Source organism: Alosa alosa, chromosome 5 (genome assembly GCF_017589495.1).
Source record: "Alosa alosa isolate M-15738 ecotype Scorff River chromosome 5, AALO_Geno_1.1, whole genome shotgun sequence".
NCBI lineage: Eukaryota > Metazoa > Chordata > Actinopteri > Clupeiformes > Clupeidae > Alosa > Alosa alosa.
The window spans coordinates 23,234,621-23,306,709 of record NC_063193.1 but is presented as its reverse complement, the minus strand read 5'-3'; the positions used below and the strand labels follow the sequence as shown (position 1 = coordinate 23,306,709).

Below are 72,089 nucleotides of genomic sequence, written 5' to 3'. Positions count from 1 at the left end.
TAATAAATTAGCACCCAGTGTTTAATAGAAAAGTTGCATAGGCTACAATACAAGTAAATAGGCTATAACAGACTCACCACTAGCAGGCCTAGGCTACAGCTGAGTGCAAAATCTCATCATCACTGTGTCTTTCCATTCATTTTGTATTTTCTTGTAAGATCCTGCTCAAAAGCAAATTGCACATAGGACCTTCTGATAATATTGCAACATTGAACGTAGGCTATGTGATCACTCGAAATGTTCTTTAAAGTAGGCCTACAGAACTAACTAACGAAGTGGCTAGGCAGATGCACCAAATGTGATGGAAAGTTTAAGAGAGAACAGGACACTCGGCATGGCATTTAGTGTTTTGTGCTGATCTGACACAGTCAACTTTTATTGACTGTTAGTCTACTGTTTTTGAGTTTGGAGATGTACTGTTTTGCAGCGACAGGCTATGAATGCCGACTCCACAACTGTTGCACTTCCCAGCCAGTTGGTGTAATAGATTGCCCACTATGAATCAGTGACAATAACTCAAAGACAAACAATCCAAATGGATGACTTATTTAGAAATTTAAAATAGGAAGCATTTCAAACTTTTAAGTTATTTAACACCATCACTACCACACTTATTATGAGATTCATCACAGTTGAATAATTTTGTATACAACTGAAACTGGTGTGTGCACAACCTCTATCAATGTACATTTATACAAAAAAAGTAAAAATAAAAAATCAGGTTGTCACATTAATACCATCCAATCAGTTAAGCCAATTAGAAGCCAATTATTATGACATTATCAATCATTTTTTATTTAAAATGTGCAAAATTGTAAATGTCCTTGTTTGAGGTATCTTGTCAAGTTACCATAGCACTGAAATATTTCACAGGTCAGAGAACATAGACAAATTTAAAGTCTAGAAAAAACTGTAACAGAAAAAAGAAAGGAAAATAGCAAACTCAAGTGTTGCGATATAAGCTTGTGAACTCGAGTCCTTGTGCTGTCCTTGTGTGAGTGTGTGTAACCTTAGCTAGTCGTGTCTCCTCAGTTGATGCCTTTAAGCACATCTAACTTATCAAACAGTGTTGCATTCAGATGACGCCTACGGAGCTGGTTAATCAGTCCAGCAAAGGTAAATAAACGCTCTTTTGGAGCAGAGGGGCTTGACCATGCGAGGGTGCCACAGACAGAGACAGAGATTTTGTGCTTTATAGATAGTAAGATAGATGTCATCACAGTGTTTCACAGAAAGTATTTTACCGTATTTTGAAAATACAAAAATACACAACACTGAAGTATTTTGATACAAAATACAAAGGATTTTTCATCATCACAATAAAATACAAATTCCAAAATAGTACTTTGTATTTGAAACATGTATTTTAAATACATGTATTAGAAATACTGCCCATCCCTGGTTACTGCCACTACATTGCATACTAATCTCAACCACCTTCTGTAAATCAACTGTATACTACTGTCTACACTGCACTATATTTATTGTCCTGTCTATGCACCACCTGCCTATACTTTGTATATGATATTTACAAGTGCTTTTTTTGCACTTCTGGTTAGACGCAAACTGCATTTCTTTGTCTTTGTACTTGTACTCTGCACAATGACAATAAAGATGAATCTAATCTAAAAAATCTAAAACTGGCGGCATCCTATGACGACCCAGGTTCAAGCCTGGCTTGAGGTCATTTCTCAATCCTATTCCCCATCTCTCTCCAACTCATTCCCTCTCTACTCTCCACTGTTCTATCAGCAAAGGCTAGAAATGCCCACTCATAACTATTTTTTGAATTCTAAAATACCGGTAAGAACTAGGGAAACCAGTGTGAAAAGGAATTTGGATGTTGAAGGCAACTTGTAATTAAGTTTAACTGTGCGTTTAAACTCTGAATTTAAACTCTGCAAAGATCCTCAGTAAAAAAAAACATCTTAGTGTTATCTGATTTACTACAAATCTGGTCCTAACATCAGAGCAGCAAACAAAGCAAAAGCCAATGTTTCACACACATAAAAATGCCATGTGAATGTGTGTGGATGTGTATGAAAGTTTTACCTCGATGTCCTCCATGGCAGCCCCAGTAGAGGGCAGTGTTTCCTGCCTTGTCCAGTCCATTAATTCCCACCTTATTCTCCAAACACTCTCTTAGCCAGCTCAGGTTACCTGCAACAAACACCACAAAGTAGGCAAAGTAGCACTCATCCTCAGGCTCAGACACAGGCACCTGCACACACTGCTATGGACCCTTTTAAGAGAGTTCCATTATCAGCATCATAGTTGGCCCCACAAGGCTTCCGTTTTAACATTCCATATGTTATCTTAATGCAGAGGAAGTAGATTGGGGCCCAAATAGAACGTTCAAGCATTGTTTTTGTTTTTATTGTTGAAAGGGTCCATAAGAGCATGGCGGCCTACTTCTTGCCTCTCCGCTACTCACCGCGCTTGGCTGCTTCGTGCATGGGGTTGTCTATGGACTCGGCCTGCTCAGCCACTGTGAAAGGGAAAGAAAAGAGAGGGACAAGCCACTCAGTTTTGTTGAGTACATAGTCTGTACAGCCGAAAGCTTAAGAGGCTTATTCCAAAAACTAAAGACATCATGCATGCCCTGTTTTTTTTTTAAGAATGTGGGCTATGGGCAACAGTGGGTGTCTTGGGTACTTAAGTGCTAGCGCTTAGCTTGTTGCTGCACAGATGACGTTGTTCAAAAGTTTGAAAATCACCCAGAGAATTACCAGTTTCCAGGAAAACTCAAATAGTCAAAACACTGACAAAGTAAAACACAAGTTCTGCTTAAGCTAAAAGTAAAAATTCAGCAAATTCAGCTTTCAGCAAAAAATCCACAATTTATAGCAATTACAACCTTACAGCGTTTTCTACTTCCCCTTACTAGCTTTGCTCTCGCATGATCAGGAGCAGTGCTCTGGGTCCTTGTGCTAGGCTGAAGGTTGAGAATCCTAAGTTGAAGGATAAAATGACCTCCAATCAAACACCATAAACAAGGTATGACATGCCGATATAAAATGAAACAACTCCGTTCCTCTTTTAAGATCCATTTCATTCTAACCATCTGTCCCACCACCACCACCAACGCCCAATCATACATCTGCTCCACCGATCTGTCTACTGGGTAGATCCATAGACAGTAGATCATGCCCTCCATTCTTTTGCACGTCATGATGTTTCTTCTCTCAGATCCAAACACCTCATATTATATATTTGTTGGTTTATAGCATCTTCCACCCGGTATGCGTATTCTTTTCCCCATTTTAATATTACTTGGGCCAGATATGGATTTTTTACTTAAAATTCTGAAAGATCAGGACCTCAGAGCCTCTTCACTGTTGAATACAATGCTGATGTTTTAAAGGGAAACTTGGCAGGATTTTCCCCTCTGCTGGAGAAATTGTGCATTATGCCATTTCAAACTGTGGAAAAAGGTAACGATAAAGCACATGGATTTGTTTACAAGTTAGCAAAACGGTTAGCATAAGTTCGGCAGACAATGTGGATGTTACAATGTAAGAAATACGATTTAAAACAAGTTTCTTGTTTCTCATTTCTCCTTCCGGGATGGTAGTCTCAAAAGGTTGGTTTTCCGCCTGGGGACGCTAGGGGCAGCGGGAAAAGTCACCATTTTCACCGGAACAGGTCATTTAACCATCCAAATGATTTCTAAACGGGTTTATTACGTTGAAATAGTTGCCAAGTTCGCCTTTAAGAAAGATATTTCGTAATATTTAATATTCAACCCTCATTCACACAAGAAAAGTGCTCAAAGTGATTACGACCACTTGTGACTACACACAGACATTAAATAATCCTGAGAGAAATTTGATATAAGTGAAGCAAGTGAAGGTGGAAGGATAAGTTCCCCCCTAACCACTGCTCTTCTCAGAACCGCTAGTTAATTGGCTTGTTTTCACACAGCTGTGTGAGAAGAAAAATGTGTACCGTACTCGGTCGCAGGTGGAGTGATTGCTGATTCAACTTTAGCCTGTTGACTTCATTCACACATCGGACCTTATATCGTTAAATTACCACTACAAACCACTGTTTCACCTTGTGTGTGAATGGGGCTTTAGATCCTTATAAGTAAATACTGTGTTAATGTTTTGCTGACTTTATATGATATCTAATGTCATGTTCCAATTGTACTTGTCCATTGCTGTGGGATTGATTCTTACATAATAGTATTCCTTACTATTTCTTAGTAGTATTCCTTACTATTTCTTTATTGCTGTTTGATTTCATTATTTTTCTTTCATGTCTTGTTTTTCCATCTATTATCACTACCTTAGTAGTAGAGGCGCTTTTAAAACGTTTCAAACTATGCTTTAGGCACTGCAGGCCTTTCCTTACCTACCTGATTTAAATATTTTGTATGACAAATGTTGGACTATACATATATTTTTATATTTATATCTATATTTATATCTGTTCTTTTCATGATGGAATTGCACTTTCACATGATAGGTCATGTGATCACTCATGGATGTATATATGGAGGTGTGTCTCCCCACTTGTTTCATGTCTGATGAAGGGCTACGGCCCGAAACGTTATACATGGTGATATACCATTAAAAAACGCTAAGGAGCAGATTCTGGAATGCGGACTCATCATTCTTTTCCATGCATGTGCTTTTCTGTCCAGCACCCAGTACTCATCGTTTTTGGATGTGCGTGCTGTACCTTTGAACTCTCATGAACTTACTTTCATCAACAGCCATGCAAACAATTAGATTTTTTAAACAAGATAACCTAGGTTTAACTAACATAGTGTGTCATTGGAACACAAGAGTGATGGTTGCTTAAACTGGGCCTTTTTTACACGTCTGTAGATTCAATTAGAATTCTGCTGTTTCCAGCTGTATTAGTCCTCTACAGCAAACAGTGAGCACTATTAGAGTCATATCACTAATCAAGACACTGCTTCTCAGGACAATTTGCAGATTTGCAGTTGGCAAAAACAAAAGTGAAGGATCTGTGTTTGTGTGTGTGTTGAATACACTCACCATAATTACTGGGTATCAGACCAGTTCTTCCCCTGCAGGTTCCCTTCCACCAATTACTGTCACTCTATCAAGGACAAATCAAAATTGCACTTTATTTCATCCAGCTGCATTTTGCCTCCATTACAAGGAACAATGTTTTCTTGAAATCTATAAGATAAGTGTAAATTGCCCCACACCACATACATAGAGTTCGGACTACAGTTCCTACTACATACATACTAATCTGATCTCATCAAATCAGCTTTTGATTTTGAATTTGATTAAGTGCATTGTAAAGCTGGTGATGTTAGCTACCTAGTTTAGTAAACCCAAAGGACAGAAATGCATTGTTGTCCTTAAGGAGACTATTTTCTGTGATATATTGTCTGGAAAATCTCTATCATCCTGTTATCACAGACATAAGCGTTAGAGATGTATATGTAGTAATAACATGGTTTTACTGACAAACAAATCATGATGTTAAGATGTTTAGTCTTTTAGCTATCCCTGCACCAGACTCTCCACCCTGGGTGGCAGGTCCTTCAGTGCCTTAGCCCCCAAACTCTGGAACTCCCTCCCCCAACCTCTTGGTTACTCTCCTTCTCTTCAAAGCACATCTCAAGACCTTTTTGTTTAATCACTTCTCCTCCACACCCAACACATAGCTCCATACAGATAACTTGTCTTTGTTGTATTGTTATTGTTTGTCTGTTGTTGTGTTTTCCTTCTACTATGCAAAGCGACCTTGGGTTTGAGAAAGGCACTATATAAAATAAACATTATTATAATGTTATACAAAACACTTTTATGCAACTGTACACACATGCACACATAACTAGAACTTTCAACGCACCGTGTCAGAAATGTATAATATATCCCCCTCTTCGAAGTACAATTCATCTGGCTGTAAAAGAAAACATTAACTTTAATTACATGTTTTATAAAGTATTTTATAAAAACGTTTTACATTGCCATGGCAGCACATGCAGTGGCCTCAATACAAATGCTGCAGAGCAATTGAGAATACTCACTGTTCTGGGGTCAAAGGTGAATAGGGCCCTGAACACTTTCACCTGGCCTAAAACACACAGAGACACAGGCGCAGACACACACACACACACACATTATGAATTCACCATCAATGCTTCTAATGGATGAAATAATGACCAACAGATAAGAGTAATGGCTCTGAACAGTCTCTGAATCAGCTTCGGGATACGGGTAGCACTTTATGAAATAGCTAATATCCAATAATGCATCACATTAGGAACAGATAGGGTTAGACCACACCAGTGGTATGGAGGCCTGTTTCGAAAGCACATTAACTCAGACAAAACCAGCAGGTTGACATTATTATTTTCGAAAGAGGGAAGTATAAAAAAGCCATTTTGCTGACATATTGCGATTGCACTTTGATTTGTGATAATATTTTTGAATGTCAAGTGTCAGTTCAATATTCACTATATTGTACATTCCTTGACTCTGAAATGGTTATTTGCTTATCCTTGTCTTATTGGGCAAGACTAGCACTATTTCTATTTGTTTTTTACTGCTGCCTGTGGTGCTTTGAGAGAGAGAGAGAGAGAGAGAGAGAGAGAGAGAGAGAGAGAGAGAGAGAGAGAGAGAGAGAGAGAGAGAGAGAGAGAGAGAGAGAGAGAGATAGATACTTTATTCATCCCGAGGGAAATTTTAGGCATCCAGTAGCACAACCAGTAGCATAACCATAACACAAAAAACACACATACACACATATAGCTCACATACATAAAAATCCCTCACAGAAATGTAAAAAGTAAAGAGCATGTGAAGTGATTACATAGTTCTGGTATGGCCTGACCTTGTGATGCATGCATTGACCATGAAGGTGCTATGGTAGAGTGTGTTTCAAGTTGCTACATGTTCGTTCTGTTGCCTCAGCAAGTAGCAACTGCTTGACAATAGCTTTTGCATTGTATCTTTGTTTGCTTGCTTGTTCATCACTTCTGGTAATACCAAAAGCTGAAAAAAGCTGTTGAAAGCTGTACGATTAATTGCAGTCTTTGCGGTTTGCATTAGTTAAAAAGGCAATTTCAATTAAAAATGGATTCATTTTTCAGCCCTAGAAACCATGGCAAATGACAATGATAACATAGTGGAGCCTTCTCTGCTGTCTGTAGGGGCCACAACGTAGACAAGCGTGAGAATGTGAGGGTTGTCATTACTCTACTGAAGTTGTAGCCTAATGTTGCTGGAGAGAGTAGCAAGCCATATAGTGGTTTTACTTGATGTCCTGTGGCAGTTCTGAATGACATACTGATTAACACAGCAATCGTAAGTAAACAGTTTTTATTAAAGACTTTAAAGTGCAATATTTTTTATTTATTTTATATCATTATTGTGTTAAATCTGTCAAAATAAATGTGTCAAGATTCCTTAAGTACAAATGGTTGTATGCCTGACCCAGACTGGTATGCAACCATAAAGTATTGAGCAGTTCATCATACCAAAACTTAAGCTCTCTTCACCTATGAACTGCATTTAACAGATACATATTATTATTTTTAATGATCACACCAAATGACTAGAGGATAGCTGGACAGCTATCACCAGCATGTAGGTTTGCATTGCAAAATTCCAAGCCACACAATGACGCAGATGAAAGAATACTAATGTGTGGTCGCAGGAAAGGTGACAGAGCCATATTTCAGCTCAAGGTCAATAATAGACAATAGATTGCATGTCTTAAACATACATATTTTTTCCCCATAATGACGTTGCACCAAGCAAAAAACATAACTTAATTAGGAAACTAGTAAACTAGACTAGCTTCCAACCATATTAGCATATCAAGATGGTAAATGGACTGCTTTCATAAAGCACTTATTATGGTGCTCGAGGCACTTTATAGGCTAATGCCTCACACATTTACCCATACACGTTTCACACTGATGGCGGAGGCTACCATGCAAGGCGTCAACCTGCGCATCAGGAGCAGTAAGGGGTTCAGTGTTTTGCACTGTATAAGTAGGATGTATGGTTGGGAGGTTGTCTTTGCTAAGAGTGTACATTTATCAGGTTGCATGGGTATAGCCTACATCTGAGATTCCGTTCTTAGGGTAAATAAGACAATATGGTGCGGTGTTAGACATTGTTCCCTATTGCCTAATTTTGATGCAGATTTATTTTGGTCCAATGTACTTGAGGGATTTAGGAATTAGCTGTCTAGACTGATTTCAGAATCTCGCTATCAAAGACGGGAAAGCATCCAGCAATACATATGTATTACCTTTGTCCTGCATGTGTCATTTTCAGCAGACATATTCCTTTAACTTGACATCCATAATTAAGTGCTTCTATAACATCATCTCTCATCTCACTTGTGTGAAATGAGTATTATCCATCATTTTTTACACTGTAATGCTGGCATCTATTAAAACTTGGTGCAGGCCTAAGCATCACCATCTACACACAGGCTAAAGACAAAAGATAGTTCGTCATGATGATTATCCCAACTGGACTTTTTGGGCACTGGTTATTATTAACCACTACTACACTAAAATCTCCATACTTTCATTGTTAACATTTCATCACTTCCAACCAATCAGTTGCCTTTTCACTATGAAATAATGTTCTATACAAGGTACGGCAGACACACTGGCAAAAGTCAACACAATAGTCCTGTACAATATTTTGGAGGCTTTTAAAACGATGTGATATTGTTCACTGTATTAAACGCTTGCGCAGGCTGGTCCCAATCATAGGCCTGTATAGCATACCGTATATTCATTATGATAATACTAAAGATGAAAGGGTGTCCTAACGTCTCGTCTCGTTCCCTAATTAGTAGGTTGAGTATGTATAGATCGGAAATACATTCCTCAATCTGACGTAGGACCGAGAAAATGCTGAGTCTGGAAAGAAGAGGACTACCCCTGTTGCGCTTTCTTTTTCATCCTCAAGTTTACACGTTCTCAAAAATGATTGGACATTTCATCTTAGGAACACAATAGGCTATAGTAGTACAATGCCATACCCACTCTCCTAGATAAAATATGTTTGCTGCAAACATGCAGAGCCCGTTCAACATTGACGTAGCCCACGAGGGACTCCATCGGCATGTTGCCATTTGAATTCAACACTTCGATAACTTTGCAAAATTCAGAAGCGTTTCAAATAATTACAAACAATTGATTTAACTGAATAAAATACATCTTCATGGCCAACCACATGGTAGACACAACGAAGACCTACACCTTTTGGGTTTGAACTGAAATAGGGAACTAGGTGACGCTAGTATACCATTATCTAAATCGACGGAGAATCCTGAAGTTAAAGGGTTTACTAATCAAACACCCATTACGCACACATGAGAGCCCGGTTGTAAATAAACTGTTTTTAAAAACTCGCAAGCCAAGATAAGAGGTAATCGTCACACATAATCAGATCCTGACAAGTCTGTCAGTATGGGTGTGTTTCCTGTAGCTGAGCAGGTCCCAACTCAACACTGTAACTCTCCGTGCTAAGTTCCCAAAGAGCGTATGCACCCAACGCAGGTTTGGAGAGCATCGCCGGTTAAAAGTCTGATTGGTGTTAATTGCCTACCTGGTTTTGCTGGTTTGGGAGGAGGCTTTGACATGTTAGGCAGCTAAAAAGTTTAACAACTTTAGTTGATAGTTGTCTAAATTTCCGCGCTGTACTCGGGATAGGCAAAACAAGGAAGTAGACAGAAAACGAACTTCAGTCCACAAATGCGGAAAACGCGCCGCACGCATGCGCAACGGTCCTTTTCTGTCATAGCCCAAAGCATATACCCTTACAACATTTTTTACTCAAACGTATAGACCATGGGCCAGAGCAGAAGTTGGTATCACCAAAGGTGGCAAAATCTAGCAATGATTTTCGTAATCCTCTATGTCTGAGAGATATGTTTTGGTATGATAACCTTTTTTAAGTGGTAGCTTAGTTGTATTTTTACTAGCTTTTATACCCATACCCAGTACAATTCACAATACATGCCTATGTATAGGTATAGGTGTATGCAAGTGTGTGGGATAATGCGATATGTCTTAATCTATGTTATATCATATGTAGATGGCATAGGCTTTTAGAAAATATACAGTTTAGATGGATAATTCAGCTTTCCATGAATTACATAAAATGTATCCGTCATACACTTTTTCACCTATATAATATAGGATTAGATAGAGGCAAAAGACTAAAAGTGGGTGGGTCAAATCCAAACTCTTGCTATATCACATCTAGAGAGTATAGGCTTTTAGAAAATATATGGGTTAGATAGCTGAATACACTTTACACAGCTATTTTAGACCCATAACTTATAGCTGTCCATTGAAAATCAATGCATTTCAATGTATGCAAAATACCAGAACTAAGGTATAGTGGTATGGAGGATGTTGGGAGATGTCTCAATGCACATTATATCACATCTAGAATATATAGACTTCTCAGAAAAATATATTTTAGGGAAATTAATCTGTTTTCCTTAATGATACCAAAACTATAATGATCGGACATGCCATGATATTTCAATTCTAAAGAGAATGCATGTAGATCCTGCATACCTATTAGGTCTAAATTCTGCTTTTTCAATTTGTCTGGAACTAGATTTCTTTTCTGAACATTCTACAGTACAAATATAAACTGCCAACTTTAGAGTGTGTTGGTCAGTGTTGCCAGATTGGGCTTCTTTTGACTTTGTCGGGCGGGGGAAAATAATTTTTAGGCGGTCAAATAAAATTTTGAGTTGAATGGTTCTCTATGACAAAATCGTTGTTGGGGCTTTTTTTTGCTGAAGAGGGCGGGTTTTTGAGCGTGAATGGGCGGAAATCACTCAACCCAATCTGGCAACCCTGGTGTTGGTGTTTGCTGGGCCACGGGGCCAGTATGTGGATGGAAGCAGTTTAGTTAGGCTACAGAACAACAATGGCTGTTGTAGTGTCAAAAACAGATTACAAGGTGAGTCCTGTTTATTTTTATTTGTGTTATGATTTAGATATGTGAGAATGAGTAAGGATAGGACCAATGATTAGGCTACTTGTGAAAGACTAGATATAATAACCCAACCAGCCCAAGTAAGGTACTAACATCATTATCAAGCAATGATGTCTGCTGTAAACCATACTGTGGACTTCCCCAATTTGTGTGTGAACAAAAGAAAGGACAAAAATTAGGGGCAGCCGTGGCCTACTGGTTAGCGCCTCGGACTTGTAACTGGAGGGTTCGAACCCCGACCAGTAGGCACGGCTGAAGTGCCCTTGAGCAAGGCACCTAACCCCTCACTGCTCCCCGAGCGCCGCTGTTGTTGCAGGCAGCTCACTGCGCCGGGATTAGTGTGTGCTTCACTTCACTGTGTGCTGAGTGTGTTTCACTAATTCACAGATTGGGATAAATGCAGAGACCAAATTTCCCTCACAGGATCAAAAGAGTACATATACTTATTCTTACTTAAACTAGATGTACCGCAGAGTGGTACAAAATATGACCGCCGCCCAGTCCAGCACATGTTTTCCACAAAAATAAGTCACGCTGAAAGGCATAAATGATGAACTGTCTCACTGAATTGCATTATGCACACTCAATTCTCATTGGTATCTGCTAGACAACAAGTACCAAAACATGATTAGTTCATAGATTTCACATGTAATATACATTTTATACAACCCCACCCCCCTCTTGCCTGTTCATAATTCTGAGAAATTCTTGAATTGTGTGCATGTACATGTTTATGTTTATGTGTGTGTGGGTGTGTGGGTGGGTGTGTGTGCGTGCATATGCATGTGCTTGTGAGTTTGCCTGTTTATGTGCCTGTGTGTGTGCATGTGCATGCATGTGTATATATGTGTCATGAGTATGTGTCATACGTAGGATTATTGTGAATGTTTGTGTGTGCGTGTGTATCTGTTTATGCACATGTGTGCATATGGAATGGGTTTACATGACCCCTGGAGGCAAACATACGCAAAAAATTGGTCATCCTAGGCCCTACAGTTCTCAAGATATTCACAGAAAACTGTGTCTGCCCTACCCTCCTTTCGGGGGGTCCAGTCCAGCGGGGGGGGCTACAGATCAAAACGAAAAGCGATGGTTCCATGCTATCCATGTGGGGTTACATGGTGTACGGTCACTAAATGTACACATAAATTATTTTATTGTAAGGCCCCCCATGAACGAAAGTCCACGAAACTTGGCATGCATTCGGAGGGTGTCATAATGATCCTACACTTTAAATTTCGTGCAGTTTTGACCATGTCAGCCAGAGATATTGTGATGAAAACACCTAATGTTTTGCTTTTTAATTTTTAACTAGGTGGCGCTATACATGAAATAAGTGGTAATGGGATAGGTTGACATGCCCCCTTAAGACCAACATACAAAAAAAAGGTGGACCTCATAGGCCCTACGGTTCTCGAGATATTCACAGAAAACTGTCTCCGGCCACCTACAGGCCAGTTGGTGTATAGTAGCATAAATTAATTTATTGTGTGGCCCCCCATGAACGGAATTTCATGAAACTTGGCGTGCATTCAGAGGGTGTCATAATGATCCTACACTTCCAATTTCGTGCAGTTTTGAATATGTTAGGTCACAGATACCTGCGATTACAACACCTCATTTTCACTTTTTGTGTTTAACTAGGTGGCGCTATACATGAAATGAGTGGTTATGGAATGGGTTGACATGGCCCTTTGAGATCAACATACAAAAAAAAATGGTCCTCCTAAACCCTACGGTTCTCGAGATATTCACAGAAAACTGTGTCTGCCCTACCCTCCTTTCGGGGGGTCCAGTCCAGCGTGGGGGCTACAGATCAAAACGAAAACAGGAGGTTCCATGCTATCCATGTGGGGTTACATGCCCACCGAGTTTCGTGTACCCCGGTCTTACAGTGTCCCGGGAATCCTTGACGGAAATTTGGACATGCGAAAAAGAAAAAAAAAAGAAAAAAATCTGACTAAACCGCTTCGCTGCGCGGCGGTCATAATAATATACAGAGATGTAGCCCATGTGTGAGCGAGCAGTTTCAGTTGGTAGGCTAGAATACTGATGAGAGTGGCAGAATACTGATGATGCACAGTCAAGCCACAGCTCAAGCCACTGTACTCTCTTCCTCACATACACACACACATACTTCACATACACAAACATGCTCTCTCCCTCACATACACACACACTCTCTCACACTCTCTCTCTTACACTCTCTCTCTCACTCACACACACACACACTTCATATATTCCCTCTGTCTCTCCCTCTCACACACACACACAGTCACACACTGTTGCTGAGTAGGAAAAGGCCTAATTTTAGCACGTCATTCCTGATATATCTCTGTTGCTTTCAAATTGTTGTACATCCCAGAATAGAGAAGCATGGCAGAAGGAAGTAGTGGTATTCAGGGGGAGTGTTTAATTCATTGTTCAGATGATAAACCTTGTGGCACCTACTGTATGAACATAAAGTCATGGAACACACTACTGAGAGCAGCTGAAACTAGATGTACCTCAGAGCGGTACAAAATATGACCGCCGCCCAGTCCAGCACATTTTTTCCACAAAAAGAAATCACGCTGAAAGGCCTATATGATTCTAACTGTCTCACTAAATTGCATTATCCACACTCAATTCTCACTGGTATCTGCTAGACAACAAGTACCAAAACATGATTAGTTCATAGATTTCACATGTAAAATTAATTTTATACAACCCCACCTCCATCTTGCCTGTTCATAATTCTGAGAAATTCTTGATTGTTTGTGTTATGTTTATGATTTTATTTAATTTAGCCTGCATCATTAATGAAAAACTAAATCATCCATCTAAATTTTATATTTTATACAAGCTTATGTCATCTAGATGTGATATAACATGGATTAAGACATGTCCCACCTTCCTCCAGACTTTGAGGCACCCATATCTGTACATAGGCTTGTATTGTATAATTTACTGTGTGCAGGTATAAAACCTAGGAAAAATACAACTAAGCTACCACTTAGAGAGGGTTATCATACCAAATAATGTCCCTCAGGCATGGAGGATTACAAAAATCATTGGTAGATTTTGCCACCTCAGGTGATACCGATATGTAATTTTTTAGGTCCTGGCCCATAGTATGACTTAAACATTACTTCGAGTGTCAAAAGTGCAGTTATCTGAGTATCAAAAATGTAGTTTTAATATTGTGTAGTGTAGACAGTAGAGTAAAGTTGGTTTTAATATTGTGCAGTGTAGACAGTAGAATACAGTTGGTTTACAATAATATAAATTAAATATAAATATGTGCAGTGTATAACAGTAACCTTATAAGATTAGTAAGAATAATATAGATATATGCAGTATATTAACATAATATATCATAAGAAAGACCACTGTTGGTTGGTTGGTTGTCACCAGGATGCAGAGCTAGAGATCAGTGGGGTGACAGCCGCAGGGAAGAAGCTTCCTCTGAACCAGCTGGTTCGGGTGTGGAGAGACCTCCACGCCTTCCAGAGGGGAGTGGGGTGAACAGTCTGTGTTTGGGGTGACAGTCTTTGATGGTGCTGCACGCCTTACAGAAGCATCGCTTGCCCTGGATGGTCTGGATGGAGGGGAGTGAGGAACCGGTGATGCGTTGGCTAGTTTTCACCACCCTCTGAAGTACTTTCCGGTCGGAGGCAGAGCAGTTGCCATACCAAACTGTGACAGTAGTTGGTGAGGATGCTCTCGATGGTGCAGCGTAGAAGTTCACCAGGATCTGAGGAGGAAGAAGAGATCTTCCTCAGGAAAAAGAGATGCTGGTGAGCCTTCTTGATCAGGGTAGAGATGTTGAGGGTCCAAGAGAGGTCCTCAGAGATGTGGACACCCAGAAACTTGAAGCTGGTGACACACTCCACCTCACTCCCGTTAATGAGAATGGGGGTGTGTGTGCTAGCTTTAGACTTGCTGAAGTCCACAATGAGCTCTTCTTGGTGTTGAGAGGCAGGTTGTTGTCAGTGCACCACGATGTTAGGTGCTGGACCTCCTCCCTGTAGGCCGTCTCATCGGTGTTGCTGATGAGACAAATCACCGTAGTGTCATCTGCAAACTTGACAATGGTGTTAGAGCCATGTACAGAAGTGCAGTCGTAGGTGAAGAGGGAGTAAAGGAGAGGGCTCAGCACACATCTCTGTGGTATGCAGGTGCTCAGGGTAATGGTCGAGGAGGTGTGGTTATCAACAGACTGAGGTCTGTTGGTTAGTAAGTCCAAAATCCAGTTAGAGGAAGGTATTAATTATATGCCCATTTGTTGTCCCATAACTGCAGTTATTTTTATAAGGATATGCCTAAGTAAACTAAAGCCAGTGACTTTCTAATGAGGAGACACAGCACTCAAAGAATCTCCCATAGAAATGTATGGGGTTAGTTTGTAATGCAAACATGGCAGTCGTCTACACATATTCCCCCCCTTCCGCCACCAAAACTTGACATGTGAATACATCATGCCGATCATGTGGTATGTTGTGAATACATCGTGCCAATCATGTGTTGTGATCTTGGAGCTGGAGCAAGGTTGGTGTCGTGAAGCCTTGCGCACGCGCAGTTCAGTTCGAAATAGATTCCTGATAAGTGCCCAAAATGCGTTGTAATATGGCTGCCGAGTGGAGGGACTTGCCTAAAAGGACTTTGCTAAAGCCTTCTCTTTCTTGGTTTGTACACTTATTCTAAAGGTTTACAGATAACACACCATAGACAATGTCATTGACATTGACTTTGATTAGACTATTCTTCTATTGTTGGACACATAGGCTACAGTGGTGCTTGAAAGTTTGTGAAAGCCTCAGAAATTTAGGAAATAAATATGACAACAAATGCGATCAGCCCTTCATCTGTCACCAGAATTGATAAAGAGAAGCCAATGGAATGTTTATTAAGAATGTGAGTAATTGTTGCTGATGGGATTCACAACATTTATTGGAAGGAGAGGCCCATATGGCCAGTAAATGAAAATACTGTATGTTCACATTAATAAAGTTAATAAAGATTCCATTGGTCTCTCTTTATCCATTTCTGATCACATTGTAGGTCATATTTATGCAGATTTTCAGAAATCTATAAGGGATCCACTGTTCACAAAACTTCTAGCACCACTGTGCATTCCAGTGTACAGATAGATACAGAGGTCACAGATACAGATGTGACATATGACCAATCACACATGAGCTACAAATGTATTCATTTTGCACCTTTTGACAATTTTGAAATTATATGTCCTGGGCACATAAGATTCATGGCAGCCAATGTGACCAGTGAATGTGGGGTCACCTTCATCTCCCAAATGGTGATCTCATCATAGGATGAGATAAAGGAAAGGTTCATTCACTGGCATCAGACACCTGGGGCCAGGATGGACACTGATGTGTGAGCAACATCCACCAGTTGTAGAATGAAAATGGCAGAGGTGGAAAAAGTATGAAAATATTGTACTCAAGTAAAAGTACCAATACTTTGATGAAATATTACTCAAGTACAAGTTCAAATACCGATCTGAAAATGTACTCAAGTAAAAGTAAAAGTAGTTAATTTAAAAATGTACTTTAAGTAAAAAAGTTACTTAGTTACTTTTTTTTTTTTTTGGGGGGTGGGTACCAGAACAACCAGTTTTACCAAAGACTTTCTAATGAGGAGATACAGCACTCAAAAAATCCTCCATAGTAATGTATGGGGTCATAGTAATGTATGGGGCCAAACGCCAATATGGCAGTTGTCTACACATCATATGTCTACACATATCACAACCCTTCCGCGGCAAAACGTCGACATGTGACATTGAGCCAATCATGTGGTGTGTTGTAAAATACATTGAGCCAATCATGTGGTGTGCTGTGAAGACATCGTGCCAATAATCTGTTGTGATCTCGCTGCTGGAGCAAGATTGGTGAAGCCTTACGCTCACGCATTTCTGCTGAAATAGATGCACGATAAGTGTTGCAATATGGCCGCCGAGGGCCGCAGTAGTTGATTTTCAAAGTTAGTTGCACTCATCCTTGGGTCGCTTTGCAGTGAACCATTATCCAGCACAACTGAAAAGCCCCTCACAGGCAGCTGAGGCAGGCAGGCCAATATTGAGTTGCAGAGAGTTTTTTTTATATTTGGAAACGAGCAGAAGGTTCAGCAGATTAAAGGGCGTCGTGACTGGGGAAAGTGGGAAGTATAGGGCCCCAATGGAGGAGAGGGCCGTAAAAAGTGGAATACAGGGGGGGCACAACATTTTCACCAGGCATTAGTAATAACTCAGGTAATCCACACAAAAAAAATCCAAACAACTCCATAAGTAGAGTCATGTAATGAAGTGGAATAACAAAGGGGGAAAGTATTGAACACGCTAAGAAAAAGCACTAAGGCAAGGAAAGGGAAGGAACGAGCTGGAATCTGTATAGAGAGTAGTTATCCTTTCTATCTGTGCAAATTAATAAAAGCTTGGTTAGTAGCCTAAATATTAATGGGCTAGGTTTTTCATTACCAAGGTGTCACACAAGAAACATTTCATGATGGATAAAAGCAAAAGCTCTCCCAAGACCTTTGCAACCTTATTGTTGCAAAACATATCAATGAAACTGGTTACAAATGCATTTCAAAACATCAGAATCTTCCAGTAAGCAGCATGGGAGCCATTATCTGCAAGTGGAAGAAACATCACTGCATCATCAACCTGCCATGCACAGGAACCACTGGGAGAAAGCTCAGAAAGACTTGAAGGCAGCCAATTCAATTAAATAGTTCTGGAAGTAACTAAAGATCAGGATTCACAAGAGGGACCCTGGAATCTGTTTAGAACAATGGGCCAAAATCACTAATAAGTTTTGTCATATAGGAAATGTCTTGAAGCTGCCTTTACAAACAAAGGCTTTTCCACAAAGTATTGAAGAAATTTCAGTAGGCACGAATACTTTTTCCTGTGTCATTCCACTTTAATACATAAAACTCTTATGTTTGGATTTTTATATGTGTGTTAATATAATGTGTGGTGAAAATTTCGAATAGACTCACTGGAAGTTTAGGCTAGTTACTGAAAAAAATTAAGCGTTCAATACTTATTTCCACCATATATTTATTTTTACCTGAATATTTTAACTTCCAAATTAAATGTCAAAATGAATGTCAGACGAAATGTAAAGTTTGACTGACAGGATTTTGTATACAAAACATAGTGAAAACTGTGTAAGGTCACTCTCACTCTCCCTTGCTAAAGAGCTAAATGGTTTAGTCCGCCTGCACGATTCATAAGGTAGTCTATCTTTTGTTTATTTAGTTGAGCATCGCTAGTAGTGGACCGCTAATTGTTTTGTTGTTGGTGCAATGTCTTTTCTCCAAGAAAGCCAAGTCAGGTTACTAAAAACAAAGGCCAAAACAGAAAAAAGAGAGACATCAAAATGAGGGGAAACAACAACTGCTAATAAACTTCTTTCCAAAGAAAGGTGAGCACAAACGTCAAAACACGAAATCCCATGGTGTTTGCTTAAATATCTCCGCAATCATTAGTGCTAAAATGAACTGAGACAAACCGATTGGAATAGTGGAAAATACACTTTCATAGGTTAGGCTAATCTGATGCATCTCGTGATCCAGCTCCATCACTTTCAGAAAGACTGCATGGCGCCAGCTTGATTCACGTCCTGTTGTAGGCTACACACTGATCATTATCACTAGGCTTGTGGTTTAGGGCGCGATTTTTTTTCTCTCCCTTTCCGTTTTCGTCAGTCTTAACTTTTTTTTTTTACTCAAGTAACGGATGGGATTTTTGATGTAGCAGGCACAATACTTCACTCAAAATGTAATCAAGTAAAATTTAAAATACCGATTTTATAAACTACTTAAAAAATACAAAATACACACAAAAACTACTCAATACAGTAACGTGAGTAAATGTATTTCGTTACTTTCCACCTCTGGAAAATGGGTACATGAAAAACTACATCAGGGTCATTCCATGTGAAAACAGGCAATATCGCAGTATCATGTACATGGTACCTCTCAGATTTTGCTGAAAAGCTGTGAAAATATGCCTTATGTTACCAAACGAGGGAATCTGAAGTTTCAGGTCAATATCTCAAATGGTTTGCCAGTGGCGTCCATTTGACACATTGGAATTTCACATTTAATTTTTTGGCATTTTTGGAAGTCCTTTTTTTTGCAAACACTGCGCTCTCCCGATTGTTCTCTTGTTTCTTTGTGGGTGCATAATCCAGGGAACTCAGAAAATAACAAATGGTCACACTCCAAAAATCTTTTCTTGCTTTTTTAATCCATTTTAGCACAGGGGTTAATTAACAAATGTTTCGGCCTGATGGCCTTTGTCAGTGTGTTTTGGAAGCCGATAACTTCTGTACTAATAGTGGTAGAAGGCTGGTATTGTAGCCTGTACTACACAATTCTGGAGGCAGAATCAACATTCCTTACTGTTTGGGTGAAAGGGGGGTCACCAAAGTCCTAAAAAGCATGTGTGATTTTTCACTTTTTGGGTGGCCCTAGCACCACAATTAATGATCATATTTATTCTAAACAGGATTATTTGTTATATGTGGGAACCTTGCTCTTGCCAAAATTAATTTGAAGGGTATGGTACCACTGGTGGGGTTTTTATGGGGGTCCAAAAACCCTCTCCGGCAGAGGTGACTCTTGGAACCCCATATTTGGACCCCCAAATGACTATGTGGGCACTTGATGTGATTTATACCAGATAAAGATACATATTTGTTCTTTCTTTTAATTAAATAAAACCTTTGACTATGAAGCTCCATAATATGAATTTTATTCTTCATGATGCACCATTTTGGACATTTTTTCCAGAAGTCTGGAATGTAGATCAGGGAGAATTTACTGATGATAAAGCATGAAAATAGTGGAAATAACTTAGTATTATGCTCAGTGATGGCAAACAATTAAATACTGAGACTCTCAGTATTTAATTGTTATTTCCACTATTTTTCATTAAAAGAAAGAACAAATATGTATCTTTATCTGGTATAAATCCCATTAAGATCATCCTTGAATTTCCCCTGGGGATCAATAAAGTATCTATCTATCTATCTATCTATCTAAGTGCCCACATGCAATATATCACAGTATATTCGGGGGGTATTTAAATTTTTGGGTATTTAACATTTATGCCTATGAAGGTATGACATTGCATTGCAGTTATTAATGGACATATTTCACATCATACACAGCAGAGGTATCCTGAGCAAGTCACTCCGTTATATACTCCGGTATCGGCATAATAGTATAATTTTCCTGGCATGCTGGTAGTCAAAGTCTATCCTAATATCCAGACCGAATTTACCCAACCCACAAAACTTGAGGTCAGGAAATCTGGTCTGATGCCGCTCCATTGAGAAGTCTATATGCTCGGTGTACATGCGTTCAGGCCAATTAAATTGTTTGGATGGGCCTTATACGGTGATGGACAAATGAGCAACAGGGAAGCAGTCATCACTTCACCTGAGTGTGCTTCAGCTTATTTTCTTTACAACATCACTGCTGCTAGAGAAGCAAAATGTTTCATTACTGCTCTTTACAAGAAAGAAGACTGATTTCTGCCTCAACCTAAAACAGCTTCACCATCAGCTGCCTCAGGGCCATTGGATGTTTAACCCGGTGAGGTGATGCATTATGAGGGAGGGAAGTGCTCTTGTCCGTTAAGGTGCATATTCATTATGTTTGGTGGTTAGTATCCATTTTAATAGTGTTGTGTACTGTGTCATTATAGCTCATTATAGACCATTGATATTGTTTTTTTTTTTTTTTTTTTTGTAATGTAATAAAGCTGTTAATTAAGACTAGCAACAAGAAAACATTTGCAAATTAGGATATCTGCCAGAGAGAGCATATTTAATTCTGGTTCAGCAGGTTGCCCAAACTTTCCCATGCCACATTTCTATCTTCATTTAAGTTCACTATTATTTCATATCTCATGAAATGAAAGATAATATTTGAAGCATACACGAAAACAATAATACATATAAACAGATAGCCTAAATGTTCCTTTGCCTCCCCTACGCCTCTATGCTTAATGGTGCATGGTGAACTCATTACTGACTGTATGGATGCTAATGAATACACACACACACACATAACCACACACATATCCTGTTACTAAAAAGGGAGACAAGTGTGCATGTGCATATGCTTGTACCTGGGCCAGTGAGTGAGTCAGTTGTTTTCTTATCTAAGTGTTCATTCCTGATGTCCAGACATTACATCAATATTATAGCCTTGAGGACCCCCCCCCCACACACACACACACACACACAACACTTTCAACAGCATGTGGTGACAAGCACATGTAACTACACCCATATTTACTGTTTTCTGTTCACACAAGCTGGCATGCGGCCCTGGAATTGCTCCCATTACACAGATTCTCCATACCAACCAATCTTTCATAATAAACACACAGCTGGATGACAAAAACACAAAGGATATAGTCAGAGGAAAGGATCTTTAAATATTTGAGGAGTCTTTCGAAAAGTTAGTCTGGTACTAACTCATTGTTTTCTGTCTGCATTTCATGAGAACTGGTGGTGTCTAAAATAATTGAGTTGTTAAGCCATCCTACGGCCTTCATGGAGGAATCCGTTGAAGAACAAGGGGAAAGGATGAGAGGTCAACAGAAGAGAAAGCTCTTGGGGGTGAAGGAACAGGGGAGACCCCTGAGAGATGAAAAGGCTGGTGAAAGAAGCATATTGGTTGAATGAGAAGGTCTACTGTTAGGTCAGTTACTGAAATGTATATTCCAAAGTTTAGATAACTATAATAATGCACATCTGACTGAACCCCTTGGTGTCCATCAATCCCTACTCCTCTGAATACATTTGCTGACTCCTTGTGACTTGCAAATATTTACTACATTTTACTATACAGTATATTTATTTACTACAAAAGTAAGGCATAGATCACAATACATAAACATAAACTCTGCAAGTTAGCGAGTTGAGCAAGTTAATAGAGGGCAGCTCCAATATTGATCTTCTGAAGTTAAGTATGTGTACTTGTGTGTATAACAATGAAATTGGTGTCCTGATCTGTTGTCACAGGCACCACCTTCTCAGTCAGTATAAATGTGTGTATGTGTGTGCGTGCTTTTAGTGTGTGTATTATTGTGTAAATACTCTTGTTAATATTGAGTCAGTGGAAACACAAGTGACGCATTAATGGCCAGAAAAAAGGAGCACAATGAAAGTACCCGTTTAAATACAAAGACATTAATGATTAAACCCCAGTTATTCATATAGAACACACACACACGCACGCACGCACGCTCACACACTGGCACGTACCTCTCCATGAAGAGACCTCACCTATAAAAGCTCCTCCCTGAGTGAGGAGTACACAGTTGGAGCCTGTGCAGTTCAACACATACACAACATAGGCATTTCTTCTCTCTAGCTGGACATGAAACCTCTGATTTTCTCCTGCCTGTTGTGTTTAGGTGAGTGTGTTCATATAGTTGTGTTGTTCATGTTTGCATGTGTAGTGTTAATGCCTCAGGGGATATAACTATCTGTATTTGTGTTCCTATGGTACAGTGTGATAACTTGGACAGCTGTTTGTGTATGTGTTTTTGTGTGCATGTGTGTCTATAACCTCATACACATCTCTGATGGGTTTGGACTTGTTTCTAACACCATAATGGCCTCATGATGGAGATGTGTGTGTTGATATCTGAGCATGGATTGGCACTTGGGACAGATTAGAGGTTAGGGGCCAAGCGGATGTGTAAACAGGATTCTTTCATCTGGGAGGCAAACATTAAAGCCACTGTGAGGTTAAGGTGTGTGCTATCTAGGGCTTGAATGAGGTTGTGCGTAAACGTGTATGGCTTGGGTCAACCCTGGGCTGCTACTACTACTAGTAACAAAGCGACTAACGCACACAAGGCTTGCCTTACAACGTCCATGGTTCAATTGGCCAAACTAAATAAAAGGCACGTTACAACGATATGTTTCTAGTCTTTTGTAAAATGAGATTAAGCAAGATTGTGGAAGATTAAAGGATGTCTGAGGGCACTGAGCGGGCTGTGGGATTGAGTGTGTTTATGAATGAATGATGCCAGAGTTCCAAAGCAGACTAGTTTGTCAGGGTGCGGCTGTCTGGATGTCTTGAGTGGTTTTTGAGGGTTTTCCGTGTGGGAGTTGTTTTTCACCTTATTTGTGTGAGTGTGAATACACGTGTGTTTGAGATGGGATAAACAGCACTGTGTGATTGCTTTCATTTGAAGGATGCATCTGGGTGTCCAGGGTGCAACTGTCACCTTTGTTCAATTGGCCGGATGTACTGGATATGCTGTAGACTGGGAGTGTGGTTGACCACATTACCTGCTATTATGATGTGGTCTTACTTCATATGTATTCTTCTCTAATCTAGCACTGTGTACTTTGGTGGGGTCAGTGGGTGTGGCAGTGAGCTTCAGTGCCCATGACTCTCTGCTGGGAGCATCCGGTGACCTCCAGACCTCCAGTGAATATGAGGACCTTGAGAAGGAGAGGCCGGAGGAGGTTGAGATGATGAAAGGTACAGTTTCTCCCCAAACTCCAAGGCCGCCAATCACACCAATTCCTAGAAACATATCATGATCTAGCAACAATATGGGTCATATGTCACATTTACATGTTACATTGATATCTTAACTCAAGTGCAGCACACAAGTATGGTACCTCAAGTGGACACGTGTCCCATATGTTTGTGTCAACATATGGACCCTTTCAAGAGAGTTCCATTATCAGCATCATAGTTGGCCCCACAAGACTTCCTTTTGAACATTCCATATGTTATCTTAATGCAGAGGAAGTAGATTGGGGCCCAAATAGAACGTTCAAGCATTGTTTTTGTTTTTATTGTTGAAAGGGTCTATAGCTTTGTTACACCATCATCTTTCTCTTTTATACATTTCTCTTTGATGCAGTGTGTTCCTCACTTTGAGGGAACACGGATATCTCAATAATGTATCTTATCTATCCGACGCCTGTGTGATCTTCCAGTTCCGCAGCTCAGTAAATCAGGGGAGATGGGAGATGCCGGAAGTGGGAGAGGGCGGAATCGGAGAAAAGGGAAGGACAAAAAGAAAAACAGGAAAGTTACGGGCCAAGCCCACACACCGGCCCAAAGACAGTACACGCACTCCAGCTCACACACCACCATAGAGGACCTGTGTCTCACCACACACAGAGACTTCTGTATACATGGCCAGTGCAAGTTCTTGGAGGATCTGAGGGAACCACTGTGCATGTGAGTAAAATCCTGACAAAGTACTACATTTCAATATGTAAGCGTGTGTATGCATGAATGACAGAATGTAGACTACAGAGACATTGTCAGTGTTGCAAGTGTGGTGCATTAAATGGCTAAAAAAGTGTGGTGTGAGCATTGTTGTATTTGGAAGGTGATGATCACCACTGAATGCTTCCACTTGAATGGTTAAAAGTTGATTGTCTTTATTATTACCGGACAGCTGTCTGACAGGGTATGAAGGGAAGCGCTGTGCTATCCAGCTGATGAAGACGGAGCATAAGGAGGTGGACGCTGGGGAAGAGGCCTACGCCCACACCACTCTGCTGGTCATCGCTGTCATGCTGTCCATCATCAGCTGCTCTGCCCTGCTTCTCACCATCTGTGTGCAGTACGTCCACAACTTGTGACACACAACACAATGCAAACACTAAAAAGGGATGTGGAAATGATAGAAAAGCATAGAAAACACAGTCATGCATGATGTAAGGAACCGAAACGAACACTTGAAAAGCTTATTCCATTTGTATAAACGCTACGGCTGATATCTGACATCATAGTTCTCATTTCTAGCGTTTTCTTTGTTTTGTTTTTGCAGCTATAAAACCCAGCGTCGATTCCAGGCTGCTTTCTTTAACCCAAGCAATGAAAAGGAAAATCCTCTGAAAAATGACATGATGGTATGCACATAAACACACACGCTTACACAGCTGTCTGATTTAGTCTAGTAATGTACAACTGTTATAACAATCAAGAAAACACAGATTATCTGTTATATATGCTACTGTAGATTATTATTTAATTGCTAAATCATTAAATACATAATTAAATCTACTCCTTCTTGACCCCTTGCTCTTTATGCAGATTTAGGATCCACAGAGGCAGGACACATCACTTCTTCTAGCAGCCCAGCAGACGCAACCCCTCTATTCAATAATGGATATTTATTTATGTTTTTACTTATTTATTGACTTTGGCACTTCGGTTTAGTTCTAGACCTTCTGATGTTTTATTTATTTCAATATCCTATGTATTATGTTGACGTCATTGCACCTATGGAGCATTTTCATTTCAGACCATTCAAATTAAAAGCTCTAAAGCAATATTTGGTGTGGTTCTTATCTTACATGATCAATCAAAAAATGTGGAGCACAGTACTGTACATGTAACCAGAATTTTGATTCTCCTCTTTGTATAAAATATAATTGTAAGTAATTTCATGCAATGAACACTTCTGGGTTTTGCAGCAGTTTTAAAAACCAACATTGCTATGTCAGCATGTTTATAGGAATGCCCCCGATTGTGATAAACATCACAAGGGAAAATTCTATGATAGGCAAAATCCCATCAACGACATGAATTTCAGATCCCTTAATTTATATCGATACAGTACAGTGCTATATCACTATCAATACAACACTCTAAATAAGTCAAGCAAAAAAAGGACAATACACAGAAAATGTTGGTATTCTTCTCATTTTTATTCCCATTATTTAATTAGTTCAAATGCAGACAATTCTCACTAAGTTTTTTAAAGAAATAAAACAGTAAAAGTACAGTACATTATATACGCAGATGAAGAGTTTGGTTGGTTCTACAGACACAGCGCAACAGCCAGCAGTACCCTTTGCGGGGGCCACAACATTACCAAAGGTGCAGCAGAATATGGAGAGATGTAGTTTGCTAAACCTCATTGGGTGAAAACTGATATGAGAATACCTTTTTGGGACCCCAGAGGTCATTGAATATCCACAGGAGTCCATGGATATATTGTTTGTACTTTACAACTCTCCACAGACGTGATACAACCAATGGAACACAGATGTACAACATAACCCAGCACGATGGTTTTTGTATTAGGGTTGGATTATCCTAAGGTTAGTCAAAGAATTATGTTAGCCTTAAAAGGTCTGCAGTTAGTTTAGAGTCAGGTTAAGGTCAGACAGCCGATTTCTGAGTTGGGAACTTGTCACACACAGACACATCTCTAGAGCTGGTTGAGGATAGTGATCACTTTTTGACCAGTGGATCAAGTTAGTTTTTTCACTAGGTACTCACAGAATCCTTGTTTACATCATACAACGAAACAAAGTCAACTGCAAAGCCACTATACTTCAACAACAAGAGAGAATTGTGCATTAACAATATTATTACACAGCCATCTAATACATATGAAGTACCCCAACCATCTCAGCTGACTGCAAGCCCAATTTCTTTCGGCTACATGTTAACCAGGATATTTACAAATAACTGTGGACTGGCTAGTGGCCGGTCACAGTTATGCTACAACCCTCAGTAGTCTGGGCTCCAGCTCCTGAAGTCGGTTATGTTCAGAAGAGATAAGCTCTTCTGAATAACGCACAAACTGCTTCTACAAATGGAAAATATGGCACCTTCTGTTCAACAGTGGAGGGAGCCTGTGGCCTGGTAGCGCTGTGCCTCCATTTTTTTTTTTATGAACACATCATGCCAATCGCGGCCATGTCGCCATAAGATGGCAGTCTGGCAAAATGGAGGCAGCGTCAACATCTGTGGAAACCAACCACACCGTCTCTACTGCTCAGGAGACATCCCTGTGCAAGAACAAAAAGAAATGGGCACCCATCTGGGCGCAGCATTAGTGTACGAGACCACTCCAATGCCATGTGACCAGGCATGACGTGGGCTCTTATTCCACCAGGCCTCAACTCAGCCCGGCTCATGCTCGCTCTCTCTCTCTCTCAGGTAAAACTCAGATATGTAGAAAAATATAGTTTAATGAAATTTTTTATATCTACTGTCTTAATTATTTAAATCACACTCACAATGCATTTCAGCGTAATAGTGTAAAGACATATCAGATCATACTTCACACTAATACCTACTAAAACTCCCGATAAAATTGAAACGCATCTCGCTATTGTGACGGATGAATTCGATGGAGATTAGTCTTGTCATTGGCATCATTAGGCAACTGGATGAGATACTTTTAGATATGATTACGATGTAAACACCACAGTACTGATAAGTTACTGTATGGAACAAACAGTAAAGCACAACATTACAAGGCAAATGGCCATTTAAGCATAGATTTGTTCATGACAGATAAAAATAATACACCACATAAACAGCAACACTGCGTTGATTCTGAAAGCCACGCATTTTGTACATTTCCAAACTGTTCAGAAGCAGAGGACAACTCAGCCAGCCCTTCAAAATCTGATTGGACCGAGGGCAAACCCGACCGGCCCTCTCATTGGACCTAGAGCCGACAGAAGCCTTCTCCCCCAGGCGCTGCTAGAACAGCTTTGTTTTGTTTTTTTCAGTGGGCGCACAGTGAAGCATCTGGCTGTAGGCCCACGGAAGAAATGTCTGGCATGGTTACTGTGTGTGATCACATACTTGTCTGACGATCACTGTGGGCCTACAGCAAAGCTTCTGGGTATCCAGTCTCAGAGCGCCCGCAGAGCAGGGAGCCAGAGGGCCCAGACGCGTCACTACGACAATCAGCTGAGCACAAATCAGACGGGTGGGAGCTACTGGCTACAGATGGTAACAGTTGCTCTCACTATTATACTGTACATTTGTGTGTGTGTGTGTGTGTGTGTTGATATGTTCCTAAGCGGAGAGTACTATGCAGATATTTGGCCGATTCTGCACTTGTTGGCCTCACTGCGGCATGAGGTCATGTCATGGCATTAGTATGGGCTCTGACTGGCATGTGACTGGATGGCATCGATACGACCTGAACATGCAGTGGGACTCTGGGATGGCATTATTCTGAGCTTACAGTAGAGTGGGATTCCTGGATGGCAGCTTTAGGACATCACAGTGGTGGAGATGGCATTATTATTAGCAAACACTGGCACCCCACTGGATGGCAGTACAAGCTCAGGCTGGTGGAGACCAGGGAACAGTATCATGCTGGCTGTATATGTACAATAATTGGCAAAATGCCATGGGAAACTGTTACCATGGGAAATGGTCAAAAGATAAAATGGAAAAAAAGCTCTTCTGAAGCTTTTCTATTGCAACTAGTATCAGAGAGCAATTAACTTGCAATCTAAAACTTTTCATTTGAGATGCTAAGACTAAAATAACATGACTGAGAAACTATTCAGTTTTTCAGCTAGCTTCAGCAAACTTTTCTGTTAAGACGGCAAGAGAATAAACTGGTCTTCAGATTTCTTGTGTTATTTAATGACACCTGAAGCAAGTGATCATTATTGAAGGTGAAAGAATCATAACATATCTGGCCTATTTTTGAAAGGAACCCCACTCAACTGTGACAACACTTGTTTGTAAGTTGCAGTAAAATAACTAATATGTTTTTAAATGTCATGAATTTCAGCTGAACATAAAATAACTGAAACATAACTCATTAAATAAAAATGTGTGTGTGCATTTGTGTGAGAGAGAGAGAGCAAATCAGTGTGTGTGTGTGTGTGTGTGTGTGTGTGTGTGTGTGCACACGCGGTGTTTATGTATGCATCTGGGCATTGTAGTCTGAAAACTCTTTGAGAGAACTTCCAATGTGTTGAATAGTGTAACATTATTTAGAAAACCCAAGAAACAAAAACACATCTTAAAGAATATGTACAGAAAAGGACAGTACAATATAGTACTAAAACAAAAAGCTTTGTTTAAAAAAAAACCACAGCAATATGACCACTGCCTTCAGAAAAGGATCTCTATGGTAACACAAATACCTATGGAACCCTCATTTGGCCAGGTGAGAAGTCAGGGGTCAAGGGTAATGTGCTGATGGCATGAAGGGTGGACGTCGAGGTCAGCCAGTGTATTAGTATTTTTCTCGGGAGCACACCACTGACCTGTGTGCCTGTCTGTATGTTTGTGTGTGTGTGTGTGCATATGTCTTACTCAATAGTACCTGTGTTTGCATGATAAATACAGTGTCACATCACTGCACCAAAGAGTCCGGTTTGCTTCGGGTACAAAAGCTAAATTTGGTAAAGACAAACAAAAATAAATAAAAGAGCAGACTTGGCAGCAGGAAGTTTCCATGTCACTTCCTGGCAGCATTTCATTGAACACTGTCCCCATCACCTATCTTCCCCCTGCTCCTTCCTTTTTTCCTTCCCACACCTCTTTCTGCTAGCCCTCTTGCACTTAATTCTTCCTCCCTTCTCTCGCTCTCTCTCTCTCTCTCTTTCTTGTTCCTTCGTTCTCCTTCTCAGACGTAGGGCAGGATGCCGTACACGAACAGAGCCATCACGGCCGCGCTGAACAGGCCGGCCACTGGCACCGTCACGAACCACGCCAGGAAGATATTCCTGAAGAGTCGCCAGTCCACCGCCTTCTTGGAACGCAGCCAACCCACAGCCACAACAGAGCCCACCTGTACACACATACCACACACAGACACACGCACGCACACACACGGACACACATGTGTGCGCACACACATTGAAGAGCAACATCTATTAATGCTCACAGTAAAAGTAGTCCTACATGAGAATTCACAGGATTAGTTTACAAGCTCATCACATATGAATAATATTATCAAGACGGAGCAAATATTTATGGAGAAAATATTTTTTAGTAGATCATGTTAAAAGGGTTTTCCATTCATATTTGGATGAACTGATGTGTTGAAGTGAATTATGCTTAGGAATAAGTGTAATTACATCAAACATCTAACATGTTGGATGTGTTTTTGTCTCCACCAACAGTAGGCCTGCTTGAAATGTACAGAGCAGTCCTCTACCATCAGTGAGACTAGAAACACATACTTCTACTCCATTATTATAGTAGAATGCATTGACTGGACTGAAAGCAGTAACAACTTGTGGTAACAGCCAGAGCAATTGTCGATTTTGTCGAAGTTGAATCCACAGGTGTATCTCTTGGGACACCAAAGGGTTGGTCTGCCCAAACTAGTGTCAGGTGTGGCATAAGATTTGCCAACTTGATTTCAGTGTCAATAGATGGTATTGTCAAAGTTAATTTTAAGAAACGATAGGGCAATCCAACATCATGTTTATAGCTACTAATAAAAAAAACATCTTAAAGACAAAGAGTCTGGATGGGATTGACATTACTCAAAGTCGAGTAAATTAAATGTAGAGTCCACGATTCTAGCAAAATGGTTGTTGATATTTGAGCCAGCAAGTCAAATTTTACCCCTCACTTCCAAACTCTTGAAGAGATGCGTTGACTGGCTTGCATATTGTATAGCTCCGTACGAGTCTGACCTGTTTGCGAACCCGAGTTTTTCTGAGTGCACACACAGGGACAGCTCGAGGAGTGTGAGGAGCAATTCTCTGACTTTATCAAAAAGTGATTTGGAGTAGAGTTTAACTCTAATTTCATTAGAGTTAAACGATGAAAGACTGACATTAAATTACAATGGCATGTCGGTGTGATACAATATTGTATATTATGTGATAATCTAATGTGATTACAAGTTGCCATACAATTCAGCAACTGAAAGGATCATAATTATAGTCGAAATTAGGTTGAGAATATGATAATACAAAGTATGCAAACTTTTTGCATTATATATTTACATGATGGTTTGATGTGGATTTGGCAGAGACTTGTGTGGAGTCAAACGTGTTCTTGCAGTATCAGGCTCTGGCTAACAGACAACTGTTTGGCTGTAGACCACCAGTGGCACTGAGCATTTATGGAATTGTGTTTCAGGTGAGTAACATCAGTACACAAAGTGCTCCTCAAGTCACTAGCAATGACACATTTTGAAGGCTTAGGAGACATTACGTAAGCATTTTCAATGTTTAAAAGTTTTTCTCTTAATTCTATTTAATGGAGTGATTTACTTTATGGCCCTATTGCTGATATATATGTATACTATAAGTGCTTTATGGCCCTATTGCTGATATATATGTATACTATAAGTTGCTTTGTAATGTCAGTAAGCCTCCAATCAGCAGGACGACGCAAGTTAGAGTAGATGTCTATGAAGTGGACAGATGGGTAATCGGGAGGGAAGGGCTGGATTCTGATGGCGATGTGATGAACGGGGCATTCCTCTGCATTTCCCCTCTCTGAGCTGCTCTGGTAAAAACCTCCAACTCCACACCAGTACTGGGCCAACAGGGCTCAGTTTAAGCTTTCAGCAAGCCTCTCATATGACATTAGCCACTAGCAGAGAGCCACAGAGTTGACCAACCAATCTGAACTGTTAGCCATGTGAAAACCAATGGACACCTGCCTAGTTTAATTACACTTGCAGTAAAATGTCTTTCAAAAAAAGAGCATTTTTCCAAATTGGTTGTATGTTTTCATTAATGTTGTATTGCAAATGCAATACCTCTCGATTTAGTAGTACAATGTATCAAACTGTACTATTGTAAAAACCACTCATGTAGGCAAAACGGGAGCCTATGAAACTTTAGTAAGTTAACAGCAATAATTTAATGCTCCTCATAATTATTATTGTACATTAAATGCAAATAATAAGGTGAGTGAAAAGCTGTGCTACCATAATCTGTGAGTAAGGAAGTGTGCTTGTGTAATACTGTGCTGATGCAACATGTGCAGGTGTAAGTCACTTATGTGCATTTGTAGAAAGATCTGCAAGTGTAAGGTTTTACGTTTACCGTAAAACTCTGGTCATACAGATGCAGAACTCCAGAAAAGAGTAATAGAAAAGCGATCGGCTTAGTCTTGGAATAAATGTGCTATGATTGGTTGCTACTTTGGGAGGGAAGGGGCTACTGTACATCTCTCCAATACCTTGCAGTGGGTGGAGCTTATGGGGATGCCCACATTTGAGGCAACAACCACTGTTAGAGCAGTCATTACTTCAATGCAAAAACCACTGTGAAGAAACAGGACAAGAGAATAGGACAAACACAAACACGTGCATGAGACAGGAGGGTCACGGGACACGACATACAATCCCCTACCGCCCACTCTTCCCAGCATGCCATGGGAGGGCGAGCAGACGAGAGACGACGACCCACGTGACAGACAGCGGGAGAAGGTTCTGGAACACTCAGACTGCATGCAGCTGTTACGCAGCGGGGAGGCGAGGGGAGGTTAGAGGACTGCACACGCTGGGGATGTCTGTGGGTGTCGGTGTGTCAGACTGACGGCCTGCTGGCATGTTATGTGAGAATCCGTGTCTGTTTGTGTAAACGCCTGCTGACTAGTGTGAGAGTGCTGTATGTGGTTTGAGCTGGTTGCTATAAGGGTAATTCCTTTGATCATCTTGGAATGTGTATGGTTGTGGTTTGTGTGTGAGACAGAGTGTTGGTATGCCTGTAGGTTTGAGTGTGTGTGTTTGTGCAGTTCCTCTGATAGGCATTGGAAGGCCCATACCACCTCCCCCTCCCTTGCGTGCACAGTGACCCCAAACAGTGGGTGTGGCGGGGGTGGCCTGTGGCCTTTTACCCAGCATACCTTGCAGTGGGTGGTACTGACAGGAATTCCAATATTGGAAGCGAGCACAACAGTGAGTGCGGAGGCCAACTCTATAGTGAATCCACTGTAACAAAAGATATTCTTCATGGTCAGACTTTCCGTTTACACACACACACACATACTCTCTCTCGCGCACACAAACCCCTCACGCACACATACAAACTCTCTCTCTCTCGCGCACACTCACACTCTCACACTCTCACACTCTCACACACTCACACACTCACACACTCACACACTCACACTCATTGCCCAGACAACAGCATCTTCAAGTCTATAAAGTATGCATGCAGACTGCATCATAACTGTGTGATTGGAAGCATATGTGCTCTTAAAAGGATAAAGCATTAGTGTTTTCAATGATCTTAGCCATGCTTGTGGATGACTTATTTAAGAGATGAAAATAATATTGTGAAATGGGGAATATTTCAAGAATTGCTGTGCGGTGTAAGTGGCAGGTGTTTGGTAAGAGTAATGAGTCTGTGCAAGGTTGCATGTGTCTGAGCGTGTCTGCCGATGAGTGTGGAAGCCTTCTAAGGTGGAACAGGCAAGTATTTCAGATGTCCACTAACAGTACAGTAGGTGGTGAGAGACAGGCCCAAATTGCTGGTCTCTTCTGGTGTAATCCATTGTTATTGAGTACGGAATGTTGGCTATGTCAACAGGTGTGTGTGAGGAAGGATATGACATAGACTTGGGTGTTCTAGTGTTTGACACGTGAAAACATCGGCTCCTTGTTAGTGGTGGACAGGTGTACTTGACGTATGGCTCCAGGGGTGAGAGTGGCAGGTTTGGGTGTGTGTGTGTGGGGGCAGATATATGACTGAGTGGCAGGTGTGAGTGAGCTGGAGAGTGAGGAACAGACTGGCTCTATCTGATAGTATGAGTCGTTGGTATAAAGTTGTAAAGTAGATGTAAATGTAAGCTGCTGCTGTGTGTGTCCAACTTTGAGCATCTAAGCCATAGGTGTGTGCCCCTCATCTCACCTGGAAGGGGTAATTGGGGTAAGGTCTTTGCCCATGGTCTGGATGACGCGCCGACCCCAGACCCACAGGCCAGCGCAGATGCCCACGCCCCCGTAGAACAGCAGCCAGATGGGCGTGGCCGCGTCCTGCATCACGCCGCCCTGCTCATAGATCATCCACAGCGCCACCAGTGGTCCAATGGCATTGCTGCACGCACCAAGACAAAGAGTCATGAGGGCATTTGAGAATACTGAGGAAACAGGCAAAGGTGCTGCTGAGTGAACCTGAGTTATTTAAACACAACTGAATACAATATAAAGCCAGTATATTGATATGTCCAATCCCCAGCCCGGCGTACTGAGGCTGTTTGATAGGCTGTTGAATAGTCATGAATGCTGCTCAAGGCTTTGAGGGGTATTCTTGAAGTGACAAGCTAAAGTGCATCAGATGGGGGCAGGGGTGTGATAGGACATTTGTTTGTACATGAATATGCAGATTCCAGGTGCAAAAGGGTACTTTGGACATGTTTTTATTTAACAGCAAATCACTGGATGTAAAAGATGAATATGACATGTGTGGTGCTGAAGAGGGCAGTACCTGACATCATTGCCTCCATGGGCAAACGATCCAAAGCAGGCGGTCAGGATCTGCAGGAAGTGGAAGAGCAGGAACACCTGAGGCCTGTCCTTCTCGTCTTTCTCCTCCTCCGGCAAGTCCTCCAGACCACCAGGGGGCGGCGTGCCCATCTTCTCCGACGCCAGCTTCACGTCCACACCGCCCTCCTCCGCCTCGATCTCCGCCTCGGCCACGGCGTTGCAGTAGCTGGAGTAGCTGTCGTAGCGCACGCGCTTCTTGGAGTAGAGCACCGTGTCGGCCACCAGCTTCTCGGCGTCCTCGGTGGCGGTGGCGGCCTCGGAGCGCAGCGGCTGCATGGGCATGCCGCAGATGGCTGCCGTGTAGCACGTGTAGCTGTTGTTGCGGCGCAGCAGCCGGTAGTTGTTGTCGGCGCGCGAGCTGCGCTCGTCCTCCAGGCGTCCCAGGTGGATCTTGTGGAGGAGGTCTTTGTACAGGCCCGAGTCCTTGTGCACCGTGTGGTACACCTGGCCGTCGCTGCGCATGTGGTCAAAGTTGAAGCTGCCGTTGGACACGGGAGACTTCAGGCAGCCGTTGGTCATGGAGTGGGTGCGACCTGAAAGCAGAGAACTTATATATTTATTTATATTTATAGAGGAGAGGCTCCTGCTGGATTCCAATATTTCTTGGTGTAATGCACGCCATTTGTCTTATTGCTTTATAGTTGAAAGAGAAATGTGATAACATGAAAGCTAAAAGCTATTACTCGGACAGATGATACTTACATCAAGAATCTCTCAAAATAAATTGATTTATTGCCTAGAGCAGGTCTGTTAGTAAGTCAAAGAACTCCAGCAAAGGTCAGACCATAATAATTCCAAGTGCAGCCTGAGCTAATGAACACTTACTGGAACATGTACAATCTGTATATTAATAAACACTGCCCTGGTCCTCATCTCACTTACTCTGCACTCACTCTGCTGGATTAATGGCCACTGTTAACACAACCCTTTCTCTCACAGAAGTATTGCTGAAATACTACCTCTGTGTAAGCCATGTCACAGTCACAAACCATCTGTGTTTGCCGAGTTCTGAAACAACACTAGTCTTTGTGCAGAGCACCACAATACTGACTTCTTCTGACGTCAGCATTACTGCCTGGAGCCACTCACCGTAGAAGCGGCCGTTGGGGGGGGGGCGGGGCGGCCCCGTTGGCAAGGCCGCTGGCCTCTGGCGTGGTGGGCCCTGTGAGTGGCAGCACTGAGTCGTCGGGCCCGTTGGCCCCTGGAAGCTCCTTAAACACGGGCGCCTCCTCCTCCTCCTCAGGAATCTTATCCAGGCTCTCATCAGAGATGCGAGACAGGTGCTCCTCTTTCAACTGGCCTACAGGGTCGCGCACAAACACAGATGGAAGAAACAGATGAACGCATAAACGGAAATGTACGTACACACACACACACACCCTCTCTCTCTCTCTTGCGCGCACACACTCACACACAATAATTTCTTCTCCACATACACAGTACAAGCCTGACAGTAACACCTATCTATGTATTTTACACTACACTCAAACGGAAGTTGTGTTATTTTCAACACATATTGTGTAATAAAAAAAAAGGAAACAACACAAACTGTGTTGTCCCTATCTGGACACAACACATTCGTTTTAAGACTAATGTCAGAAGTCATCTAACTGGACAAAGTCTTATCACGACTTACTAAAACAACTGTCATATTACGATTGTGTTACAGTAGCTGTAACAGTACAGAACAGAACAGAACAGAACAGAAGAGTACAGTACCTAGTTAAATCCTAGACTTTTGAACATGATTATTAAGAAATCAAAGTCTTATTCAATGCAGTAGCAGCAAAAAAGTCCCAGGGTTATAAAAGTAAATAATCTTGAACTGTGATAAATTCTATCTGGGCTACAAAGTTTGTATCAGTTGTCAGTTTCATGTTGATCTATCCTAAACAATTTTTTTCAGACCTCCTGTGTAACATTTTAATGTATGACCTAAAATGTATATTATTACATGTCTGAGTCTGCAACAACCCTGAGATGCCCCTGGACGGACTAACCCCATGTGCTAGGAGTTATACTTACCAGCAATTTTTCTCCTCATCCAAGGGCAGACTAAGAACCACACCAACCCTGCACATACTATTGATCCTGCCAACGTTATCAAAGCAATCGCCCATACTGGCATCATTTCCAGCCCCAGCACTGAAACACACACACACACACACACACACACACACACACACACACACACACACACACACACAGGTTAGTCATTTCACAGAAACAGACAAAAACATTATATCCCATATGTGTGTGTGTGTGTGTGTGTGTGTGTGTGTGTGTGTGAGAAAAGTGTCCATACATGGGGCTCCAGTGTACATAATGGAGAAGGTGTTGATGCCAATGGTAGTGGCATAGAACAGGGGAAGGGCCCTCAAGCCATTGGGCATGGGGTCATCCTGCAGGGGTACAAAACCGCAACATGACCAGGCGTATTGAAATTGTCGAGACATCCCATAGCATTTCCTGGCATCAGATCAAGTCATCTCATAGGCATTTTTACTGGTATCAGACCAAGGCATCCCATAGTATTTCCTAGTATCAGCCCAATTCACATGCTCAACAAGAGCAGTCAAGTGATCCTGATCTAGACCATCATGTGGACCACAAGGTGGACTCTCTAGTAAATAAAGATACTGATAAGAGTAAGAGATAAGAGTAAATAAGATCCTTATGGAGCGGACTCACACCTCGTACAGACAAATGGACAGCCCTGGTTACAATACCCTCTGCCCCCTTATTGGGGACGAGGGTAAAAATAAGACACATTACAATGCATGAGAGGTTTAAGACCAGCAGGGCAGATGACACGACTTCTTATTCTGAAGGGCAGTGGATCGTTTAACATCGCAATGTCACACTATTTTACATGAAATCGTGTCAGACACAACATCAGTTTAGAATGGCAGCCTAAATTGCAGTCCCAGAGCGTGGGGCTCATGAGATTATAGGAAGCCAGACCCAGATTCAGTAATACGCTCAGTGGTTTGTGGACGTGGAGTAAATTATTCAGACTGACCTTGCTGAGAATGAAGTGCCTGATGATGAAGAAGAGGAGTCCCGACATGAGACCAGACAGCAGAGGGGAGATGAACCAGGAGGACACTACACAAGAGACAACACTCGGCTGTGTCAACTTGGAACACTCACACACACACACACCCACACACACACACAGACACACACAGACCCACTCACACACACAGACACACCAACATACCCTAGTTCTTTTACTAGAACATGATCATTATTCAGAAAGTTGTATGCATACAGACACAGCTCACACACAGAGGCATGTGTTCACCTACCGATCTTCACCAGCTGCATCCACTGCACGCCCTTGGTGCCAATAGCAACCATGGAAAAGCCGATTGTGGCTCCCACAATGCAGTGTGTTCCTGAGATGGGAAGCTTCAGGAAAGAGGCAATCAGCTGCCATATTGCTGACCCTGGACCGACACACACAGAGTGAGAATTAGGAAACACGCTCCCGCACCTGAGAACGCGGAGCATCGGTGCGCTCGCTCTCCTGTCACACGCTCTCTGAGAGACAAATACAAATACAGGTGGGAGAGAGACAAGAGAGTGTCAGAAAGACACAGGTGACCGGTACAGGGACAAAACGTCAGCAGGAGAGAGGAGGATGGTAGAGGAGAGAGGTGGGAGAACACGCAGTCAGACAAAGTGAGAGAGAAGAACAGACGGAGTGTCCGATGGGTCCAGGTCAGACAAACAAAAAAGGTACAAAGGGCCACGCAGCAATACAGGCTAATAGACTTGGGCCTGAATGTCCTTTCCACAGTAGCATGCTGGGAGTTCTTACCGACCATGGCGCTGACCTCGCCCGCCATGAGGACGGGCACCGTCTCGTTGTACAGGTTGACGTCAATGATGCCTTTGCGGATGGTCTCGCCCACCTTGGCACCGAGCAGCATGGAGCCCAGCGTCTCGAAGATGGAGGCCAGGATGCAGGCCTGCCGCAGCGTCACCACGCCCGAGCCCACCGCCGTGCCAAACGAGTTGGCCACGTCGTTGGCCCCCACCGAGAAGGCCAGGATGAAGGCAATGATGAAGCCCACGATCACCATCCACAGATATTCATCCAGCATTTTGACGTTTGTTGCTCTTACAATCCCAAATGATAAAAATAACAATTTTCAGTTAAGGCAGATGTGAGGTGAGGAGGGCTCTGACTTAGAGCCCGAGGCTGGAACTGATTGAGAGCTGTCCACATAAATCCAAGCCCCAAACCGAAACAGCGGTTAGCGTAGACGCTAAGCACTAAGCGGCGCTGTGGCTAGTGCCAAAGCTAATGGCTAACTTCAGCCACTACCTAAAGTGGAGCTGCCTGTGAAGGAGCGGCGCTAACTGGAGCAGAGATTAGCGCAGACGCGCAGCGCTAACTGATCAGTCGGACTTGCATCTGAGAAGGAGCAGGAGGAGCAGGGCAGAGATGGCAGTCCATCCTTCAGCTCTCTGCAAAGCAATCCTCAGGACCCCCTACCCTGCAGAACAGAAAAGAGAACAGAGAGAAACACATTTAGAAAACTACAGACGACTCAAAAGTTCCACAGCAAGGAAAGGGAGATCCCCCAGTGTGTGGTGTGGTGTGTGGTATGGTTACGGTGTGGTGTGTGTGTGGTTACGGCATGTGTGTGTGTGTGTGTGTACTCACAGTGTGTAATAATAAGTCAACTTGAAGGGGAAGAATGGGGCATTTCTGAGTGGGATTATCCTTTTGTGTGGAGGGTATTAAATGTAAACAGCTTGAGGAAGGCAGACTAACACAGCATAACACGTTCTCAAAGCATTAACTTGTGGTCTGCCCTGATCACGAGAGAAACAGAGCTGCTGCAATCAATATCACATGGCTCTGTGTACTTACTTAAATGCACATATGATGTGCCGCTTTCTTGGGACACACAAGCAATGCTAACAACACTGACACAGAGCTGGTATTGAGACATGTACAGCTATGGCTCTCCTAGCACCAACACACACACATAAAACACAAACACACACACACACACACACACACACACACACACACACACACACACACAAAAAACAAACAAAACACAAACAAACAAACCACTCAGCAGAGGTTGTGGCTCTTTCTCAAAACATTCACAGCTGCAGACTGGACAATACTGGAACCCCCTGGACCTAGGTCTGAGGACAACAGGCCTGTGGTATGTGGGTCTTACTGAAGCTCAAGCATCTGTCCCAAGACTCAAAAGTTCCAGAAAAAGTTCTGATACTAAGCAACCAAAGGCTTGAAATGATTTTAATACCAAACTGAATTTCTCCTTGGAGGTCATTGCCAGGTCAGGAGATCAGGCAGTACAAAGTAGTCTGAATCACTCTATACCAGCATCAGAGATGTACACAAACTATAGACATAACAAAAATAAACAAAATGTCAACGTCAAGGTCTGGTGTGCCATCTTTGTCATAAGAATACATAAGCACATAACTCACAACTCTGAATGTCAGTCTGAATAGTAGAGAAGATTTCCTGTTTTCCTGTGAAGGCAAAATATGGGGAGAAGATGCTGGTGAAGATGAAGATGCTAATGATCATCATGTACAATCCCTCGCCTAAAACTATTCTGAGAATGCCAGGGCTAAATCTGGAGATGTCATCTTCTCATTTGTAACAGCAGATCCATGCCATGTCGGGAATAGATCAATTCCAGGCTCAGCTACCGTCAGAGTAGGCTAAGAATTAACTACATGATCAAGGTCAATCCAAGAGAATAGGGAGTGACACGGGTCACATGAACACATGAAGTTCATATCTTATTTAAAAATGTCTGCTTCTTGCCATCTGTGTGCGCACCGAACGCAGTGTAGCCACAGCATGTTTGGAAACATTCTTTCCTATAACCACTCACGCCAACATATGGGCCTATGGTAGGGATCAGCACATTCTAGCAAGATTATAGCTCTGCATTTGGCACCGTAAAAAACATCTTTTTTTGAGCTGGTGCATTACAGTGCAGAACAGTTTGAACTAGAAAAATACATTCAACTGGCAGAGCTTTGTGTTCGGATGGCTGATTGACCTTTTGGCCGTTGGCTAAGTGAGGTGCTGTTGAACAGAAGCCGGGGGCGTTGGAGGGGATATGAAAAGGCAAAGTAAATTAGCATGTCATTCCTTATGTTAAATTCTTTCGACATTACGAATGGCTAATCTCCTGATCTTAAACCTTTTCAGGGGTTTTGGAAAGACTCTGTTAAAGACCTGGCAGTTCATAGCGTGAGGGGAAGGTGCTGGGAGTTTGGATGTGCATGTGTGCCATAGTGTTCAGGCCAGCATTAGACTCGTACACAGCCATAGGATTTGGGAGGGTAGTGTATTAGAGAATCGGCTCATGACGTTTATTCATTTTCCATCAGGTTATTAAAGGCGCAGAAGCAGAAAATTCCACTGTGTCTTACCGTTTCCTAAATTACATTTCATGGCTGGTATTTACTTAATCTGAGCAAAGCTGTGGACTTAATGACTGGGAAAGCACTTAACTGGGCATGTGTTTGGGTGAGGGGGAATGACCAAAAGGTGATGGAGAGAATGTCGGTGTGTCAAAATAAATAAGTGAGTATTCCCCTACATTCAGGTCACACCCATTATGTCCATGTTCTGACAAGGAATTCATATCAGCCCTGCTGACCTACACATTCTTTGAGATGACAATGACCCAACTCAAACATTTCATGGCAAAGATATACACCACTGTTGCTCATAAGCATTTTGAAGAAAGCAAGTTAGCCTTTCTGAATGCTGGAAATCAGACGCTGACAGTCCTTCGGTAGATTTGATATTTCTGGACTGTTAGCATGGCTTTGCTGCTCTCTTTTTTGCTTGCTCCTAATAGCTCGAGCCCCTCCATAATTGTAGATAGCGTTACCTTAGACACGCAACCAGTAGGATGTATTTCCACATGGGACAGGTGCCAAACCAACAGATCATTTGAGAAAACAATCCTGCTAACAAGCGACATGTTTAGGTCTGGCACTTGAGAGGCCTTTTTGAAGGATAATAATCTGCCGTATGGGAACGGGTCTCCGTGTAAACGGTCTTTTGACTGTGCTGGAACTTTCAAGGGCACTGCAGTTTCATTATGCTCCATTAGCTCAAGACACATCAGTGTCTAAGGCACCTGTTCTGCTCATTCCTCCTATCTGCTCTGCTTTTACTTAGAGGTCACGCAAACACACGCGCACACACACACACTTTGACAGTAATTCTAAAATGAAATTGTTCCTGGGGAGACAAGGGCAGACAGGGAGGGAGGGAGAGGGAGAGGGAGAGAGAGAGAGAGAGAGAAGGCAGAGGAAAAGACAGCAGTGAGAAAGGATGCAAGTGAGTGAGTGTGTGTGTCTAAAGACAGAGAGAGAAAAAGAAAATCACAGTGTGGCATGTGCGGTCAGCTGTACTCACCTTCCGTGTGGCAGGACGCAGTTTAGGGATGCAGTTTAGGGATGGGGGATTAGTGGGAAGATGGGAAGTGTATGATGTGATGACAGAGAGAAATAGACTAAAGAATTGTGATGGAGGGCTAACTGATGCAAATCAAATGTACATTTAAAAAATGCTAAATAATTTCATATATGGACAGACATATGGAGAGGTAGATTGCCAGATAGATAACTGCTGATGGAGAGAGAAAGAGAGAGAGAGGAGGATAGAGAGGGATAGAGAGAAAGAGAGAGAATGAGAGGCAGCCGCAGGTTGAGCAGGTAAAGAAGCTGCACTGAGGCATTGCAGTCTAGACTGTTTCCAAAGAGAGGCTTCTGCATCACAGCCAAGATGACCAATCACAGCACAGAGAGGGGGCTGGCCAAGTAGGATTGGCTGCTACATAGCCTATTACAGGACAAGAATGTGAGAGGATGGCGTGACGATGTGTGTATTGTATGTGATGGGGGTGACATCGATGTGTGTGTGTGTGTGTGTGTGTGTGTGTGTATGTGTGTGTGTGTGATTGAGAGAATTTTTTGAGACAGAAGAGAGAGAGAGAGAGAAAGAGAGAGACAGAGGGAGAGAGAGAGAAAGAGAGACTCGCACACATACATTCAGTGCCTTGATTAAGTGAAACATTGTAAATGTTTGTAAATGTTTTCTTGTTTTTCCATGTATATATAGACTATATTTGTTTCTATTGTTCCTGTGAATTCTTTGGCAATGCAACAGATGATTTGGCGTGCTAAAGAAGCATATTTGAACAGGAAAAATTTCATTGAGAGAGAGAGAGAGAGAGAGAGAGAGAGAGAGAGAGAGAGAGAGAGAGAGAGAGAGAGAGAGAGAGAGAGAGAGAGAGAGAGAGAGAGAGAGAGAGAGAGAGAGAGAGAGAGAGAGAGAGAGAGAGAGAGAGAGAGAGGCGAGCGAAAAAGAGAAAACCCCAGGCAGTTACTGCAGTCCGACCAAGGACACCAATCATAGATGCCATCATCACTAAGTCACAAAATAATTCCATCACACACACAGCACTAAGCAACATTAACACAGCACACAGACAACTGCTGGAAAACACAGATGTTCAGTCGCACACACAAACGCTGTGCGACCCAGCCACATTCACCTGATCTCCGCACACCGGATGCACACCTGTTAGCTGTTCAAATAAATCTGTTGTTTTTTTTCTGATAAAATCTCACTGCAGGAATATTTATTCACACAGATATAGCTTTTCCTATCAGGGAGCATTAAGAGACTACACATGCATTTCCATCACTTACAGCAGGATATAAAGAGACATAAACCAATCGGACCCAAACAGAAAAGCGTAAGAGGCTGACACTGACTATAAGCTATACAAGCTATAAGCATTTTTCATAGCCCATCTAATATGTATGAACTCCTCATTTTGGAAGGATCAAGTACATTATAAGGATACAGAAAACACTACAATAGCCTGTTACTCATGCCAGTGAGTAGAGTAGAGGCATCTAGTGAGTGGCTCAAAGGCCTGAATGAGCAGCACTGCCGCACTGCATCTACCCTGCATACCAATAGAGCCAAAGCACAGCGCCAGTGGAAATGAATTGCCTGGTTCACTTACGAGGAAACTTCCATTACAAAGCGAAACACATTCGTACGATTGCATACATGCCATCCCTGTCTGCAGTCATGTGCTGCCTGCCTCATCGTCTCATTTGGCATTCTGGGCCATGCTTAGGTTCCTGCTCCTACTACAAGGTCACGACACGAGGTAAAACGCCTGACACAGGCTGACAGAGACAGAGGTAGTCCCATCACAGATCCATAATATTTACATCAGGCATTGGCCGCAAGGACCAGGGAGGCAGAGGCCAGAGACTCAAGCCATGCAGATGCAGTGACCTCACTCATATAACCACAAATTAGATGATCTATGAATAAGATCCCAGGTCAAAATGAACACCCCCAGAGTCAGATCAGCCTATACTCAAAGGTACATGACATGAAGCGACAATCTATTCCATTCTGCATGGAACCGTGATTCAAACCCAACATGTCTGTATGCTGCATCTCCTATAAGCTATTGTGTATTGCAATACATGCCTGGTGGACACATCCATAATTTCAAGCGTGAGCAGGAAATATTGGTGTAGTCTGTCTGACATTCTAAAAGAATTCCACGTCTCATAGCAGATTTCCGATTCAAATAGTAAACCCCAAAGGCGACTGGTGCACTTGACAGGTTGAGTGCCAGGAAACCAGTCTTGTTAGGGCTGGCTGTTGACTCAGCTCAATAGTCAAGGTTGGCATCATCGTGATGTTCCAAAGCTATGACTGCCCCCATGAGACCGCTTGGGCTGAGACTCCGTCAGTTCTGACTCCAGCTGGGGGCAGTTTGCTCAACTGCTACCCGCGGCCACTCCACTCCCCAAACATGAGGGCTGAGCCCCAGGGCTTATGGGGTAGGATGGCGGGCGGGAGGACTGGCCACAGGGCATGCACGCTCACGCACATGTGCAGCCGCATAACCTCACAGTGTGAGGAGACCGTCTCCATAGACACGCACTAGCATGCAAACGAACCATTTATGGGTTTACACACTAATGTAGCCTATACACGCTCACACACACACACAGACACACACACACACACGCTAGCCTCTACAAGCTGAAGGCCACACAGATGGATCCCCTTCGCTCCTTCTCTTTCTCTCTCTCTCTCTCTCTCTGTCACACACACACACAAACAGATACACACACGCAAAGACATCAAATGGGTCCTCTCAGTAACAGCCTTTCAGCAAGCCTTCCAGCAGGGATGCCCACTGGTGACATAATTTTCTGGACGAGAGGACAATCGCCTCTTTCATGCAAAGATCATGAGCTCCTCCTACACCAAACAGAGCACCCGCACAGCCATCTCCTCTCTGTGGCAGGATCATGCACTCATTAACTCTACAAAGTGCCGCTCAATGTCAACCTTATCCCCACATCAGCTCTTGCTCCCTAGTCCTTCAGGCCAAGTGCCCTTACATGCTAGACTCTCAACTCCTCCATCCTAAAAATCACTTTTCCAGTCACGTCCTCACTTCCAGTCGGTTAGTTCCACCGAAATGTAACATTCATGCACTCACCCTTTCTGCCCCATCCCTAAACCCTCAAACATATTCTTATTCCTCTTATGCTAAATATGGACCCTTTCAAGAGAGTTCCATTATCAGCATCATAGTTGGCCCCACAAGACTTCCTTTTTAACATTCCATATGTTATCTTAATGCAGAGGAAGTAGATTGGGGCCAAAATAGAACGTTCAAGCATTGTTGTTGTTTTTATTGATGAAAGGGTCCATATGCTAAGACATAGCCTATTGTTAATATAACTGCATTTCGTTGACTCTGTACTTGTACTCTGCACAATGACAACAAAGTTGAATCTAATCTAATCTAATTAATATGATGGTTCTTATTACTATTATGCTTAATGTACCGTAACTTTCCATCTATTAGCCGCGGTTTATACATTGATTTTGCTAAATTTCTTCAGCTATGAGGTTAATACACGTGGGCAGTTAATATGGTATTAATATGGTTTCACTTTTTTAACTTGCATAAAACACTGTCCTGCGATTTATACACAATGCGGCTAATACACAGGAAATTACTGTAGGCTTTTTCAACTTTTTTAAAAACGGGATGTTTTGTTCATATGTTCATATTTAAATTATTAAAATACTGTAACCCTAACCATAACATAGTCATAACACATCTCTATGTGGGAGTACAATCAATAGCCACTACAAATTCTTTCTGCCCATAAACATTTACAAATGGGTTGGGCTTGTGGGAAACATTCACAACTTAAGATGTTATCTGGGCAATCCCACTGAATTGAACTTAATTACTTTTGCTTCAATGATAAAGAGTAAGAATAAAGGTGTGTGCATGTGTATGCCAGTCATTGAGAAATGCTCACAAAGTTCATTCATTTATTTATTTTGCACATTAGCCTCCCTCAGCCTGAGCCTGTGGACTCTTAGAGGACAGGGAGGTGAAGCAAAAGGACAGACAGAAAGAGGGGGATGAACGGTCACTGGAGGGAAACTGAGAGACAAAATGAAAGAGAGAATGTGTTAACTATCTAACGTAACAGTAATGTGGTGTATAGCAGACACTCCCTGTCTCTTGGGCTTTTATGAGATAATTCCTTTCCCACAAACCGCCTACAGTAAATCACAATCAAGGCACAAAACACACTTGTGTTGTATGGTGTGCGGTGCCCGGTCAAGCACAATTTTATCAGCAATAACACATCTGGTCCATGAAAACATGCACTGCCCTTTCTAGTGTGGTAGAGTTCATACACATTAGTCCCAAACAAGTGATGTCCTGGCCCAGGGGACCTGGACCTGGAGTGTTTGTTTATGTGTGTGTGTGTGTGTGTGTGTGTGTGTGTGTGTGTGTGTGTGTGTGTGTATGCTGCAATATTTATTTATATTGATAGGACATGAACAGCCTTTGCCAATCAAACAGAGCACTTCCAATGTTCTCTCAGGTAACTATTCAGTTTTCTCTCCTCTGAATAGATTTAACGGATTAGGGCGGCCTGAGGATTTGGGTCTAAACATTTTTCATCTAAAAAAAAATGGTCTGTGACACAAAGGAAAAATGACCCCCTCCAAAGATGTACAAAATCAGTTATCAGACCGGACTTAATGATGAAAATATATTCAGCTATCTGAACATTTGGCATCGCACACTTTGTTTGCAAATATTATTTTGCAGTGGCTAATGGACCAAGCGATGGTAAAATGAAGCTACCACTGTTTGAGAAGCCTTAAAAACAGTTAAAGGGAACTACGTAATTTTTTAGCTTAATTTCCCTTAAAATAACAGCTTCAGAGTCATTGGAATGGTTATATGACTTTTTCCGGGTTGAATGGTGGCCGTCTTGCTTCCCCCGAGCGTCTGTGAGCAGAAAAAAACAGCCTTGCAACTTTGTTCCGGCGAGCCACCGGCCTCAGAGTCAGAAAGTCTTGCAGAATATCTCACAATGTAATGAATTGCTTTATGCCACTACACACACACGCCATGCTTCTCAGACATTCGTCATGGCAGAGCTGGCAAAAAGAAGCAGAATAAACCGTTGTCGGAGGAACAGGGAAAGAGGTGCCGTAAAATATATACTCTGAAGCTGTAGGGGGCACTGTGTAGAGAAAACTGCGAGCAAAAAGCAAGAAAACAAAATTAGTGTACTTTCCTGGCTGCATTGTAGATGTGAGCATGACCTACTTCTAGGATGTTCTTTAGCAAAAGTTCAGCATGGTAGGCTACTGACTCTGCTTTAGGCCTCCACTTACAATGACAATTGCCCACAATGCTTGCTGGCAGATATGCCATTAGTTACACAGCTATGTTATTCAGTTAAACTGGCCCAGATGACATTAAATTGAGAGAGAGTAATGAGTCTGACAGCTACTTCCAACATACAAATCTGATTTTTCATACCCTCAAATATACCCGATTAGTCTGACAATTACCACCTCTAGAATTACATTATAACATGGACGGCATTAACCGTCAGTAACAGTACGAGGGACTGGAACATAAGAGGTGTGTGTGTGTGTGTATGTGTATGTGTGTGTGTATTGGCAGGACTCCAGCACATCACTGTACTGCAAATTCAGACCTTGTGATCATCTGTTCCTATGATCATGCGATCTCTGCCAGTGAAACCACTCCAATAACAAACACCCATTTCCCTGTGTCCCTCCTGAAAACCCAGTCCCAAAACACTCCTAGAGCAAAGTCTACCATCTAAGAGGAGATTTAGGCACTAAAAATGAATCTAGGCAAGGAGACCACAAAGCAGCGGGAAAGTCGAAAGCATTTGTAATAAGAAGTAAGTGAAAGTAGAGCCAGAGTTCTAGATTTACTGTGTCAACCCCAACAAAGCCTTGCATTCAATAGCCCACTCGCTTGACTGACATCCCGACCAGAGGACGCTGAACTCAGACTTAACCAGGTACTGAATGCTCCAAGACCTCTGCGCTTTTATGTAGACCTTGATTGAATTGTGGATTACCGCGTGAAAGATGCCTTGAGAATGTAGTCCATTCATCCTAATAAAAGGATAGGACTCATTTCCCTTTAATAAATAATAATTAATAAATAATAATAAATAAAAAAAAAAACAAAGTCATTGGACAAAACAGTTTGACACACACACACACATTTTATGTTTACTGGTTTGTAAGGTCAGGATGCTATGCTTAACCTGTTGACTCATTGCATGAATCATCCTAAGAAGCTAGGAACTGGCATTGTTTGTTTGAAAGCAAGAGTTGAGTTTCAAGCACCTGTCAGACTGGAAAATATGGAGTCTATTTTCCACAGGACATGCTGCCAGCCAGGGCACTCCAATCTTATCACACCTCCCGCATGCCAGCACAACAAGCTCAAACACATACCATGAAGGGACGCTCGGTTGAGCTGTCTATCCCTGTCTAATACACACATCAGGTCTGTATCATTGCTCTGCCGCATAAACCAATGTGATCCTATAACACAGAGCTGACATTAAGTCCAGGGCGGCACTGAATCAGCATTCGACCTGACACAGGACTGACTGTAGCCCAAAACAGAACCATCTCTGGAGACATGGACCAGGAAAAACATGGCGACATGTAAACAACCCAGGGAGAGCAAGCACCTTTTGCAACAGGCTGGCTGGCATTCCAAGACTGCGCTGGGTGGTGTTAGTTATTCACACTGAGCAGCAGCAGTCCCCCTGGAATCTATAGGCTTCAGGTCATAATGTTTTCTGTAGAGATTAAGTCCCGGGGCTTAAAAGGTTATTGTTTAAGCATTGGTTCATTAGGTAGAAAAATATGTAGACCGCGGTCGAATAGTCACATAAAAAATTACATCCTATGTCCTTTCTGCCATTTTTCATCAGGACTTAAGAAAAGACAGCCTACTGTAAGAGAAGGTGCTAAGAGAACCCAACTTACACTTGCTTTAAATGTTGCTGCCACATGAAATTGTTGGACAGCATTATCTCCTTCCGTTTACTTTTAAGGATAGTCCAGGGTAACAAGTGCATCTAGGAAAGGAAACATTGAAGTACCCTTCCTGACCATTTTGGACGATTTGACCGCTCTTATGGCTGTCACCTGGACACTTTCGTTGTCATTTAACTCAGTCATAAACCTTCCTAAGCAGCACAAAAGACTATCAGACTGCAGCCCTGGTCTTTAGGGTCAAGCGTTGAAGATGGCGAAACGGGATGAAAGCAGCATTAAGTTAGGGACTAAGGAACTAAACTGGTCTTAAAGTTTGAACACAAGTTTAAGCTGGAGTTGAACTGACTGATGGAGTAAAGATTTGAAGCACAGCAGGAAATTTGTAAAGGCGTAACTTTGGGGTTTAAAAGCACTCACAGCTTTGAGTTCAAAAACACATTTTAAGGTTTGGATAGATAGACACCAACAAGGTTACTGTATAGCTCTGGACAGGATTAAGGTTCAAAGCGCTGATGAAGGGAGGCTTGGGGTGTAACAGATTAATTTTTATTTTGTATTGATCAATATTTGTTTTAGGGTTTAAGGAGTGGGTTCAGGCTTAGAACTTGTATATGTGGGGATTTAATGGGCTGGTGGGAACTGGAGGGCCCACAGGTGTCAGGTGTCTCTCTGGAGGCCCGTGGCACATGCTGGAAATAGGCCTGTCACATGAGCTACACATGAGACAGCACAGGGAAAACAAGCAGCTGTCCTGCTGGGGCTCTGTCTTTCACACACAGAGAGACAGACAGATACGCAAACAGTAAGAGAGAGAGAGAGAGAGAGAGAGACCTGCAAAACCTGAACTGTGCGATAAAATGCACATTTGTGCCTACCTGTGCACATCAGTAATACTTATAGTCAGTTCACTCAACACTCATCTGAAACAGGTCAGCTGATACCTGTACACTCCACACTCACCTGCAACAGGTCTGCTGGCTGACATCACTCAATCGTAGCACTACCGCTGACCTTAAATCACAGTCTCCTAGAATATAGTGTCTATATTCTATAGTGACTTCTGTGGTATCTCTCAGATCAGTGGTTCTCAAACTGTGGTACGGGTACCACTGGTGGTACGCAAACTCTCGCTAGTGGTACTCAGGGAGTCTCCAAGGTGTCTTTTCATAAAGACTTGACAACGCAAAACAGTATGTACAATGCAAAATATGTAGTTGAATTGGCTTACGCACCTGTATTTTAATGCCAGTCATAATGGTGGTATTTGGAGAGCCAATTGTTTTCGTGGGTGGTACTCATTGTGAAAAGTTTGAGAACCGCTGTCTCAAGATATACAACACAAAGCCCAAATAAACGACTTTCCATGTCCATTTCATTGAACATCTTCTGCTCCTTGTACATATAAAAACAATCCGTTATTCATCTAAGCATTGGAGAGACAATGACAAATCCACCAGTAATGACCCTCATAATACAAAAACAAAAAAAGCCTACATGAAAGCGCTGGTAGATTGTGGATTGCCCTGTTGAGCCAGAATGCTTTGGCCTAGAGTGCACAGTCTTATTTAAGCCACCCGAGTCATGAGAGTGTCACAGAATGAAGCAGACAAACCAACATGTACTCATGTAGACTGCTGCTCCTTTAAGGCAGACTGACTCAGTGGCTGAGGCTGGAGTGCATGCCAGCCTGAGAAAGGCTACGGAGATGCCAGGGGCCACTGGTTGTAAAGTCATGGAAACCACTCTTAGAATTTGGGTACAAAATGGCCAGAACTCTTCTGAGTCAAGGGTTCAGTGCAATGTGTTTAGAGCAGTGGTGGAAGGAGGTCACTACTTTCACACTGGGTTACAGATGATTTCAGATCAGGGTGACTGTTTATATGACTTTATTTGGTTTATTTAGGATAGGCAATGGAATCAGTTTTATTCCCCGTGGGCCAATGAGCCAACAAGCAAAGCTAGTCAAATATACAATGTACCACATACTGAAAGGCACCCAGCTGATGCACATGATGATGCAGGCTCCTGCAATCTGCCCTAACCAAGGTCACAGATGAGATGAGACAGTCACTATAAATCTCCTCAGCTAAAAGACACGCAGCAGATAACGTTGTCAGGACCTCGCCATCAGGCTGAGGAAATAACCTAACGTCCACTCCTGCCCCTTCTATGCCAGACACACGGGGTGCCTGATAACAACCACGTTTTACTTCTCTGTTCAGTGTCCAGCATCGCGTGGTTCCTTGCATTGATTTGAAGCACGCACTCATCGCCAACGACCACATTTGGTGATTGCTAGACTCGCTAAAGCTGCGCGTGCGCAGACTCTAGCAGGACTACGTTAAGTACTTAGTGGCAATATTTGTCTTAAGATGTATTTTCAAGTTATATGGCGACAACAGCTGACCTACAGCAACCCAACCTGCTGTCATAATATTACGAACTCATTCATGTCCGTGTTCATTAACAACATTAACAACTGCCTTAAGACACTCACTCTGCAGTTCACAGATCAGATGAATATGATCTCTTTCCATAGACAACCAAAGCCATTCACAATACGCTGTTTCTGCAGAACAAATACATGGACCACTGAATAGATGTCATGACTTGACAACCAGAGATCAACACCGCGCGTCTTCCTAAACGCCAATATGGTCCAGCTACAATGTAACGTCTGCTAAGCCCTCCATTCGACTAAGCAGTCTAAGTCACAGTGAAAAAGAAGGATGGTGTCAGTGCCTCGCGTCGTTTTGTTACACTTCATTCAGAATAATACGATTTTAAGAGTAGCCTATTATCACCAAATGTGACATTACCACAGCCTGTTGACTCCGCTCCACATGGTCAACTGTGAGAGCTTTATTATTGTTCACCAGTACGCAGCACGACAGGAGACGAATACAACATTAAAGGTTACTATGGTCATGTAGAGCTGTAATACACTTACCAGAAAGCTCTGTGTCAAAGATAGGCACATACAGTTCCCCTCTGCTTAGCCGTCAGCTGGTTTAACCTCGCGATCGCGGTGAGAATGCACAGAGATTCCAGCACGCTCGTGAACACGTCTTGCTCCGTCAGGCGACCATGTTGTCCTAAGCAGAGTGAACATCCGGGCTCCGGAGGGATCAGGGGGCATGAGCGCGCATGCTACAGGGACCAAAGAAGAAAACTGTATCGGTGAAATATTGTATTATTTTGGACACATACCGACTTATATCAATTAACTAATCAATAATATAAATTGTATCAACTGTCCAAACTAATCAACATTACCACCACCCCACCTGCTGTCCCACTCTCGCAATGCATGTAGGCTACTCAATGCATCATGTTTTTGTGTTTTATTTTTCCTCTAAATTCTAATTTACAAGGAAATGTAGACTACAAATTACCTCATATCATTTAAAAAAAATAGACATGTAGCAGTAACTTTTAAGACATTTAGACATTTAAATGTTCGAGACAGTATGAAGACAATGCGCAGTTTTCCTGTTACGCGCTGAGATTCATTCACTGTGTCGCCTGTTAGAGCGGGCCGACCACGTGCGCGCGGCCAAGCTCATCGAATAGTTATGTAACTGCACATCAACAACACACGCGCAACGTATCCTCACATCCCGACCGGACACGCTGTCCGCTCAGGGATACTGCATTGGCGTCGGAAAACCACCATTTGACCGTTTGTAGCAATTCGTCCTTGTCCATCCAAGTCCTAATTTTAACAGCAGGCAGATCATAATGAGTTAAATGACCAGAACTGTAAACATGAAAGACTTCGAAAAGCAATGGCGTTTTCCATAGGCTTATGTGTAGAGGGGTCGGACTTAACAGCACGTGCCTAGAATTGTTCAAGTGGGCTTGTTCGCCTATTGCAGAAAACTGGTCTTTATCTGCAAACACCGAACCCGTGGCTTGAAATAGCCTATAGGTTAAATGTAACCTAGCCTTGCATTAGTTTCAACGAAGCCAGGTGACAGCCAGACAGCGATAGCCAGTGTTGCCATGTCTCAAGAAACTGTGTATCAGCATGTTCCTGACAAGCTTGGTTACATGCTGTGTTTAACCAGCATGTCCAGGTGTTCACCAATTCTGGAGAGGATCTGGCTCTGATGCTGTGTGCAATGTGTTGGATGTGTGGACCAGATCCATTCCAGGTAGTTGCAATTTGTGAAGGACAAATTGATGTGACTGAAATGGCTCTTTGACTTAGGTAATGATGTACATTCAATGGATGGTTTAATGTCAGTTGTGAGGCAAGAGCCCCAATCATGAGGGGAGCGTACCTATGTTCCCCGGGTCCTATGTTCCCCAGGTCCTATGTTCCCCGCTTTGTATGGGACCGGGGAACATAGGACCCTTTTTTAAAACCCTAACCATAACCCTAACCCTAACCCCGAGCGGGGAACATAGGACATGGGGAACATAGGGATGACCCCATCATGGGATGTTGTATTGCATTTGGATTACATCGTAGGTGCCATTAGTATTCAAATACACATTAGGATATGCATACAGGAGAGTACAGATATTGTAGGATAGGCGATACAAGCGATCACACATTCAGAGGGTTATTTTATAGTAAATATTTTGTGTACCATGTGTTTGTGAGCTGGAGAAGAGAGAAATGTGGGAAGGAGATGATCATATAGTAATGCCATTTAGGTTGATAAGTGAAGGGCAAGCATGGTAAGCGACAGGGAGTACACAGACGTTTTTGAGAAACACAAGATGATTTTGACAAAATCAGTGTTCAGCTGTCAGTGTATTTGCTTGCATATAAATCCACTGCACTTTTGACCTCTAATAGGTCTTGCAGGAGTCTCTTTTCCACAAAATTGAGTTTCCCTTTTTTCCTGGAATGGAATGCTGGTAAATGACCACCAGTGTTCCACATATTGACATCACTTCTGCCTCCACTGAGCGGCAGCGATCAGACCAGTGATCTTAGGGTCTGAGTGTTCTGTAAATAGTCACATGGATCATATCATAGTTTCACGAAGAAAGATACCTATTTCAGTTTAAGGTTGCCGTGTATCTTTGTCATCAACTGATGCTACTTATTGCACGGTATGGTCTAATTCCGGGTGTTCATCTTATTCACATCTTTTATTGTGTTAATGTTTTTCTAGACAATAAGCCGAGTAATGAACCAAACCACAGTCTTGCCATTGCCAAAACAAGCACATTCACCGTTGTGCCATGACCCAAATTCCATCCATCCCTGATCATTTGAATAATGCTCTTAGTAGCAAAGCCAATGGCACCATGCCTTTGGCTCTCTGGGCTGAGAGCTATACTCTGCATTGGTACAAGGAACCATACTAGCCTGTAGAAGGATGTTTGTATCCAAATATCAAAAGACCCAGGTCATAGCGGTCAGGTGTACTTTTATCCTTGGTGGACTATTCTTACTGTACATACAAAATGCACAGGGTCAGAAAAGTGATGAGTGATAATTGTATGACCTGACTCACAACATTTGTCAAAACATGCATGCATCTATCAAGGTTAAGAATGTTTTTAGGATCAATTGCTGTAAAACTGATACTACAAAAATACGTCTCATTTCTGGAATCATCCATAATGGGCCAATAATTCTTAAGGAGATGCAATGTAGGTCAAACTTTAATGTGTAGGATTACATACACAGTCAACTAAACTAAACAAGTACAGTGCAACCGAAAAGTTTTCAGACCCTTCGATGTTTTCCACATTTTGTTATGTTTCAGACTCATCTGAAAATGGATTCAATTCATTTTCTCATCAATCTACACACAATACTCTAATATTCCACAAAAAACAGGTGTTTGGAGTGTTTTGTAAATATAAAAGACTGAAATTCCCATCCAGAGTTTCTTTGTGAAGATGAAAGAAGCTTAAAGAAGGACAACCATCAGTGCAGCACTCCACCTGTCAGGCCTTTATGGTAGAGTGACCAGACGGAAGCCAAAAAGCAGACTCTCAGATCATGAGAAGTAAAATCCTCTGGTCTGATGAAACAAAGATTGAACTATTTGGCCACAATTCCAACGGCGTGTGTTGAAGAAACCAGGCACTGAGCTGCACTGATGGTTGTCATTCTGTAAGGGTTCTCCCATGTCCACAAAGGAACTCTGGATCTCATTCATAGTGACCATTGGGTCCTTGGTTACCTGTCTGACCAAGGCCCTTCATCCCGGATTGCTCAGTTTGGCTGAGCGGCCAGATCTAGGAAAACTGTTGGTTGTTCCAAACTATTCCATTTGATGGAGGCTACCGTGCCCTTGGGCCCTTTCAATGCTGCAAAAAATTCTTGTATCCTTTCCTAGATCAGTGTCTTGACTCAATCCTGTCTGGCATGTCTACAGACAATTCTCTCAATCTTGTGGCTTGCTTTTCACTCTGACATACACCATCAACTGTGAGACCTTATATAGGCAGATGTCTCTCTTAATAATGTCCAATGAATTCATTTAAACACAGGTGGACTCCAATCAAGTTGTAGAAGCATCTCAAGGACCATAGATAGAAGTAAGATGCACCAGAGCTCAATTGCAAGCATAATAACAAAGGGTCTGAATACTTATGTAAATGGGATATTTCACTCTTTTATATTTACAAAACACTCCAAAACTTGTTTTTCTTGTGGAGTATTGGAGCATTGTATGTAGAGTAATGAGGAAAAAAGGGTCTGACAACTTTCCAGTTGCACTGTATCTTTGCATGTATTTGCCAAAAAACTCAGAAGGATGAGAGGAGCTGCCCTACCACTTGTGGTGGTTCTATTACATGACATTTAAGACCAGAGAAGTGCTAAGATGCTGGCTTAGATTGTGTACTATGTATATTTGTATGGTAATGTCTAAAATAAGACTAACAAATCCTCAGTTGGCACCTCTGCCAGAACAGCAAACTGGGAACAGTGGTTTTAATTATAGATGCTGAGCTGACCACGACTACATATTTCACAGACCTTTTGTCTGTGTCAAAAACCAAGCTAATAAGTACATTTTAGTGACATTTGTCCCCCTACACACACACACACACACACACACACACACAATACTTACTGTACTTTATTAAACCTCTTACTCATTGTGTCAATGTACTGGGCAGTGTGGCGCTACTTGTTCAACTGTTGTTACTATTTAACGAATGCGATAACTAATTTGTCCAGTGATTTCAATTCTTATCGTTGTTGCTTTTAAACACAGGTTTGATAAGAAGCTAAACCTGAAAAGTCATTTCAAGGCATTGTACAGGAATTGCTGGGCTGTCAGGGATTGCCTCCCAAGAAACTGAAAAGGAGGACAGCTAAGGAGGTGGGATATGTGTGTGCCAGTAGCCCCAAAACTGTTTCATCACTCTCCTCCTTAACGTCCACCCAGAATACCATGCAGTGTTTTGTTGTTCTATACTGTATGTAGTTATTCTTGTTGGCAGTATTTTAATCATTCATATCTTCCAGGAAAATGCAGAGAAAAATAAAAGTAAAAAGTGAGTAAAACAAAGAAACAAGCAGTGCAAAATCCAGATTGTGTTATCCTGTATTAGTTTCATGATAGTTCACAGAACTGAAGCAGTTTTTTCAGGGAGGAAATAATATTAAACTACCATCTTTAAGACTATGGGGTCAAGAAATTGCTTACTTATTTTTACAAAGTTCACTGTTTCATTAAGTTCATCATGGATTCAATGCATACAAAGTTTGTGCTGTATCTAAATCATAGCCTTCTTTACTCAGCTGTGGTAAAGTACACAGCTGAGTAAAGTAGTAAAATAACTGTATTATTTTCTAAAGTTTTTAAATGTGCTAAAGATGTAGTGAGGATATGGTATTAAGTAGTAACTTGCCCCCTTATTTCTATGTTTTTGGCTAAAACTACATGCCCAAGTTGTAAGTAGCACAGATCCCACGTAGTTTGTGACTCAGAGATGTGTCTGGTATCATTGGAAAGGTAACACTCTCAGGATTAAAGTGTTTGATTCTATGACTTAGATAGATAGATAGATAGATAGATAGATAGATAGATACTTTATTGATCCCCAGGGGAAATTCAAGGTTTCAGCAGCATACATACAACACAAACACATTCTTTAACAGCAAGAGTAATTAAAGTATATAATATAAAAACACAACTAAGCAGTAAGGACAGTAGAAGATAAAGAATATGCTAAATATACTAAAATACAAATTATACTAACACTTAATACAATATATAAAAATATACTAAAATACAAATTACAAAAATACAAATTATACTAACTAACACTTAATCTAAATCAATTTAAAAACAGTATCCACATAGTGGTGATTAATAAATCAGAGGCTTTGCAATGACTGAGGCAGGGACTGAGCCTGTGATTCTCTGTGCATAGTAAGGTATGGTAAGGTGCTCTAAGGTGCTCTGTGTGAATGAGTGTCATGGTGGTAGTGCAATGGTGATAGTGGTCATGGTGATAGTGCAAATGAGTAAGTCAGCAGTGCAACAATGCAGAAATAAAGTAAAGTAAAGTCTATATATCTATATATTTAACTATTTAAGAAAATGTATAAGTGTGACTTATGACTTGTTGACTCAGAGCTGAAGAGGTTAGAATTATGGGGTTGTTTCTCCGCCCATAGGTTTGCCTATGCAGTGACATGGGTACAGACATTCAGGGACCACTAGGCAGGATTTAGACACAACTAGACCACAGACACAGGCCTTGGCTTCCTGCAGTCCAAATTTGGAGTCAAAAGACTGATGAATGATGAAAGAAAGTATGATATTCCAACAGATATGTCTATGCATTTTTCTTAAGTCCTTTTTGGAGACTCCAAAAGGACACTTGGTTACCAAACTGTATAACCAGAATCAAACACCTCTAACTTGACAACCCCTTTGCCTACAAACAAAATCTTGGCCTCTAATGAAAGCTGACACTTTGGGGGTCCTTGCTACTATTTCTGGATTTGGATGTCAGTGAATCTGGAATACAATAAAAGAAGCATAATCACAATAATCATCATTTATTTTCTATTCCGCCTCTGACATTTTGATAATAAAAGGCCCAAAAAAAGTGCATTGACAAATGTGTAGGAAGGAGAGAGTGGAGCATGGAGACTGCCCCAAATGCAGAGAGGTGGGAGTGGGGACAGTCCAGAGTACAGAGAGCTGGGAGCAGAGTGTGGAGACAGTCCCAAGTGCATTGAGGTAGGAGTGGAGTGTGGGGCTCTATGGCTCTCTTTCTTGCCTGTCTGAGAGGCTGTGTAGAGGTGGATGGCTGCTCCTCTTCATCTTCCTCCTGTCCTTCATCTTTCCTCATCATCTTTATCTTCCTCTTTCTAAACAAGGTATCCTTCAATGCCTGGCACCCAATCTGGTGTCATGGTCAAAGTGGCATACCCACCCCCCTGCTCACACACACACACACACCAGAGGTTGCAATTAACATTTTTAATTATGAACATTTACCAGACACTTACAAATTCTTGATTTAATAATTAAAATATCCACCAGCCACCCAATAGTAAGTCAATGGTCAATTATTATTATATTATTATTATAATTTACCAGCCACTCTCATACTTTCCCAGCATTTAGCCAGTGGCTGCGCCGCAGCGGCAGACCAGTTCTTGCGTGCGCAAGCATTGACTATAATGCATTTCATAGCGCATGTCACGTGTAATGGATTTGTTTATCGTCAACCTAACCTGATGGCGTAGTGTCATACACTGTTGGAAACATGGAGGCATTATATATCAGGGGTTCCCAAACTTTTCCACGACAAGGCCCCCCAAATACCACTAGGTTCTGGCCAAGGACCCCATTGATGTGTTATTACCGTATTTTCCGGACTATAAGTCGCACTTTTTTTCATAGTTTGGCTGGTCCTGCGACTTAGGTGCAACATATATATATTTATATATATGTTTTTTTACTCTTAATGACACATTTTTTGACTGGTGCGACTTATACTCCGGTGCGACTTATAGTCCGGAAAATACGGTAAACCCATCGACAATACTACGGCAAATGTAAAAATACATTAAACTAATCCTAATAATTATTTTAGCCACAAGCACTTCGCGATGGAGCATACAGTGTGTAAAAATTGCATTTGGGGCTTTCTGCTATATATGAGCTATCACTCTATTATTCCCAGTCATTATCATGGAAAATATAATGTTCAGATGTTCAGATTTTTCAAATGTTGCTTTTATAGCTTTTATAGTTGCTTTTTATATAGGGTAGCGTTGGCCCACAATAATGACTGGAGCCAGAGCCCTCAATAGCCACCCTGTTTCGAAAATGGAAGATAACACACAGAACGGCCAGCCTGAGCGGACAATTTGTCCCCAACTCATCTAAAATGTGGTGTCTGTAAATACTTTGGGTTCTACATCATAGATGGTAACGTAACCGTTAAAGATAATGTAATTTGCCGACTCAAATTACAAAAAAAAACAGTTTACTTACGCATCCACGACATCCAATCTTCACGTAGACGGCCAGAGCATCGCCAGGCGTCCAGCATCGTATGATTGCACTTTCCGTAAGTTCTCAAATTATGTCCAGGGTCTGCTATTTACTTAGGCTGCGCATAGCACAGGTATTTATTTGGGGCAGACTTGTATTCGAGGCAGACCTTTATTTTTTACATTGTGCGTTTGTTCGGGACAAACAACAACGAAACAAGATCAATACAATTTTCTTTATTTGTCATATGATGCATAAATAACCATAATATACACGTCTTCTCATATGCTCCTCAAGAAATACGCACTGAATAACGTTTCACCGGATAGGTACCCGCCCACCAACATGTACGTGCATGAGAGCTCGTGCCCAACAAGGATTTTCGTGCATGAAGCTGGTTCCAAATGCTCCATGTAGCGCCATAATCATGGCCCTTTCCATTAGACTCGTAAATCATCGTACACCCACCCGTACAACATGTACGAATGAGTTGCTAGTGGCAAACAGCCTTACAACACTGTTTACAGCTCTTCGAGTCACGGTAAAATGTCATTTTTGGTACATAGCTAATTTAGATACACCTACGGTGTGGGTGCTTGCGTTTCTTTAGGAATCCGCCATCTTGGTTTGTATAGAAATGCATATTAAGTGACAGATACACGCAAGACGGCGGAAATACCGGACCAACGGTAATAGGGGGAGTTCCGATAGTTCAGTTGACAGGCAAAATTAAATTATTTATTCCATGTCCGAAAGTGTGTTTCATTGGCATCACACACAAGCAATGACAAAAGAGAAAAGTTTATGTTTTGACACACCTATTTAGGAGTCTGGAACTAGGGCCATTATCTTGGTAGATTTGCAACAAGATGAGCTGCGACTAGATATGGTAAATGCTTTGTGACTGCTTGCAACAGCTGGCAACGACGTGCACCATTTAGCATTTAATTCACACCGCTGCAACTCTTTCTGCGACAGTTTTGTGTCGATGCGGATCTTTGGTGTGGGTGTTATGTTTTTGATGTGCGACGGCTACCGTAGTTCTATTAGGTTGCAATATAATCCCTAAACACTAGATGGGAGAAGTGGTACACATGGGACCTTTAATGAATAGGCATTTTAAAATACTGATGTGTTGCCAAACTAGACCACTAGAGGACAGCATACTTTCACACTGAGACTGCCAAGAGTCTCAAAGGAGATATTGAGATTGCATTGCATGTGTATTGAGATTGGAACCTTATCCAGAACACAGTTAAGGTACATAGCTCCAACAATTATTACACTCTGGTCCAGTAGACCCGAACACCACATATGTAATAGTTATGTGTGTGTGTGTGTGTGTGTGTGTGTGTGTGTGTGGGGGGGGCTGTGTTACAGAGTGCAGTCATTGAAAATAAGTTATTTTTTATATTCGTCACAGAAAATGAGCCAAGGCCAATGAGTCTGACTTCTGAAGAAATAATAAATAACAAATTTTTTTTTTAAATTATTTTAGCAAACATTGAAAAAAGTTAAGAGACAGGACGGAAATGTCAACTGTTAAATGCTGTCTGTAAGCTAAAAGATTAGGAAAAAAGATCAGTTAAATCTGTCACTGTAGGCTACATGGGATTTAACATCTCTAATAGGCCAATTGGTACAGATCAATCCACAGCGCTGCTATTACTGCAGTTTGATTTACTGCTGCTGACAGTGACAGCATAGTCACATCATAATGGCAAAGAAAAATTGGGTTGATGATATCAGGCAGTGTTCCTCAGTTACTGACAAAGGTACCTTATTATGACCATGTTAAAACATACATTAATTAGTTTCAATAAAAGCAATAAAAACCGCTGAACCATAGCGTTAGGCTATGACATTGCACTAACTATACCTACCCTACAGTAGCATTCATTCACAAGTTGCATTTAATCAGAGTCATATAGCCCAGCGACATCAGTAAAACATAAAGGAATATATGCCTGTAGAGGTATTCAGGATTCTTTTAAACCACCTGGCATGTACCCTAATCAACTCCAAAATGCAAACTACAGGCCACTTAATCGAAGGTCAGGCCTATTTGAGCTTTGGGTGGGTTGCTTTGGTTAATATTTATAAACCACATTTACACCTTGAATTTCACTCCACACAGTAGTAACTACATTAAATGTGCACGGAGGAGCACACCATCTCCTTTAAACATCTCTCAACTTTCATAGAGTATCCTTTAAACATCTCTCATCTTTCATAGAGTATCCTTTAAACATCTCTCAACTTTCATAGAGTACCCTTTTGGCACAGCACAAAATAAAGTCTCTGTCAGAACTCACACTAATTCAACAGGACACGTGAGACCAGTTTCCTTCTTTTGACCACGGGTGTATTCTAGGCACGGTGTTTAGTGACAAACTTGGGTGACTTAACTGAGTAGGCATAAGCAGTAAACCTGCTGTAACCTGCTGATGTATAGGCAATGACTGTTATGTGAGAGCAATATATTTGTTGCATTAGATTTGCTTCTTCATAAGATAAAAAGAAAAAAAAGATCAATTAATTAGGCATTCTTTTTTGGGAACTTGCGGATACAATGTATGAGTAACTCCTAATTTAGGAGTATTTTTTTTATTTGAACTCGCATACGATTTCTTGTTGATGTTTTTTCTTGGTCCTGCCGCAAGGTATCTGCTGCAAGGTATCTGTAGGAGGGTTTGTCGAAGGGGAACTTAGGGGGATCTTAAGTGATGGTTTGGGAAACACTTCTGTTAGTGTTTGGTTGAGTAAATATATGCAATATGAGTGCAACATGTGTGCAATATGTGTGTAAATATTTACAAATATTTGTACTTTTATTGACATTAGTGGGAAGGTATCTCTAGTATGTCTCTTTTACGTGTTTTGTGGCTCTCAGAAGGTGATCTGATCTGTCCACTGCAACAGCGCTAACATGCATTTATAATCTTTCTACCAAATAAGTCTACATTCCTCTTTATCCACTAACATCATTATCCATATGTGGGCATATACTTACATCACCCATATGTTTTCAGCTAAGAATTGTTTTCTGACTCTTATATACAACTATTTTCAATCTTTCTTCTTCTTCTTTTTAGTATTATATTAGTATAGTTGCTGTTTTTCTTGTAGCATCAATGGTATTATAGGCAGTATTTGTTTGTTTTTTATGTTTTTTTCTACAGTATTTCACCATTACATTTTTATTGCAGATTCTCTCCAGAGCATATTGTGTGGGTCATCATGGCATGAATCAATTTTGTTAACTGAAAAATAAGACATTTCATTTATGTGCAACCGATGTACACATTGAAATTAAGCCAATCCAGTGGTGTATCGCCATTTACGTTTTATTGTGGGTTTTGTCCAGGGCATATTGTGTGGGTTTTGTTTTAGTTTCACAAGACTTTTGGATGGTCTAAAAACCTGTGGAATTTCCACAACCAGACACGTGCTTCCCCATTCACTTCTGTAGACCTAGTGTTTAGTGCTTGTCTAAATATGTGCAGAGAATTTACAAATATTTGTACTTTTTTAACATTAGTGGGAAGATGTATAGTAGTATCTCTTTCAAGTGTTTTTGTGGTTTGCAGAAGTTGATCCGACTTTTCCACTTCTGCTGACAGTGCTGACATGATGTAGCATATTCCTCTCCATACAAACCCACCAACAATGTCAAATGGTTATGTTTTCAGCAATGTCAGTATTGATTTGACTTCTGACCTAAAATGTATTTGCTTAACTTTGTATCAGCCTGACTCTGAGACTTTATTGACTTGCGTGGGTAGCCTGTTGAGAGGTCATGTTGCTAGCCAAATGAAGCAACTTCTCAAAGAATGGGGTATGGATACTCCACTTTGCAAGTGAAAAATGAAACTCAGAAATTCAGTCTAATGGTATCCCATGGTCCTGGTCGTTTTGCAAGGGATTTAAAGTGAGGAGAAGAGGAACTTGGGGTGCTACAAAAGTTAAGAGACCTCATGATATTACCTAAACAATTATTTATAAGATCTGCTATGGCGGCCACTAACCATTTCAAAAATCCTTTATTATGACTGCCGCGTAGTTTGTGTCAACGATTCCCGGGCCACTGAAAGACCAGAGTGCACGAAACCTGGTAGGTATGTACAGTTAAGAACAAAATGATTCACACCCCTGGCAAATATTTAATGTGGATTTTCTCTTGACCAATATGTTTGTTCTGACTGAAAATGACACTGCCACATGGCCAAAGGTTGTAAGACAATGTGGTAGAAACATGGAATCAAAAAAGAAGCGTTTTCATCACATTTTTATGGAAAACGGTCCAAGTCCAAAATTAAAAAAAAAAACGGTCCAAGTCCAAAATTATTCATACCCTTTTTAAATAATCAATGGAAACATCTTTATTCGCATTCACAACTCTCAAAATGGTTTTTATAATACCTACCAGGCTTGTGCAAAACTCCGAATTTTAGAATGGATCTCCATTCAATTCACGAATTGGAATTTGAATTGAATTGGCTCCGCCCCACAGGAAGTGGAATTAAATTCATGGCAATTCAAAGCAACTCCACAGTCACACAACAGTAAGAATGTGTTGAATCTCACATGCATTCAGTTTTGGGAAAGTTACTTTGCACTATAAAATTGAATAGCTACAGTTCCGAAATAATATAACACACTGTATTCTTACTTAAAATGTTTAGTTAGTATAACACAGTTTTGTCTTTTTGTTGATTATGTTGATTTTGGAGATTACTTGGCTAAAAGGAGTAATTTAATGTTAAGGTGGAAAAGTGAACATGATCATTTAAATCAAGTAAACTATATTTGAATTGCTTAAGTTTTGCTACACTGTGAAGTTAGTTAGTTAGTTAACCTTACTTAACCTGTTAGTTAACCTTAGTTTAAAAACCAATTGCCTTGAAATTACAGACTAATCTGGAATAGGAATTCCAAGTTGTGCAAACAAATGCTTACTTTGTGTAGTACACTTACACTAAGGAGAATTCCTATTTAACCTAACTTGGTCATCACAAGTAAAGTATATTGTGTATTAAACACAAGGTGTGCTAACTGATGTTACATTTCCCACAGTGCATTTCCCGAATGCCACCTCCCTGGCCCACATATTTGTAAAGATATCACATATTAATCCTTACTGAAATTCAATCTTAAATTACAATAAAGTGACAGTGACACTAACGGTTGTATATACCATTGGTGTGTATTATGTGGATGCATCGCACCATCAAGTAGATGACTATCCAAAACACTCTAATGCTGTGGGTAGAACATCAGCAACATGTTACATTTGTATTTTGGGTACTACCCTCTGAAAGTACTGCACAATGAAGTTGAGACCTCACTATGTACTACTAATATGTGGCACACCCCTGGGTTTGTCCAGCGGGTCAGGGAAACCTCAATCTTTGATGTCCACAGTGAATCAGGACTTGGCCTGATTTCTGCATTTCAGTGTATCCATGATGTTGTGAAGGCATTGGGGTTGATATTAATATCCTGACCAGAGAAGAGAGTGCCATTTAATGGACAGCCACTAACACCCTTCTAGTAGCAACATAAGTTGCAAGGAGAGCACCCATAAAAATCCTAGTCAAGCTCATTTAGCCTTAGTAACTTAGCAGAGACAGGGTACCTGTTTGTATGGTTTCCAGATACAGATCTGTGTCTGTCTATAACTAGTTCTACTCACAGGTTTGGTCTGTTTTGGATAGTCATTGATGGGGTGATGTATCAATATAAATCACATATCAATTACACAACAACACTATATATAGCCTTTAGTGTCACTGTCACTTTGTTATTGTAACTTAAGATTGAATTTCAGTAAAGATTAATGTGATCCCTTTAACAAAAATGCATATCCAGCCGGGTCTGTGGTATTCTGGAAATGCATTTTTGTCATATCAGTTAGCTGAACTGTGACATTAGTTAGCACAAATTCAATACACCTGTTGTGTTTCATAAACATAGAGTATACTTTACTTGTAATTGTAATGACCAAGTTAGTTGAAATAGCAATTATGTGTACTGTAAGTGCACTACACTAAGTGAGCATTTGTTTGCACAACTTGACATTACAGACAAATTTTACAGTGTAGTACACACTTCAGCAATTCAAGTATAGTTTATTTGATTGTTCACTTTTCTACCTCAAAATGAAGTAACATTCATTTTACGCAAGTAATCTCAACAAAAGACAAAACCTGAATTCTACTTACTAAACGTGTGTATAATGGCAGAGCCGGCGAAGAAGCAGCGAAAACCCTTGAAGGAAGATGCAAAGAAAAAGAAAAGAGCTTCAGACCGAGCGAGGGCTCGCGCACAAATCAACACGTACAGGTGCGAGGGGGAGTTTCGTAGAGAAAAAGCATCAGGCTTGCCTGGTGTCCCTTCCCTGGTGTCTTTGCCATCACTCTGGCCTTGTGCTCACTTTTTTGACAAATTGAGGTCTGGATCTGTCTGGGCCACTTTTACAATGTTGATATTGTTCTCTTGCCTTGTTTGGCTGTATGTTTTGGATCATTGTGTGGGTCCAATGGCACCTATGTGTACATTTAGTGACTGTTCACCAACTGGCCTGTAGATGGCCAGATACAGTTTTCTGTGAAAATCTCGAGAACCAGTTAAAAATGAAAACAAGGCATTGTAATCATAGGTATCTTTGGCTGACAGGTTCAAAATGCACAGAAAAGTATAGGATCATTATGACACCCTCTGAATGCATGGCAAGTTTCGTAGAATTCCATTCATGGGGGACCATACAACAAATGAATATATGTTTAGTGACTACACTACGCATGCAAACGTACATGCACTGGTGAACACACCCAAACACACACATAAAGATACATGTAGGCACACACACACACACACACATAAAGACACACGCACACACACACACAGTAGACATGCAGGCATACACACACGCACACACAGGCACACACACAAGCACAGGCTCGCACACACATGCACACTCACACATATAAACACAAACACCAGAGATGGGAAGTAACAAAGTACAAATACTTCGTTACTGTACTCAAGTAGATTTTTCAGATATTTTTACTTTACTATTTATTTTTGAGGCGACTTTTTACTTTTACTCCTTACATTTTAACACGAATATCGGTACTTTCCAATTCTTTACATTTTACAAAACTGGCTCGTTACTTTAGTTTCAAATAATTTCAGTGGATTTACCATTATTATTTTCCGCGTCATCAATAGCGGACAGGGATGGATTACTGCACGGGCCTACCGGGCCCAGGCCCAGGGGCCCAAGGGGTCAAGGGGCCCTGAAGCCCAAGTCTTTCCATGAAATCATTGCCTCAATATCAACAAATCAGGATGTAGGATGTAGGCTATGAATCTGATTGAATTAAAGTATTGGCCATCCCCAAAATGCACCAGAATACAGGAAATCACATCAAACAAATTAATAATGTTCTGGGGGAGGACCCCCAAACCCCCTCTCCTACATATGCGACAATTAGTGTGGTGCCCTTAATACATCTGGCCCGAAAGTTCATAATCTGTCCATGATAGCGGATGGGAATATACGTTGCACTTGACGCAACACTACAAGATGACTTGACAGATTTGGGCGGCATTCATTCGCGGCAAATCATTGCAGCTTGATGGCAGTAACGTTATGTCTCAATTAAATTTAGTCAAAAATGCCCAACTCCTCTCCTTGCCTTGGTGCTTCCCTCAGTGTAGCCTATATCCTTAGCAATAAGTAGATGCAGCATTGGATCTTGAACAGGGATGTAGTGGAGGCTAAACGCAAGTAAACACAGTTTACCCACCTAGTTTATCCACCTCTTATTAGAGTTTATCCACCTCTCAAAAGAGTTTATTCACCAATTACAGCTGTTAAAAATCACACTGTATTATCCACAATAACAATATGTACTCATCAACACTCTATGAACCACTTAATGCCACGTGTATTGTTATAGGAATTGGACAATAACCTCCACCATCATCAAACATGTTCTGAATACCTTTTCTAAAAATCTGATACCGCATGGCGCAGTCCACCCTATTTTACCACTACATTCTTGGTCTTGAAATATTCACAGGAATCCATAGGAATTAAATATTCATGTTGTTTTATCCAATATTAGTTGTGCAGATGTATAGTCCATCTTATACACACCCATTAAGCCAACAAAGAAAATGCAAAAATAGAGACTTTTGTGTAATTATTTCATTTTGTGTAGTCATTCTATATCAGAACCTGACATATAATCCAAATAGAAACCACAGAAATGCATACTTTTATTGTCAGTATGCATTTTGGGTAATCAAAAGTCCTATGGGGAGTTTCCATAGGGCATTACAAAACGCATGAGCATACCTTGGCAAATAATGGTCTAAAATACTCATTTTTCATTCTATATTGATCTACTTTAGCACACAGCTTCGCAAGACCTGGTGCTAGGGCTCAGTTGTGTTTCTAAAATCATATTCAAGTGACCTAGAGGGCTGAAATGTGGTCAACTCAGAAATGCTTTTTATCCGTCAGAAAGAAACTCTTTGCCAGTTCTTCATAAGAAACTACAGGACTTTCTAAAGATGTCCAGCATTTGATGGTAGGCCAACAGGTTATAAGGGGAAGATTTAAAAAGAGAGACTGGGACTCTTGCATTCAAGTAACATTTGTGTGGTCCAATCATACAAATTTGTGTGGACAATCTTAAAAAATGGTTGTCATTCACAAGACTACACACACACGCCCACGGCACACACACACACAAACACACGCATGGAGGCAAGCAGGCACACACCACCATAAACACATACAACCCCCAATTACCTCAACACACACACTCACAAGCGAACATATATACACACACACACACATAAAACACAAGCATACATGCAGGCAAGCAGACACATGTACACATACACCATTACCCCAACACACACACACACACACACACACACACACACACACACACAAGCAGACATATACACAAAAGCAAATGCACACACTCATTTACATACACAAAAGTTGCAAGGGGATAGAGTTGGAGATGGAGAGAAATTGACAAGCGTGATTTATTTTTGCAGAGAAATGTGCAGGACTGAGTGGCGGTCATATTTTGTACCACTTTGCGGTACATTTAGTTGAATCAGTTTAATGTAGTTATTTTAATTGTTTAATTTTGTAAATATAATTATTCCTGCACCATTACTTCTGATTGACTTTGACGTAGTGATTGCGATGTAGTGATTCCTCTAGGCTCTATGTAGACCTTATAGATCTAAGACCATATATTTTACTAAATTATATTATATATTAATCCTCAAAATGAATTCATTTTGGTTACTTGTATTATCATATAACACAAAAAGTTATAATGGAAAAGGCAGTCCCTCACAGCTCATCCAATCACTCCAGACTATAATCCTGCAAAACGAATGATCTGAGTAAGTCTTTGGTAGAAGCAGATAGCTGACCTGACCAAAATCTAACTTTGTCAAATTTGTAGTTTATTAATCTGGGTTATCTGCAAGTATATCTAACTATCCAAGGCAATGAATAACCATTCAATTCTTCCATAATGTGGCGCTAAAGTACATCTATAGAGACACATTTATCAGAATGATGTGCTTTTGCCACTGAAAATAATATAACACAGACCTCATTTAGATGGCTATTTATGACCGCTGAAGCGGTCATATAATGATTGTCAAAGTTTTTTTTTTTTTTTTTTTTTTTTTTTTTTCTTTTCCGTCATCTACTTCCTGATCAACGATACCCAGGACACCGAAACACCGGTGCACATGACATTTTATGGTTATGTAGCCCCACTAGACTTTTACGGAAACATTTTGTTTTGGCCCCTCGGGCCCTCCCGATGCTGGGCCCCCGAACCGCAAAAAAAGCAGTTTTTCCTAGATAACTACCTGAAGCTTGGTGGTATGTTGGTCTCAAGGGCCCACATCAACCTGGCTCATAATCACCCCGGTAAAAAATGAAAATGCAATATCATTCTGCTTTAATCGCCCCTATCTGCACCAAATTTTATGTGTATGATTGACCTGGCATTCTCTGGGGGTATGCCAAGTTTCGTAGAATTTCATCCATGGGGCCTGTAGATGGCGGTGCACACATATACACATGCACATACACACAGGTACGCACATACTATCGGTATTAGAACGGCCAATACATAATTACAAATTCAGTAGGATTAAAAGAAAGCCAAATATTCATCATCATCATCATGGCTGCATTTCCAGTATTGGCGATAAGTAGTTGTTTGTCCACTAGATGGCGCATCGTTGCAGTGAGACGTAATTTTATTGGAAGTTAAAAGTGGGTTGGAAAAACAATGGACGCTTCCTACAAGGACTGTAGTTTACCGCAGAGAATGTCTAATAAGGATAGGACGATGTTCACATGAAATGTAATTCCCATTTCTTCTTGAAGCCGAAATAAATCTGAGAATGTTTATCGGACATGCTTGGTTTTTACTGCAGGTAGGCTACGTTAATCTTATAAAATCAATAAGGACCTAGGTACAATAATGTTACCGTTAGCGTAGTGATGGAGGCCAATTTGATTGCATTTGTAGAAAACTATAAATGCGGTTATACCAAGCAAATTGATAGCAGCACTGTAATTGTATCTTTCGACTGTCATTTGTTGCACCTGCTACAAAAATCATTCTGTGCAATGGAAGATTTACCAATGTTACACCGGTCTGATACAGTTTTGCCTATACATGCGTGAGACTGAGACGCCTGTTTATTTGTTTGAAGCGCGTGCAGGGTGTGAGAGGGGAATCGATGTGTATTGATTCCAGCTTGGTAGTTGTAGTCTGTGAGATTGAAAACCACGTGTGTGTGAAGTATCCAAACAATGACACCTTCATTTCATTATGGCTGCTTTAGCAACACACCTTAAAGGAGAATTCCGGTGTGATATTGACCTAAAGTGTATTGAAACATGATACCGAGTGTGTGAATGATGTCTCATAGCCCATCTCGGCTTGTCCCCTGCACTCCAAAATCTGGCGCTAGTTAGCCGATGCTACCAACAGCTTTTTCAATAGTGGTGCTTCGGCATCGGGCTAGCCATGCAAATAAATCACTGTTTTACACCCATTTACGAGGCTCAATGTATCTCCACACTTCATTGGTAGACTTCCGAGGGCTTACTTACGAGACGATTTATACAGACAGTATCTTCACAAAGTTTAGCGTTTGCATGGATTCCATTTGCTGCTACTGGAAGAAACTGGAATCCATGCATTTCCACTGAATTATTTTTGGAATCTGATCCCTTATCATACCTGTTCATTCTTACTCGCCGCCGACTTATCGCGGACTTCAGAATTCAAGATGGCTGCAAACGCAAAAATTTAGGTCTGTATAAATCGCTTTGTAAGTAAACTACCAGTGCTTTTTCAAAGTTCTCAATGTCTCGTTTTAAATGTCAGGGCCCTCGGAAGTCTACCAATGAAGTGTGGAGATACACTTTAGGTCAATATCACACCGGAATTCTCCTTTAAGCTACTGTGTGGGTCCCATTTAGATTCGCGCTTTCCTTGACTCATGGAGCTGCGTGAATTTTATTACAACTTTTCGCACGATATGGCAGTTTAATGGCTTCTACATACCTGACGCAACCGACCGGTAGCGTGACAATGTGACGTCAAAATGACGTAGATCTCTCTCTGGCGCCAGGGTTTTGGCCGCGGTAGTACACGGTGGCGCACCACTCATTTTTTTTTTCAGGCCAGCGACAAGGCGGAAACAGGAAGATGGACTAGTTCGAGGGCAAGCGAGTTGCAGTGTTTTGTTACAGTCGTGAATTTTTAAGGCGTAAGCCATTGGTTTCCAAAGGAGATTTTATTTGTGTCGCCAGCATAGCCTATTGACAATTTATGTTGTAAATAGGCCTACCTTATAGGCCTACCTGTAGCTTAGGGAAGCCAACAGCTTTCTATTAGGATCTAGTTTGTTAGTTACAGTTTTGTCATAACTCCCTGATGCATTTTTGCATTTAGAATAGCCAGAGCGTGGATATCTCAATCGGAAAATTAAACAATATCGGGTGCCTATGGACTAGGCTGGGTGAACCCAGCCTGATCTGCCCGCTATTTATTTTTTGATTTCTTAAAAGATTGAGCTTGGTCTGGTGAAAGCCAGACAAGCCATGGACCTCAGTTACACAATGCAAGGAAACATGAATCAGCCTATATTTGCACGAACAACAACGGACAACAGCTCTTCAACTTTGGCCCGTTAAAATGTGTATGAACAGTCTAGCGACGCATTTCATCAAGGCCCATTTGGACATGTCAGTTATTTGCACCACTGGTTAGATGTAAAACAGCATTTCGTTTCAGACTACTGTTACTTAATTTGTGCATTGACAATAAAGTATCACATGAACTAAAGATGAAAATCTTATGCAGAAGAAGAAACATTCACAAAAAATCCATCTATCCAAAAATGACCTTTGTTTTTGATAGCTGTTGAAAACGGCATGGAACTGACAGAGATGTTTTTGTTTATAAATAAATAAATAAATAAATAAATAACATTATGCTGATACCTTTTGCTTTTCCCAAATACAATGTAGCCTACAGGTGTAAGTGACCTTTCATCAATCCAGTTGCAATGGAAGAACTGTGATGAACTGCCCTACTTGTGATTGTTTAGAGATTTTAAAGGTTTTATAACAATGCTACAACTTCTTTGGCTATTATACAATCTATTCACCTTTTCAGCGCCAGTAGGCTACTTTCTGTGCAGCCGCACACACACACACACAGGCATGCCAAACAAGCATACACAAAAGTTTCAAGAGTGGGGGATGGAGTAAAAGATGGAGACACATTGATTAGTGTGATTTATTTTCGCAGAAAGGATGTACAGGACTGAGCGGCGGTCATATTTTGTACCGGCTATATGTA

At 41.4% G+C, this 72,089-nt stretch overlaps 3 protein-coding genes across 4 annotated transcripts in view; 1 reads left to right on the top strand and 2 right to left on the bottom strand.

Moving 5' to 3' along the window:
* The window catches only part of ostf1 (osteoclast stimulating factor 1), a 16,508-nt gene extending 6,776 nt beyond the window's left edge, over nt 1-9,732 (bottom strand). Inside the window, exons 1-6 of the mRNA XM_048244190.1 lie at nt 9,570-9,732; nt 6,020-6,066; nt 5,842-5,892; nt 5,010-5,073; nt 2,435-2,488; nt 2,053-2,160 (exon numbers count right to left, since the gene is read on the bottom strand). Coding sequence (XP_048100147.1) covers nt 2,053-2,160; nt 2,435-2,488; nt 5,010-5,073; nt 5,842-5,892; nt 6,020-6,066; nt 9,570-9,603 — 358 coding nt within the window. The 5' untranslated portion in view covers nt 9,604-9,732. The remainder of the gene's footprint in view (nt 1-2,052; nt 2,161-2,434; nt 2,489-5,009; nt 5,074-5,841; nt 5,893-6,019; nt 6,067-9,569) is intronic.
* A 12,585-nt stretch (nt 9,733-22,317) lies between these two features.
* areg (amphiregulin) lies at nt 22,318-25,280 on the top strand. 2 transcript variants are annotated; one of them, XM_048244118.1, is made up of 6 exons: nt 22,318-22,428; nt 23,388-23,510; nt 23,978-24,224; nt 24,448-24,615; nt 24,823-24,904; nt 25,089-25,280. In XM_048244118.1, the coding sequence occupies exons 1-6, from the start codon at nt 22,392-22,394 to the stop codon at nt 25,092-25,094; spliced, it is 663 nt and encodes a 220-aa protein (XP_048100075.1). In that variant the 5' UTR covers nt 22,318-22,391; the 3' UTR covers nt 25,095-25,280. The 2 variants fall into 2 exon arrangements, with proteins under 2 accessions (XP_048100075.1, XP_048100073.1); XM_048244116.1 differs by having other exon boundaries at nt 23,364-23,510.
* A 404-nt stretch (nt 25,281-25,684) lies between these two features.
* slc20a2 (solute carrier family 20 member 2) lies at nt 25,685-49,683 on the bottom strand. The gene is given in 12 exon segments (XM_048243103.1): nt 25,685-29,562; nt 32,592-32,676; nt 33,599-33,784; nt 34,175-34,766; nt 35,323-35,350; nt 35,352-35,533; nt 36,259-36,378; nt 36,539-36,635; nt 37,256-37,341; nt 37,545-37,685; nt 38,060-38,741; nt 49,661-49,683. Coding segments are annotated over 11 exon segments (1,968 nt in total). The 5' UTR covers nt 38,346-38,741; nt 49,661-49,683; the 3' UTR covers nt 25,685-29,397.
* Between the last annotated feature and the right edge of the window lie 22,406 nt (nt 49,684-72,089).

Coding starts and splice junctions, on each gene's coding strand:
- areg (XM_048244116.1), top strand. CDS start 22,392: ATGAAACCTCTGATTTTCTCCTGCCTGTTGTGTTTAG. Junction 22,429..23,363: donor CTCCTGCCTGTTGTGTTTAG/GTGAGTGTGTTC, acceptor TCTCTAATCTAG/CACTGTGTACTTTGGTGGGG. Junction 24,225..24,447: donor CTGAGGGAACCACTGTGCAT/GTGAGTAAAATC, acceptor ATTACCGGACAG/CTGTCTGACAGGGTATGAAG.